The sequence below is a fragment of the Lactuca virosa genome, chromosome 2 (assembly GCF_052849685.1).
Source record: "Lactuca virosa cultivar CGN04683 chromosome 2, Lactuca_virosa_CGN04683_v6, whole genome shotgun sequence".
In the NCBI taxonomy this organism is placed as follows: Eukaryota; Viridiplantae; Streptophyta; class Magnoliopsida; order Asterales; family Asteraceae; genus Lactuca; species Lactuca virosa.
In genome coordinates, this window is record NC_136427.1 from 81,670,468 (window position 1) to 81,742,556 (window position 72,089).

General features: G+C 38.1%; 1 protein-coding gene across 1 annotated transcript; it reads left to right on the forward strand.

Annotated features, from left to right (window-relative positions):
- The first annotated feature begins 46,517 nt into the window (after positions 1-46,517).
- On the forward strand, positions 46,518-55,885 carry LOC145157537 (uncharacterized). Its single transcript, XM_079076563.1, has 3 exons — positions 46,518-46,640; positions 47,644-48,303; positions 55,481-55,885. Exons 1-3 carry the CDS (start codon positions 46,518-46,520, stop codon positions 55,883-55,885), a joined length of 1,188 nt encoding a protein of 395 aa, XP_078932689.1.
- The last annotated feature ends 16,204 nt before the right edge of the window (positions 55,886-72,089 follow it).

A 72,089-nucleotide genomic window follows, 5' to 3' on the forward strand; every position in this document is an offset into this window, starting at 1 on the left:
CGTGATGGCCGACGCGCTTAGCCGCAAGGCGGCGCCGATCAGAGGTATCTGCATGCGGATGACAGTGGTGACTCCGCTTTTGGAGCGGATTCGGGAGGCCCAGTAGGAGGCCATAAAGGAGGAACATCGGAAGAGTGAGCGTATAGTGGGTCAGGTTTCCTCTTTCGACTATGACAGCAGGGGATTATTGACATTGCACCGCAGGGTGTGGGTTCCATACCTCGGAGGCGTGCGCCAGGTTCTGATGGAGGAGGTGCACAAATCCCGATTCTTCATTCATCCAGGGGCAACGAAGATGTATAGGGATCTTCGTCTGGACTATTGGTGGCCCTGCATGAAGCGGGATGTAGCAGGGTACGTTGAGCGGTGCTTGACCTGCAGGAAGGTCAAGGCCGAACACCAGAGGCCACACGGCAAGATGCAGCCGTTGGATATCCCGCTGTGGAAATGGGAAGACATCACGATGGATTTTATCACCAAGCTTCCCAGGACCGCACGGGGAGTGGATTCTATATGGGTCATCGTGGATCAGTTGACCAAGAGCGCCCACTTCATACCGATCCAGGAGAGTATCTCGGCAGAGAAGTTGGCCGATATCTACATCCGAGAGGTGGTGGCGCGGCACGGAGTGCCAGTCTCCGTGATTTCAGACAGAGATGTACGGTTTACTTCCAGGTTTTGGAAGAAGTTTCATGATGAGCTGGGTACTCGTCTGCATTTTAGCACCGCTTTTCACCCGCAGACTGATGGTCAAAGTGAGCGGACCATCCAGACTCTGGAGGATATGTTGCGGGCGTGTGTGCTAGACTTCGGTGGTAGCTGGGATACCTATCTTCCTCTAGCTGAGTTTTCATACAACAACAGCTACCACGCGAGTATTGACCGTCCTCCCTTCGAGATGTTGTACGGGAGGAGGTGCAGGACCCCGATATGTTGGGATGAGGTAGGCTAGAGGGTCATGGGGAGCACCGAAGTGGTGCTCAAGATGACAGAGAAGATTCAGCAGGTCCGGAGCAGGCTTCAGACTGCTCAGAGTCGGCAGAAAAGTTATGCCGACAAGCGTCAATCAGACCTGGAGTTCCAGGTTGGGGATATGGTGCTCCTGAAAGTGTCGCCTTGGAAAGGTGTCATTCGATTCAGGAAACGAGGCAAGTTAGGCCCCAGGTACATTGGACCCTTCAGGGTTCTGGCCCGGGTGGGCAAGGTAGCGTACAGGCTGGATCTGCCAGCCGAACTCAGTCAGATCCACAGCACCTTCCACGTCTCCCAGCTGCGGAAGTGCCTAGTGGACGACTCAGCAGTGGTGCCTTTAGAGGATATTCAGGTTGATGACAGCCTGAATTACATTGAGCGGCCAGTAGCGATCCTCGATCGGAAGTCGAAGGATTTGAGGAACAAGAGGGTGGAGCTAGTAAAGGTGCAATGACAGCACCGGAAGGGGTCGGAGTGGACTTGGGAGCCGATAGAAGAGATGAGGGAGCACTACCCAGAGCTTTTCCAGGAACAAGCAGCAGACTTCGAGGACGAAGTCTAGAATAAGTGGGGGAGATTTGTAGCACCTGGTTCCTGGTATGTAATTTCATCTAAGTATTTTTGCATTTTTAGCTGGAACTCGGCGAGTTGTAGGCCCGACTCGCCGAGTAGGGACGGGATATCGAGCACGTTTAAGTTGGCGACTCGACGAGTCCATATCCTGGACTCGGCGAGTCCGCCAGTCTGGATGAAACCCTAAATTCAAGGGTTTGCACCCTATTTAAACACCCTTAAGAGCCCCAAGCTCGCCCCCTTCACTCTCAGAGCATCCTTTAGCAAACCCTAATCCTTCCATTGGTGATTTGAGTGCTTTTGTGTGATTTCCTTGAAGTTTTGTAGAAGAGAAGGAAGGAAGGACCAAAGAAGAAGGAGAAGAGCCAAGGCTTTGAGTCCAATTCAGAGTTTAGTAAGGTATAACTCAAAATCCTTTCTGTTCCTTCATTATTATCTCATTGAGAGCTCAAGATAGTCATTTTAAGGCCTCTTCTAGTCTTGATCTTGGAGTAATTAGCTTATAATGTTAAGGGACTTCAGATCTAGGCATGATTGAGCTCTAGGAACTCAGATCTAATACCTTTATGGAGCCATATTGCATGAAAATCCCTAGATCTACTCTTTTAGTGCATTTTGAGCCTTTTAACCTTCATTGATGCTTATATACACGTAAAGTTGGAAACTTTACGTGTTAAACAAGCCCTAAGAACCTAGATCTATGAATGGAATGAACTGGATTCAAGCAGAATCGAGTATACAGTGATTGCATGAATACGACTCGGCGAGTCGTTCTTCGTACTCGGCAAGTCGAGTCGCGAGTCCCCATTTTCCCTTTTGAGTTATGCCGAGTGGGATCAGTGAGTTATAAGTGGGCTCAGTGAATCGGAAGCCAGACTCAGTAATGGAGGGACTCGGCGAGTCAATGCCCTGACTCGGCGAGTCCAAGGCAATCTTCTTGCCTCAAGAACAGACTCGACGAGTTGTTCATACAACTCGGCGAGTCCAGACCAGAGTGTTCATCTGATGAAGATGAACTCGACGAGTTGTTCATACAACTCGGCGAGTCGGATGAAGGATCATTGGATATTTGAATAGAAGGAGAACTTGTCGAGTCAATGCCAAACTCGACGAGTAGGTACGGGAGTAAGGACAATCGATTGGTTAGGGACTCGACGAGTTGGAGGCCCAACTCGGCGAGTCAGGTCAATTGGAAGTTGACTTTGACTTTGACTTGACTTGATCAGGGGTAAAATGGTCATTTTACCCAAAGAGTAGATATCAGACTCTGATAGTGTGTTTTGTGGGATTTATAGCCGAAGGATTTCCTGAGCAGCAGCAGCAGATAGAGAGTTCCCGTACAGATCAGCAGCTACTACGAGGTGAGTTACCCTCCAGTAGCGGTGGGTCTACGGCCACAATGTCGGCCCACCAGTAGGAGTGTATGTTGGATGATTGTCTTTGTGATATCATCTAGGTTTGCTACTACCTGATATGTTATGTGCCAGTATGATATGATGTTATATGCTAGTAGCAGTAGGGGAGATAGTCCCCAGGATTTCCGGTCGATAAGGCCGAAAGGGGTAGTCATACCCAGACATGTTAGACAGATTATGGTTATGTGATATATGTTATGTAGTAGTAGTAGAGGGGTGAAATAGTCCCTGGTATCCGTTCGAAAGGACCGAAGGGGAGGCCAGCACCCAGATATGCTCGGTGGTATCCGGTCGAAAGGACCGAAGGGGAGGCCAGCACCCAGATATGCTCGGTGGTATCCGGTCGAAAGGACCGAAGGGGAGGCCAGCACCCAGATATGCTCGGTGGTACCCGGTCGAAAGGATCGAAGGGGAGGCCAGCACCCAGATATGCTCGGTGGTATCCGGTCGAAAGGACCGAAGGGGAGGCCATCACCCAGATATGCTGGGCAGTATCCGGTCGAAAGGACTGAAGGGGTAGGTCGGGCACCCAGATATGCCTGGCAGTATCTGTATGTATATGATTGTATGGTATGTGGTAAGATGAGGGAACTCACTAAGCTTTGTGCTTACAGTTTACAGTTTTGTTTTCAGGTACCTCTTCATCGAAGGGGAAGGAGCTGGCGCGGTAGCGGCACATCATACACACACATTGTTTTCCGCATCATGAGTTATCCTGGGATTTTGTACTCTGACATTATGGTTGTTTTTGTATGTTGGATTTCAGACACGGAATATGTTTATGAAATGATATGATTAGGCGATGTTTATTCACTAATGTTTTTCCAAAGCATTGATTTAAAAATGAAATTTTTGGCCTGTATTTTTGGGATGTTACAGTTATAATAAGCATTAATAGAACTATTCTCATTATTTAAAGAATATCTAAGACCTTGTCTATATAAACCATGAAAAGAAATAATATTCCTTGCCATTTCTGACGAGTAGCACCAATTATTCAAATCTAAACTTAACCCACTACTAAGCACTAAATAGTAAATCCCAATCTTGGTAACAGGTGACGATCTCCTATTGCCCATTATCAGGTTCATCTTCACATGCTCCACATCCTCACTTCTTCTTATCCCCTGCAATTCAGAACAAATGTGATAACCACATCCTGTATCAAGGACCCAAGAATTCGAAATGCTAGTTTAATGATTCCCTGAGAATACAAGTAGTTTTGAGGGTCAACACAAGGTTGTTGAGAGTTACAGGTTTTCTGCTAGAGCAGTAGTAATACTTTAATAAAGACCAAAAACTATTTTCTTTGTAAGTATAACCATATTTTTAAATGAGTTTGTAAAGATCCTTTAGAGAAACTTTGACAACCATAAGGTGTCTTTCCATAAGTAAAACCATACTTATAACTGTTTTGTAAAGAGAGAAACTGAATCCATGGTTTCTAGAGAGATAGAGAGATCTGGTTAATGTTTATAATGAGTCCTATAACTGAGCTATGTGACTAGATATAACCCCTTACGACGCCTCATTGGACATCATGGATAAAGACTTAAGATATTTATCACTTGCTTCGATTGATCGGTCGAGGTTGTATCTAGCAACCGCAGGTGGGGGTGTCAACCCGTATAGATCTATACATACGAATCTCGCTATGAAGATTAATGGTTATAGTCAAGTAGTTATACTAAGTGGTTATACTTAGGAAATGAATAATGTCTCACTATAAAAGCAATTAACTAATGTATACAAATAAATTTTTACAGTAAAATCCGAGTATATGCCTATAGGTATAAAGTATTCGCTTTTATAAGGAGGTAAAATCCCATGTTAGGGTACATAAGTGCATGTAAAAGTCCAAGTTATAATATTTATAACTTATATATATATATATATATATATATATATATATATATATATATATACTTCGAAATGTTTACAAAGGTTTCTTTCTTGTCATACAATTTATGACACACATTTCATCAAATAAAATCATAGCACTTTCACATAAAATGATAGTTTGTTGTAATTATGTTTTCATGTATGTTTGGCATAACTAAATTATGAGCACATGTATTCCCCCAAGATATATAAGCATGAAAAAGGGTCGTAAACACTCACCTTAAATATCTGAATTTGATTTGGACTCGAGAATGTGATTGTATTCGGGAAGCACCGCGAGATATCACCAATAGCAAAAAACTTTTAACCCGGTTGCTTTGGACTTGACACACTTCACACAACAAAAATAAAATTGAGACCTTGAAATTTGAAAGCACCACCAAAGATTGCAACACAATGTGGGCAAAGTTGGTGGTTGAATGGTGGTTGCACGGTGGTTGAAAGCCCCCCTGCGGTGGGGTGTTTCTTGGCCAAGAAAGAGAGTAAGAGAAGAGGGAAAGACAGGGAAGATGGCCGGGGATTTTGGTGATGAAATGGTGAACCCAAGGCCCTCAACTTATAGCCTTAAACTCCATGCAAAGCCATGCAAGCACCCATACTCATTTGTGTAACATCCCAAAAATCTAAGTAAAAATTACATTTTGAATTCAATCCAAATACCAACAAATCACATATCAACCAATCAAAAGTATGTCATAGTAAATTAGTTATCAGAGTATAACTACCAAAATCAGAAATGTGTGGAAAAACTTAGGTGGATGCGTTGCAATCAAACTAGGCCCTTCCCATTCGAACCGGAAGTACCTGAAAACATACACATAACTATAAGCACATAACTTTGTGACTTCCCTTAAAATACCACATACCATACATATAAACGGGCCCCGCCCACAACATAATGGGTCCCACCCAAATCGCATACGGGCACCGCCCACTACATAACGAGCCCCGCCCACATTAACATATATAAACATACATACACATGCAAGAGTCACAAAGACAACAAGCATACACATACAAATCAACAACTGACATAAAGACTACTATCATCCTTCAAGCATGATCCAGTGGGTCGGCATTAGTGCCTTCAATCCACTAGTATAGTGAGGAGACTCACCTCAAACTAAAGATAGATATTGCACTCCCGGACTGCTACTACCATGGCTCTTTACACTGAACATTCCAATTAGCCCTAGTAAGTACTCGGGGTAATAACCCATAAAAGATCTAGACTACCATCCAACATGATAAGGAGTAAAAGACAATTTTACCCTTCCCTTATTGGGCCTCTCAACCCATATGACCCAGATAGTCAAAACATTTTACCATCCAACTTAGGAACGTATGCTCATCGTACGCCCGACGTATGACCCAGATAGTCAAAACATCATTAAGCACTTAATGCATTAAGTTCAAACTTCCATTTTGCAGATTTGGCTCTTGGGGGATCTACTAAACGATAAAGTCACTTGCTTGATGCCTTCACATGGCTCAAAGAGACTCAAACCATAGATTTAGCATTCTACTTCCATCAAATTATCAATAACTCATGCATGGTTGATCTATAACCATCAAGATGCAAAGTTTATGGACTAGGAACCTCAAAAACATCAAAAGGAACTTCTCATAACTTCTGGAGTAACATTTACTCACAAGAACACATTCATGGGACAAAAATATGCTAAAATCTCAACTCGTTCTAGATCTAAGCATAGGATAACATAGTTCAAGACTTTATACCTCTAGGAAGCTGAGGAAGATGAGTAAACCCTAGATCTACATGCTCCTACTTTATTAATGATCCTTGACCAAGCTTCTTCTTTTTCAATATACACCAAACACACACCCCAAAACACACACAAGGATCAACTCTCTCTAAAAATGTGTTAGGGTTTCGAGATAGTGCTTAACGGGGAAATGGAGGATGGTAATGAGAGAGCCTTAGGATGTAAGGTCTTTAAATAGGGTTCAAACCCTAAATTTTAGGGTTTGCCCTTGGCTCATGTATGCGCAGCATAACAAAGGTACGCCCAGCGTACCAGGGGATTAACCCTGTGCCCAACACCCTTCGAGGTACGCCCAGCATACGAGGTCTTCATGAAAAATAAATAAAAATTTAATAAATAAAAAATTTACCTAAAATATCGGGCGTTACAACTCTCCCTTACTTGAATCAGACTTCGTCCTCGAATGTCCGCCTCTGCAAACAATTTTGGGTAGTGCTCCCTCATGTCCTCCTTAGGCTCCCATGTCCATTATGAACCTTTCCGGTGTTGTCATTACACCTTCACTAGACCCATAACCTTGTTTCGTAAAGTATTTGTCTTCTTGTCTTGGATCCCAACCGAACTCTCTATGTAATTCAGGCACTCATCCACCTGAATGTTTTCTAAAGGAACCACTGCGAAATCATCAACCAAACACTTATGCAGCTGAGAGACGTGAAATTGTTGTGAATCCGAATGAGCTCCTTGGGTAGCTCCTAATGATACACAACCCTGCCCACCCGAGCAATAATCCTGAAGGAACCGATGTATCTGGGGCCCAACCTACCCCGCTTCCTGAACCGGATGACACCCTTCCAAGGTGAGACCTTCAGGAGTACCATGTCGTCGACCTGAAACTTTAAATCTGACTATCGCCTATCAGCATAACTTTTATGGCGGATTTGTACAGTATGCAACCTCCCTCTCGCCTGCTAGATCAACTCATTAGTCCGAAGAACCACCTCCGTGCTACCAATAACTTGCTGACTGACCTCCCCCCAACAAATTGGTTCCGACACATACTCCCATAGAGTACCTCAAAAGGAGGCTGATCAATATTAGCCTGGTAACTATTTGTTGGATTAGGTGTCTAAGCCCATAACTAAAATTGGTATGTACTTGAATTGATAGCAGCAGAGTCCTTTTGGGTTGCCCTCAACCTAGCAACTGGACAAGGAAATTATGAAAGGAGAGATATTAATTTATAAGATTAATAAACTAATATATAAATGATTTATTAATATGTTAATAGATTAATATATTAATTAGAAATCATTATGTTTAATTAATAGTTAGCCAGAAATTAATCAGAATTAATTTTGGGGTTTAAAAGAATTAATTATAAAGTGCAGGGACTAGTTTGCAATTAACTAATAGTTGAGTGGAAGGTTCCAGAACCCCCTTGGAAGGAGGTGGACGAAATTCTTAGGGGAAACCCTAGAGATTTCGTCCAAGGGGTCCAAATAAGGCCTTTGGATCTTGCTTAGTCCCTAAGCAAAGGATAACTAGGGTTTTCCCTAAACCCTAGATCCCTCAGCTATTTAAGGAGCCTCCTGGCTCACATTTGAGGTCACTGATTTCTTTGGAAGAAACCCTAAGGCCGAAATTGCATACTCTCTCCATCCTCTCTCCTACTACTTTCCTTCTTGCTAGTTCTTGGGTGTGATTCCATTAGAGGCATTACATTTGTGGTGCTAAGCTTCCAAGAAGATCAAGATCAAGATCAAGAGGATTATCAATTGTTTGCTATAACAATTGAAAGGTATGTAACTCCTAAACCCTAGTTTGTTAATTTCGAAATTAGCCTCTCTCCTCTAGGGTTCTTGCTTTGCAATTCAAAGTTATATGTTCAATAGTTAAAACATAGATCCAAAGTAGGTTGCATGTGAACTTAGGAATTGTTTTTCTAGTTTATTTGTTTTACCTAAAACCCATCAGTGGTATCAGAGCCATTGTTTGTTTTAAATTGAATTGCTATAATTGTTGAATTGCAAATTAGGGTTTATAGCTATTAAACCCTAAAGGCCAAATTTTCGCAATTAGGGTTTTGGATTGAAGGGTTTTCGAAAACCCTAGCCTCCAAAGAACCCTAATCGAAATTAGGGTTAGGGTTTTGAAAACCCTAGCCTCCTCCCTTGTAAATTTCGGAATTGCTAGAAGTTTTAGGGTTTCTTGTTTTGGATAATTGTTACTTAATTAGATTAATTGGATAATTATCCTTACCCTATTTTTCGAAATTTAGAGGAATAAGGATTAGGATTAAATTAATTGATTAATTTAATTAGATAATCCTTACAAGATTTAATAATTTGATTAATAGTTAATTAAAAGATAAATATTAAATCTAGTTAATTGGTTTATTTAAATTTAAATTTAATAGTTTGAATTTCGAAATTTATATAAACCCTTGAAGTTTTAAAATGTTTTAAAACACACCCTATATATGTATTATGATTAAAAGTTTAATATTATATATGTATAAGAATATGGTCAGTCAAATCGCTAGTATGCCTCATTCATGAAGCTAATCTATAAGGGGGTATAAGGAAACTGCCTATAAAATGGTAGTTGAATGGGTGTCCACTCTCACCCACCGCTTCCTTGATTAGTGGAGAGTCGTTAGCAGAACGGATTTGATAGGACAACTACTTCTCGTTAAAAGTATAATGATATTAAAGAAAGTACTAGAACATTATTTTTAAAATCCCAACTCTAGTTACTTTAGGAAAAATGTGAAAAGTATGCTAATCCATGAAATTGCATATTATGCTTTATTGGTCGTTAGTGGAGCGTGTGTGGTTAACCAGCACACTAAAAGGCACTAATAAAGAGTAGTAATGGGCATCTCATAATTGTCATTTTGATGGAGCGTGTGTGGTTTACCAGCACATCAATAGTTAATGATAAAGACAATGAGGTTACCAAGCACATTTGCATGGTTATTCACATCTTGTTTGTGATCCTCGGCATCCCAGTCACAAATAGAAGAGCATAATCTGAGATTAAAACATGCCATTGAATAGTTTCAATGTATCTCAAAAGAATTAGGAATTTCAGTTCGTTTGTTTCGTCTAATGGTGGAATTGGTGAATCGTCATTCACCTACCTTTATGAAATTTACACTTGGATCTCGGCATCCCATTTCTAAGTTGTGAATCTTCATAGTTGGATCCTAACCTTGATATTTTATCTTTGGGTTATTATATTGAGGTATCTTGAAATCTAACTAAAGCTTTCTTTCTTTTCAGATGTCTACTCCTGGAAACACTTCTGCTTCGTCTTCCTCCAACCAAAACTTTTCTTTGCTCAATATCTGCTCCAAAGTCGTTATGGATGGCTCAAACTATAACGATTGGATGCGCAACATCAAGATGGCTCTTCGTTTCGAGAACAAAGAATATGTTCTTGAAAAGGAGCTCAAAGAGCTTGATGAATCTGAAGCTACTCCTGATGATATTGATGCCTACAAGAAACATTACGATGATGCTACCAAAGTGGCATGCATCATGGTGGCAACCATGTCCCCAGAACTGCAGAGGTACTATGAGGACTACTGGCCTTTCGAGATGAACAAGGACCTTATGGAAAAGTACCATAAGCGAGCTCGTCAAGAAAAGTTCGAAGTAGTCAAGTCACTCATGGCTTGCAAGATGAAAGAAGGGGAATCGGTTGTGTCACATGTGCAAAGAATGCAACGCTACATAGAGCGTTTGGTCAAGCTCAATATTCACTTTGATGAGGAATTGGCCATTGACATGGTCTTGAACTCACTACCTGATTGTTATGGTCAGTTTATTCTAACTTACCATTTGAACAATACTGAGCAGACCCTAGCCCAATTGCACAACTTGTTGCAGACAGCTGAGGCAGGGATGAAGGGTAAAAGTATACCCTCCACACCTGCAAGTGCCTCTGTTTTGGCTATTGGACAGGGAAAGGGGAAAAAGAGGAAAGGTCCTCCCAAGCAAAACTGGAAGAGCAAGGTTCAAGATGGGTCATATAGTAATGGCCCAAAGGCTAAGCCCAATGGTTCCACCCCCCATGTTTCTGATCCAAAGGAGGCAGTTTGCTTTTACTGCAACCAAAGGGGGCATTGGAAGAGATCTTGCCCACAATATCTGCAAGATATCAAGGATGGCAAAGTGAAGCCATCTTCGGCAGGTATTTACACTATTTCTGCTAATAACTCATTATCTTCTCGTTCATGGGTCCTTGATACAGGATGTGGTTTTCATATCTGTTCTGATTTGTAGGGGCTATAGGAAAGTGAGGAGATAGAGCGAGGAAGGATAAACTTGATCATGGGAAACAGAAAGTCTTCACCAGTAACCAAGATCGGAGTTTATCAGCTTCTGCTTAGTAATGATGTTAGATTAGATTTAATAAATTGTTGCTATTCGTCTGAGATGACGAGAAACATTATTTCATTTCATGCATTGTTCAGACAAGGTTTTAGATATTATTTTAATGATTTGAATGGTTCAATTTCTGTTTATAAGAATGATGTTTTTATGTTTGAAGCTTTGCCTTGTAATGGTGTGTATGAAACAGTGACTTGTGTTGATAGCTTAGGAAATAGTGTACTTAATATTGACTTGTCTAATAGTGTAGACAAGGCATGCTTGTGGCATTGTCGTCTTGGACACATTAACAAGAAACGTATAGCCCAACTCCAAAAGGATGGAGTGTTGGAATCATTTGACCTAAAGTCAGATGATATGTGTGAATCTTGTCTTTTGGGAAAGATGACAAAATCACCATTCACAGGGTCTTGTGAAAGAGGTGAAGGTCTGTTGGATCTCATACACACAGATATGTGTGGGCCCTTCAGATCAACTACAAGAGATGCTAATCGATTCTATGTGACTTTCACTGACGATTATAGCAGATATGGATATATCTACTTGATCAAGCATAAGTCAGAAACTTTTGAAAAGTTCAAAGAGTTTAAGCATGAAGTCGAAAATCAATTGGGCAGAAAGATAAAGATACTTAGATCCGATAGAGGCGGGGAGTATCTTAGTATCGAGTTTAACGACTATCTGAAAGAATGTGGGATAGTCTCACAATTGACTCCTCCTAGGACACCACAGTTAAATGGTGTAGCTGAGAGGCGTAATCGAACCTTGTTAGACATGGTTCGTTCTATGATGAGTCGGGCTTCGCTTCCTATTCACTTCTGGGGGTATGCCTTAGAAACAGCCGCCCACATCCTCAATCTTGTCCCTACAAAGAAGGTTGCCAAAACACCTCACGAAATGTGGATAGGGGAAGTTCCCTCGTTAGCACATATTAAAGTCTGGGGTTGTGAAGCTTTCGTAAGACGAGAGACTCACGACAAGCTAGCAGCTAGAAGTGAGAAATGTGTTTTCATTGGTTACCCAAAGCAGTCTTTTGGATATTTGTTCTACAGGCCTAGTGAGAACGTGGTCTTTGTAGCACGAAGAGGAGTCTTTCTTGAAAGAGAGCTCATATTCAAAGAGGACAGTGGGAGCACTATTGACCTTGAAGAAATTCAAGAGTCAGCCAATGAAGGAACCTTAGATGACACTAGCACTCAACCAGAGGAAACAGTTCCTGTTGAACCAATTGATAACTCATTACCTCTTAGAAGATCCACTAGGGTGAGTGTGCCACCTGAGTTGTATGGTTTTCATATTACTTCAGATGGTGACACATTCATAAGTGACAGAACACTGGTAAACTTAGATGAACCAGTCACTTATAAGGAGGCAATGGCAGGCCCAGAGGCTTCCAAGTGGAAAGAGGCAATGGACAGCGAGATTAAGTCCATGTATGACAACCAAGTTTGGAATTTGGTTGATAGTGCACCAGGTCGTAAGACAGTTGGGTGCAAATGGATCTTCAAGAAGAAGACAGACATGGATGGAAATGTGCACACATTCAAGGCTCGACTGGTCGCAAAAGGTTTCACTCAAACCCCAGGGGTTGACTATGATGAGACCTTCTTGCCAGTGGCTAAGATTAAATCTATTAGGATATTGCTCGCCATAGCTGCCTTTCATGATTATGAAATCTGGCAGATGGATGTCAAAACTGCTTTCCTTAATGGGAAGTTGGCTGAAGATGTTTACATGAGTCAGCCAGAGGGTTTTGTTGATGCAAAGTTCCCCAATAGAGTGTGCAAGCTTGAGAAATCCATTTATGGATTGAAACAAGCATCTCGCAGTTGGAATCTTTGCTTCCATGAGAAAGTCAAAGAATTTGGTTTCTCTAGAAGTGAAGATGAGTTCTGTGTGTATATCAAGGCTAGTGGGAGTATAGTAACTTTTCTGGTGTTATATGTCGATGACATATTACTCATTGGTAACGACGTTCCAACCTTGAAAGAAGTTAAGTCTTGGCTTGGAAAGTGTTTTGCCATGAAAGACCTTAGAGAAGCTGCCTATATTCTTGGGATTAGAATATTGAGAGATAGAAAGAAGAGACTAATTGGACTTAGTCAGAGCACATACTTGGATAAGGTACTAAAGAGGTTTAGTATGGAAAATTCCAAGAAGGGAGAGCTACCTATCCAGAGCAATACCAAATTGAGTAAGACTCAATGCCCGAGTACAGATGTTGAAATAGATGACATGAGTCGTGTACCTTATGCTTCCGCTGTCGGATCGATCATGTACGCTATGACATGTACTCGCCCTGATGTGGCATTTGCTTTGACCATGGTCAGTCGCTATCAGGGAAACCCAAGTAGAGCTCATTGGATAGAAGTTAAGAATATACTCAAGTATTTGCGAAGGACAAAGGACTGGGTCCTTGTGCTTGGTGGCAGTGATACTTTGAGAGTAGATGGTTACAGTGATGCCAGCTTTCAGACGGATAGAGATAACTTTCGTTCTCAGTCAGGCTAGGTATTCTTACTGAATGGAGGAGCGGTTACTTGGAAACGTTCCAAGCAAAATACGGTGGCTGATTCTACTTGTGAATCAGAGTACATAGCAGCGAGTGAAGCGTCGAAAGAAGCAGCTTGGTTGAGGAACTTCATCGGAGATCTCGGAGTTGTTCCAACCATCCAGGAGCCTATGGAACTGTTCTGCGATAATGAAGGAGCGGTTGCCTTGACAAAGGAACCGAGAGATCATGGTAAGACCAGAGATATTGACAGAAAGTACCATTTCATCAGACATAGAGTAGAAGAAGTCCATCTTATAGTAAAGAGGGTGTCATCTGAAGATAACCCAGCAGATCCCCTCACAAAGGGTCTGAGTAGGGCTAAGCATATTCAGCATGCTCGGAGCATAGGACTGAAAGATGATATTAGTTTTAGTAGTTAGATTAGTTTTGTTCTGAAACTTGTAACAAAGTAAATGTAATTGACTTTTGGTGATTAAATAATAAAATATTATTTATAAGTTTGGTTTCTGCCTTTTGTCAATTGTTTATTATTGTGTTTCATTTTTGCATGTTTTACTTCCCGAATAATAAGATTATTCAAACTCCACAGTCACTCATACTTTTGGAAGTAAGTAGTGAATTAAGACTGTCATGAACTGGATTGTAGATTGTCTAAGGATAGACATGGCAATAGAATTACTGCAACGTTCATGAATACTCAGAAATTGAGATTTGAGTACTGGATAAACCCTCGCTCAGAGTATCACTTCATGGAATTCATCACGAGTAATACTGAGACGATAATATCTTATAATCTTGAAACGAAGATATATGAGTTGCAATTTACAAGTCGGTCATGCATTGGTGATACGAAAACGCATCAGTAACTTGGTGTTATAAAACGTATTGTCATGCATAATTTGAGGAGTAAAAGATACAAGCATATGAGTCAACGTTTATTCGTTCCTTTTGCCCTAACAGGAAAAGCGATATATGTGGGCCCCTCGACGATTTGGTGTTGACTTATGTGTTGGGCCCAGCCAGGACTAGATTGATGTGTTCGATTAGAAGTCCTACATCATCACAAATCAGAAATTGGGAAACATAGATTCTGGACAAAGAGATTGATTACATTCCATGTCTTTTGTCTGGGGATATCCAGGAGAACGAAGGATTATATGATCACTTATCTTAGGACACGTAACTGACTGGGTCAGAGTTCGGCAACAGCTTTTGGAAGCTACAATTTGCTGGTCAAATTTAGAAGGCATACTAGCAATTATAGTTACAGACTTATCCAAGTGGGAGACTGTTGGATTAGGTGTCTAAGCCCATAACTATAATTGGTATGTACTTGAATTGATAGCAGCACAGTCCTTTTGGGTTGCCCTCAACCTAGCAACTGGACAAGGAAATTATGAAAGGAGAGATATTAATTTATAAGATTAATAAATTAATATATAAATGATTTATTAATATGTTAATAGATTAATATATTAATTAGAAATCATTATGTTTAATTAATAGTTAGCCAGAAATTAATCAAAATTAATTTTGGGGTTAAAAGAATTAATTATAAAGTGTAGGGACTAGTTTGCAATTAACTAATAGTTGAGTGGAAGGTTCCAGAACCCCCTTGGAAGGAGGTGGACGAAATTCTTAGGGGAAACCCTAGAGATTTCGTCCAAGGGGTCCAAATAAGGCCTTTGGATCTTGCTTAGTCCCTAAGCAAAGGATAACTAGGGTTTTCCCTAAACCCTAGATCCCTCAGCTATTTAAGGAGCCTCCTGGCTCACATTTGAGGTCACTGATTTCTTTGGAAGAAACCCTAAGGCCGAAATTGCATACTCTCTCCATCCTCTCTCCTACTACTTTCCTTCTTGCTAGTTCTTGGGTGTGATTCCATTAGAGGCATTACATTTGTGGTGCTAAGCTTCCAAGAAGATCAAGATCAAGAGGATTATCAATTGTTTGCTATAACAATTGAAAGGTATGTAACTCCTAAACCCTAGTTTGTTAATTTCGAAATTAGCCTCTCTCCTCTAGGGTTCTTGCTTTGCAATTCAAAGTTATTTGTTCAATAGTTAAAACATAGATCCAAAGTAGGTTGCATGTGAACTTAGGAATTGTTTTTCTAGTTTATTTGTTTTACCTAAAACCCATCACTATTGTTATACGAAAACTCCTCCAAAGGAAGGTACGTATCCCAACTCCCACCAAAATCCAATAAACATTCCTGAAGCTTTTCCTCCAAAGTCTGAATGGTCCGCTCACTCTGACCATCAATCTGCGGGTGGAAAGTCGTGCTGAAATGTAGGCGAGTACCCAAATCCTCATGAAATCTCTTCCAGAACCTGGAGGTAAACCGAACATCCCTATCTGAAACAACTGAAACAGGCACCCCATGTCGTGATACAACCTCCCGGATGTAGATGTCTGCAGCTTCTCCATAGAGATGCTCTCCTAAATGGGAATAAGATGAGTGCTCTTGGTCAAACAGTCCATGATGACCAAATCGAATCCACACCCCGCGTTGTCCGAGGCAACTTCGTGATGAAGTTCATCGTGATCTCCTCAAATTTCCAAACAGGAATACCCAATAGATCCATTTTACCATGAGGTTGCTGGTGCTCGGCCTTGACTTTCCTACAAGTCAAGCACCTCTCCACATATGAAGCCACATCCCGCTTCTTGCAGGGCTACCAATAATCGAGTCAGAGATCTCTGTACATTTTTGTTGTACCCGAATGAATAGAAAATTTTGACTTGTGCACTTCTTCCATCAAGATATGTCACACCCCCCCCCCCACTATGGAACCCAGACTCTCCTATGAAGGGTCAACAATCCCCGGATATCATAATAAAAAGAAGCCACCTGGCCCAATATGCGCTCACTCTTCTGATGATCCTCCTTCAAAGCCTCAACTCGAGCCTCTCGAATCTGATCTAAGAGTGGGGTAACCACAGTCATCCTTATACACATGTCCTTGATCGAGGCGGTATCTGTCCTTCGGCTGAGAGCATCGGCCACCGCATTGGCCTTCCCCGGGTGATAAAGGATCTCACAATCATAATCCTTCACCGCATCAAGCAACCTGCACTGCCTCATATTTAGATTTGGATGATCCATCAGATACCTCAAACTCTTATGGTTCATGTAAATGATACAATGAACCCCATACAAATAATTTCGCCAAATCTTGAGGGCAAACACCACCGCCCCTAGCTCCAAATCATGAGTGGGATAATTCGCCTCATGACGCTTCAGCTGCTTCGAACGTGTGTGGTTAACTGGCACATTAGTTGGAGATGATAAAGGACATCGAGAGTGCCAAGCATATTTGTATGGTTATTCATATCTTGTTTGTGATCCTCGGCATCCCTATCACAAATAGAAGAGCATAATCTGAGATTAGACATGTCATTGATAAGATTCAATGGATCTCAAAAGATCTAGGAATTTCATAGATCGAAATTTGTGAATTGCTTTTACCTACCTTTCATAAGGATGGAGTGTTAGAATCATTTGACTGATGGCCAGATGATGAATGTGAATCTTGTCTTTTGGGTAAGATGACAAAACCACCTTTCACTGGATCTTGTGAAAGAGGTGAAGGTTTATTGGATCTCATACACACATATGTGTGTGGACCCTTTCGATCCACCACAAAGGATGCTAATCGATTTTATGTGACATTTATAGATGATTATAGCATATATGGTTATATATACTTAATCAAGCATAAACCAGAAACCTTTAAAAAGTTAAAAGAGTTTAAACATGAAGTCGAGAATCAATTAGTTAGGAAGATAAAGATGCTCTGATCTGACAGAGGTGAAGATTATCTTAGTATCGAGTTCCACGACTATCTCAAGGAATGTGGAATTGTTTCACAATTGAATCATCCTAGGACACCACAACTTAATGGTGTGGCTGAGAAGTGTAATCGAACCTTTTTAGAAATGGTTTGTTCCATGATGAGTCGAGCTTTTCTTCCCATTTCTTTATGGGGGTATACCTTAGAGACAACAGCCCATATCCTCAATCTTATCCCTACCAAGAAGGTTGCCAAAATACCTCACAAGATGTGGGCAGAGAAAGTTGCCTCATTAACATATATCAAGGTTTGGGGTTGTGAAGCTTTTGTTAGATGAGAGACTCATGACAAGCTAGAACCTAGAAGTGAGAGGTGTATTTTCATTGGTTACCCACAAAAGTCTTTTGGATATTTGTTCTACAGACCTAGTGATAATGAGGTCTTTGTAGCATGAAAAGGAGTCTTTCGCGAGAGAGCACTCATATTCAAAGAGGACAATGGGAGTATAATTGACCTTGAAGATATTCAAGAGCCAACCAATGAGGAAACCATAGAAGATGCTAGCGCTCAACCGAAGGATGAGATTCTAGTTGAACCCGATGACAAATTATTACCTCTTCACCGATCTAGTTGGGTTAGCATGCCACCTGAGTTCTATGGTTTCCATATAACTACAGAGGGTGACATGTTTGTCAGTGACTGTACACAGGTAAATTTGGATGAGCCAGCTAACTACAAGGAAACAATGGTAGGTCCTAAAGCTGCCAAGTGGAAAGAGGAAATGGATAGCAAGATCAAGTCCATGTATGATAACTAAGTTTGGAATTTGGTTAATCAAGAGCCTGGTCGAAAGACAGTTGGTGGCAAATGGATCTTCAAGAAGAAGAATGACATGGATGGAAAGGTACACACCTTAAAGGCACGACTAGTTGCGAAGGGCTTTACTCAAACCCCAGGGATTAACTATGATGAGACCTTCTCACCAGTGGCCAAGATAAAGTCTATTAGGATAACTAGATGTAAGACCCATGTATTACATGGGTTCATTTAGAAAAAATTAAATATGAAAATTCTAAACATTTGAAAATGTTTGAATTTATAAGAAAAATTAGAAAAATATTGAACTATTAAAATTAAATTATTTTTTTCTCTTTTAAATTTAAACAAATAATTTAGATAAATAAACAAATGAAACTAATGAAGGTTTAGTTTAGAAATGTTGAAATTAGAAGGAAAGTCAATTATTGAAATTTATATGCATTTACTATAACATTTATTGCAATTATTACATTTAAAATTTAATAAAATAGAAAAAAACCACAAAATGCCATGTGGAATAAATTTAATTGAAAATAACCACAAAATGACATGTGGCCAAATCAATGATAGTGTGACATGTGGCAAAAATATTTTCATTTATTAGAGTAGATTCTTGCCATAGCTGCCTTTCATGATTATGAAATATGACTGATGGATGTCAAAACCGATTTACTTAATGGGAAGTTGGCTGAAGTTGTTTACACGAATCAACCACATGGTTTTATAGATGCAAAGTTTCCTAATAGAGTGTGTAAGCTTGAGAAATCCATTTGTGGATTGAAATAAGCATCTCATAGCTGGAATCTTTGCTTTCATGAGAAAGTCAAAGAATTTGGTTTCTCTAGGAGCGAAGATGAGTCATGTGTGTATGTAAAGGCTAGTGGGAGTATAGTGACCTTTCTAGTATTGTATGTTGATGACATACCAACGTTGCAAGAAGTAAAGTCTTAGCTTGGAAAGTGTTTTGCTATGGAGGATCTAGGAGAGGCAAACTATATTATTAGGATAAGAATCTTAAGGGATAGAATGAAAAGACTAATTGGTCTTAGTCAAAGTACATAATTGGATAACGTACTAAAAAGTTTTAGTATGGAGAATTCCAAGAAAGGAGAGCTACCTATTCAGAGTAATTCCAAGTTGAGTAAGAGTCAAAGCACGAGTACAGATGAACAAATAGCATAAATGAATAGAGTCTCATATGCTTCGACTGTAGGATCGATCACGTATGGTATGACATATACTCGTCTAGATGTATCTTTTCCTTTAATCATGGTCATTCGCTTTTAGGGAAATCCTCGCAGAGCTCATTGGACAGCAGTAAAGAATATTCTCAATTATCTGCGAATGAAAAAGGATATAATTCTAGTCCTATGTGGCAGTGATACATTGAGAGTAAGTGGGTATAGTGACACCAACTTTCAAACATATAGAGATAATCTTCGTTCTCAATCTGGTTGGGTGTTTCTATTAAATGAAGGAGTAGTGACTTGGAAAAGTTCCAAGCAGGACACGGTGGCTGATTCTACTTGTGAATCAAAGTACATAGTGGCGAGTGAAGCATAAAAGGATGAGGCTTGGCTGAAGAATTGCATTTGTGATCCCGGAGTAGTTCCCACCATTCAGGAGCCTTTGGAACTTTTTTGTGATAATGAAGGAGCAGTTTCTTTGACCAAAGAACCAAGATATCGTGGTAAATCAAGACATATCGACAGAAAGTACCATTATTTTAGAAATATATTTGAAGAAGTTCATATTATAATGAAAAGAGTTTCATCAGAAGACGATCCTGCAGATCCTTTCACAAAGGCTCCGAGTAAGGTTAAACATATTCAACATACTAGGAGCATTAGTTTGAGAGATGACATTAGTTTTATGAATTAGATGATTAGTTTGAAACTTTTAACAGAATAAATGTAACTGATTTTCGTGAATGAATAATAGAGATTATTTATGAGTTTGTTTACTGCTTTTGTCAATTATTTATTCTTGTGTTTTGTTTTGCATGTTTTACTTCCTGAATAATTTGATTATTCGAAGCTCCACAGTCACTTATACTTTAGGAAGTAAGTAGTGAATGAAGACTATCATGAATTGGATTGTAGATTGTCTGAGGAGTTTAGACATAGAAATTGTGTTGCTACAACGTTCATGCGTACTTAGAAAAAGGAGATTTAAGTATTAATTAAGTCCATGCTCATAGAATTACTTCATGGATTATATCACGAGTAATTCTGAGACAATAATATATTATATTCTTAAAATGGATATATATGAGTTGTAATTTACAAGTCGGTTGTACATTGGTATAACGAAAATGCATTAGTAACTTGATGTTATAAAACGTAGTGTCATGTGCGATTTGGTGAGTAAATATACAAGCATATGAGTCAAATTTTATTCATATCTTTTTCCTTGATAGGAAAAGCGATATCTTTGGGCCCCTCGGTGATTTGGTGTTGACTTATATTGTTGGGCTCAGTCAGGACTAAATTGATGTGTTCAATTAGAAGTCTTATGACGTCATCAAAAATCAACAAACCGGGAAATAGAATTTTAGACAATTTGGTTTATTCTAGTCCATGTCTTATATCCATACGATATCTTGTAGAACGAAGGAATATTTTATCACTTATCTGAAGAACAAATATCTAATTGGATCAGAGTTCAGCAGTTGCTTTGGAAAGCACCCTTTTTTGTTTGATTTAGAAGTTATACATGTAATATTTACAAGGAAAGATGCTACTTAGAGCATAGATAAGAAGGTTGTTCCTTAGATCAAAAGATGGGATGAGTAGAGCATCTCCTACTGGCGACGGGCACCTCTCGGACGAATCCTCAAATCAGCCAGTTCACGCTCCACATCAAGCAGGTGCCTCTCATAAACTGTCAGGCGTGCTCGGAGCTCTACGACCTCAGCTTGGGTTGCAGCTAGCTCTTGCTGCAGAGTCTCATTGTCCCTCATAGCTCTCCCATAAGCGATCTTAATGTTGCGGATCTGATCCGTGTTGGCGTTGTTTTCTGCATCAAGCTCCACCGTTTGTTGAATGGCTGCCACGCCCATCTAAGTATTGCGAGCCACTCGGCGAACCAAGATTGGGAGAATTTTGTCAGCTGAGCCTCCCTTGCTCAGGTCGTAGAATCTGCGGTCTCCATTGTACGGAGGGGGTTGTCCCTGCTCATGGCTCCACCTACTCATGCTATCAACCCACATAGGGGTTGGGCCTCTAAACTCTAGTCGAGGGATAGGGTTCTGAATAGGAGCCATAAGGGGTAGATTCTCAACTTCCGGCTCTAGGTCGGCATCATCAAACAACTCCTCCTCGAATTCTTCTTCGGGCTCTTCTGCATTTGGCAGTGCAGGATTGCCTTCTTCTAGTTCTGCCTCTAACCAACCTCCATTCCCCTGGTTAGGGAAGTACGGATCTCCAGGGTGATGAAAGCCAGCCATGGTATCTACGCGAGAATGGGGTAAAGGAAATGATTAGTAGATGACTAAACTAATAATACTTATAGGGGAGTGATCCTCATTAGTTACTTCTATAATCACGTAGTGCATACCAGTTATATATAATCTTGGAGATAAAATAGACCTTCGAATAAATGACCCAACTCTAAGTCCACAACCAAACAAGGAACAGAAAGTAAAGCGATAGTCATAGATTCTGAGTCTATAAAACCTATAATTATATATAACCTTAGCGCATCCACTCCGTCATTATAGACTTACCAATAAGGGTCTTTAGTTTTCACATAAGTTAGTTATAGAGCAAAATACTCCTATAGTATTTTAAATGTTTGTTTTATGTTTTCGCTGTTCTCTATGGATAGTGTTGGTAAGTTTTTGACTTGTTGACACAACTCAACCATTCTCGGGCATATGCTAATCACTTCTCGGATAAACATAGTTGATCAGGTTATGTCATTCCCAGAACTGGCCACATATCCCCAAGCCTACCTGTGTTGTTCAACAATCACAATATTTTTGTTCTATTCTAGTATGATACTGGTTTTAGTATGAATGTATGTATGTATACTTTTATTAGGATACTTGTTATATTTTAAAAGTATAACTCTTGGTCAGAGTATTTTAATCCCATTGTATTTATAGTTGTATATCTTTTATGGGTTGATATACTTAGTTCACTATAAACAATGCTCTGATACCAATCTGTCACACCCCTAAACCGAATTGGCGGAAACATTCGGGGGTGGAGGACGTCATGTACAATATCATCACAAAGCATAATAGTAAAACAAGCAAAAACAGCCATTACAGTAAATAGAATAGTTAATTACATGTGTGTTCTTTGATAAAGTTTAAATGACACCAAAAATGTATAATCAAAATAATGACGAGCCTTGAATCCACTCCGTCTTCTCAAAAGCTGCAAGGGTGTACCTGTCTACTGGTTCCCTAAGAATACAAGTTATTTTGAAAGAGAGTATCAGCATAAAAGCTGGTGAGTTCATAAGGATTTAGTGTCATTTGCTCAAACTTGCGTTGTAAAATGTTTAGTTTTGTATAGTAAAATTGTTTGTATCTTTCTCAGAAAATCCTATATTTTCTCCTATTAAATGAAATGCAGTCTCCTACCCGAGACCCGACTGTTTGTGTGTTTGTTCTTATCTAACAGTGTAAAATGTAAAGTTTGTACTTTAACTTGTATAAAAGTATGTTTTCCATATTAATATTATCTTTTACTAGGAAAATAGTAAGTTTTAACCCAGTGGTACTATCACTGCATATAGAAATGGAAAAATGAAGACTCTTAGTCGTATTAAATGTACCATACGCATTGGAGAGTCTTACTGCCTTTAAACCGGATTGGTTAATTAAGGTTAAAATGTGAAGTGATTATAACCATACTTGATAGACCTAGTATAATACACGCCCTTATTCGGACGCCGAAGTGGTATGACATTTGATCACCCGTGGACATGCAAGTCCCAGTGTAGCTAGCAGCGAGGTGTGGGATGGTCAATCCCGTATAGATCTATACTCAAACTCACGCTCTCCCTCCAGGACACTCTGGTTACAAAACGTGGCACAACATTGTAATCTATGCCATGAAGTAGTATCTCACATTCTAGTTATCATGTACATGTTATAGAATGCTTGTTCCTTCTGTTAATGTAAATGTATATGTATATGTTCTTTCCTGTTCTTGTATATGTATATGTATATGTATATGTTCCCTTATCTGTTCTTGTATACGTATATGTTCTCTAAACTACACCTATTATAGTTTACTAGCATGCTTGTTTTGTATCTGTCTTTGTAGAAACAACTCAATTGCTCAGCATGTACAATTGATTTAAGTATAACTTGACAATAAGATTTAATATTCATGTTTGCATTTAGCATGTATAATCATAAGTTAATCGACAGTCGGACTAGTGAATCCTACCCTAAGCCCACAACCAAACAAGGAACAGGAGTCAAGGTTATTAACACCAGTCCTAAGTCCACTAAAGTATGCTTATACGCTAACACAAGCATGAATATGATTTTGGAAGTAAAAGAGTCTAACTGTGTTTAAAAGACTTTACAAGAGTTTTAAAAAGGTTTCTAAAAGGTAGTTTAACAATGTTTTAAAAGTAGTTGATAACAGTTTGAAACAAGATATTTAACAGTCTATAAAAGTTTATACTAACACAATTACAATTGTGTTCAACTTGTATTCCCCCCCCCCCCCTTAAAAAGCATTTTAAATAGTTAAAAGGTTGATTGTAGGGGTATGAACTCACCTGCAGTGAGTGGTTTGTCTGAAAGTTTGATATAGAATGCTAAGTATGCCAAGTGAAATTACGAGCACAAATAGATCTTAATAACAGATAATAACACATATATGTGTACAATTAGTGTACATAGCAACTAATCATGTATGGGAAACACCCTTAGGGAAAAGGAATCACTCATAATGGAGTGTATCAATCACATATGATTGATAAAAGGGGGTTTACGGCCACACCTATGAGTGTTTACGGCCCTGGGTGAGTTTACGGCCAAAAGTGTATGATCTTAAGAAGGGTTTGAGGCCCTAATTATCATCTAATAAGTGTTCATGTCCAAAGTCATGATCCAAACAAGGGTTTACGGTCATAGTAAGAGTTTACGGCCATAAACTCTTGATGATCATGCACTAGTTGTTGTTTCAGGACTAGGAAATCAAGTGTTTCACATGCTTAACTAGGTGATAGAAGAGAAACTCACACTTTGGAGGTCTTTATGGAGTTAACGGCCCAAGAACAAGTATGTGTTCTTGGTGTTCTTGGTGTTCTTGGTGTTCTTGGTGAAATGGATGAAGATTTGAAGATCTAAACCAAAAGAGATAAATTCATGGATGAAATCAAAGATCTTCATGTGAATAAGAAGGATATCAAGAAAGCATGGAAGAAACACCTACACTTTTAAAGATCAAGATGAATATCATTGATGATACTTGAGAGAGAATGAGGTGTTCTTAACTTGAAGATGTAAGAAATGAAGAATAATGAAGGAATTGGATCCTTAAGGTAAGAGTTCACGGTTAGGGTGGAGTTTACGACCGTAAACTCCTTGTTTGCGGCCGTGAACTCCTTGTGATGGAGTTTTCGACCTGAATGCAACTCAAAGGACTTAAATGAACACATCCCTAGACCCAATTCTTGAATGTACTATGCTTGGAACACTCAAACAGGCCCTTATCAATGCTAAAAAGATAGCAGAAACAAGTCTGACATTAGATTGAATTGACTAGCTTTACAAGATAGAAATTTCGGGTTGTCACAAGAAGTCCTAACCGATAAGGTGCTTTGGCTATCGGAGCTGCACCTAGAACTAAGTCAATCTGAAACTCCATCTGCCTCTTCGGAGGCACTCCAGGCAGATCCTCCAGGAAAACATCTGAATATTCCCGAAAAATTGATATATCATCCACAGTCACATTATTCTTTTCCTGTGTATCCATCACATACGCCACAAACCCGGAACATCCCTACTGAAGATAACACCTGGCCCTCGCCACCGAATAGAGAGTCAGCCCACGCTGAGCACCCTCACCGTGGATCACCAAGTCTCCCCCAATTGGGGTTCTAACTCACACCAACTGAAGCCCACAATCGATCATCGCCCCCATTAGGGCTCAAACAATCCATCCCCACGATGACCTTGCTCTCACGCAGTGGAATAGGAATCAAATCAATCGGATACTGTTCGCTAAATAAATTTAAAGTGCATCCCCGGTGAACCCTCGATACTCGCACCTGACGGTCATCAGCAATCTCAACCTCTAATGGATAATCCAGCTCCTCCGGAATCATCAAACCTCTTGCTAAGCGCAAGAGATACAAAGGATCGGGTAGCCCTCGAGTTGAATAAAACCAATGCAGGAATACTGTTCACTAGGAATGACCCTAAACAATATCACAGACATATAAGCATGATAACTAACACAAATAAAAAGATAAGGAGAAGATACATATGAGTGACCACATCAGGTGCTGCACAAGCCTCCTCGACTGTCAGCTGAAATGACCTACTCTGAACAACTGACGCCTCTGCCTTGCCCTGGCGACCATCAGTAATCTTCAAAGTCGTCGGAGTAGGTGTTGTTACTGGTCCCATCGCTGCTAAAACCGGGCAATTGGCCTTATTATGTCCCTTTTGATTGCATTGGAAGCAAATCACATAAGTTACCTAGGTGGTAGTTGTTGGGTTATGAGCATTCTAACACTCCTAAGTGTACATGCAACCCTAAATACCTTGGATCTATGTTTTCTCTATTATACATACAATTATGAACATCCAAGGTATTATCCTAATCTAGCATACAAAATAATAAATATAACAAGATAGAATACATACCTCTTTGATGTAGAATGTCTTCATGAAGCTTGAGTGCCTAGTGCCCCAAGTGTGACACCTCAAATGGTTCACACAACACCAAATACACTTGGAATAACTTGAGAGAAACTTGAACACTCCTTGAAATCGTCTAGCCCTCACACTCACACATTAGTGCACGATTTCTTGAGCCATGTGATTCTTTTATATGGTGGCTATTAGGGTTACACCATGTAACTCATAACTTTACCCATTCCTTATGCTCCATGTATTTTAACCTCCATGGAGTATCCATGGGTCATCCCATGGACTTAGTCCAACATAAGGAATCTTGGATCACAAGCCACATATATAAGAATGAATGATTTACACAATCAACCCATATATTTAATTAGTCTCCTTTTGATCACTTAATTAATTCCAAATTAATTCTTGATCAATACTAATTAAATAAGCTTATTAATATATTAGAACTTATAATATCTTAACCAACCTTAAGTGTTATTTCTCTCATTATAGTCTATCCAAATGCATGATGCCATGCAACCCAAATGGACCATGCCGGGTCGGGTCAAGTCTTACCAATTATAGTTATGGACTTAGACATTAATCCAACAGTCTCCCACTTGGATAAGTCTAAAACTATTATTGTGTATGACTTCAGGAACCGATCAGCAATCGTAGCTCTCAAAAGCTTCTGTCGAACTCTGACCTTGTCGATGAACTCTGACCTTTATCAATGACTTGTCCATTAGATAAGGGATCATATATTCCTCCATTCTAGATATCATATGGACTGAGACATGGATTATCAATCATTCTCTCTGTCCATTTGTTGTTTCCCGATTTCCGATTCATGATGACTAACTGATTGAACAAATCAAATCAGTCGTGGCTTGGCCAATCACTCACATGTATCATCTTTAAATCATCGAGGGGCCCACAGATATCGCTTTTATCCCGAAGGTAAAAAGAATGGATAAACTTCGACTCATATGGCTTGTTCTACTACTTGTTGAATCATACACAAAGGCACGTTTTATAACATCGAGTTACCAATGCGTTTTCGTGCAATCAATGTATAACCAACTCATATCTCTAGGTTTGAAGAATATAAGATATTATCGTCTCATGATCACTCGTGATAAAATCCATGAAGTGATTCAAATGAGCGCGGGTTGAATCCAATACTCAGAACTTATGAGCACTCATGAGTGTTGTAGCACCACTTTGTCCACCAACTTGGACCTCTACAAACCAACCCATGACAGTCTTGATTCATATCTACTTCCAACATATGACCGACTGTGGATGGTTTGAATAACTTAATCATTCAGGAAGAGCGACTTAGTTATTCTGGAAGTCAAAACATGCAAAGTGAAACACAAGAATAAATGAATCAAATATGGTATCAAACCCTATGAATATAAATAAACACTTTTATTTATCACCATACTGATTACTCATTATTCATTGTTTCGGTTTTATCAACTTTATACTTGAATTTAAAACAATAGTTGTCCCATGCTCCAAGCATGTACACTATGTTTTCTAAACACTAGTCATGCCATACACCAAGTATGCATACTATGTTTGTCTATGATCTTTACTTTGTAAAATAGATCAATTGAACATCACTCCAATGATCCTCTTTTCACAGTCCCAAATCCTTACTGCAAATGCAAGAATTCCAAATTCATGCCATTTACTGAAATCTGTTAGATTCTAAACTTATATGCATTGATCCTCTTAATGATTATGCACGAAGTCAGAAAGACTTGACAACAATCATTACAGAGCATTCCAAAGGAGATCAGCTCCTTGGAAACATCCTTCTTTCATTAAGTTTCCTAATCTTACACAGATTGAATAATTTCTAACTTTGAAACATTTCCATATTCCATTTTGACTATCACTTCTGAACAAGAGTTGCCTCCTTACAGATTATGTCAATATGGTCCTTCCAGAATTAACATTATACTTCCAACTGTCCTTGAGCAACCAATCTTTGGTAAACCTTAGATTGTCCTCGACAATTGCTTAATCATTTTAGTCATATCCAATTCTAGACCTTTTCCCTTCATAATGCCCCAGGCATTTGGAAAATTTTAGAAAGGATGAATATAGCACATGTAATCGATCCTATATCCGAAGCATATGGGACACGATTCATGATGTCTCACATAAAGACTAAACCAGTCTTTTGCTATAATATTTCCATTTCAATTTGCCAAGTTCTCAAAATTCAGATTATGAAAAGGGATGTCGTAATCATAATCGAATTTTAGAACGCAAATAATGGACCCATATATAGGATTTCCTTATGTTGACCCATTCCAACATGAAATTCATATATATATATCCTTGATTAAATACGATTAAAATCTCAATCTAAGCTTTTAGAATTGAAATGAAGTATAATTTCCTCTCCCTTAATTATAGCAAAACAACTTTTTCAACCCCTGCAACCTCACGAATTGAAACTTTTGTTTTCTATAATTAACATTGCTAACTTGCAACCTTTGTCATAATTATCATGCTCCCACTAACATGATGATTAGTATCATAACACTTATGCTCCCACTAGCTTTGACATGTACTCAGAAATCAGCTGACTTTCTTACCAAAGTTCAGATTTCTGATACTAGATTGTTTTGATAAAACTTTATCAAAATCATACACCTCTCTTAGATAGCTCACATGTGTGTCTAAACAATTTTAGAACTATGAAAAGGGATGCCGTAATCATAGTCTCAATTGTTTAGACCTTTGCCACTTCTCACAAGTCCATGTTAGTGTGCCGGTAAACCACACACGCTCCATTAACGACTTTGAGAATGCAAATATCACAATTGCTATCTAGCTAAAATCTACTTAGTGAAAGTGTTTCCTCACCATCATTTTCATGAATCGGATAGAAACCTTATGACACTTAGATTTAATAGTGTATGTGTTCTTATCCATGTGATTTTGTCAAAACCATAATCACAAGACAAGGTTAGTGACAAATCCAAACTCATATTGATTAAACTTGTGCAATCTTAAATTCTTGCTATTTGGCAGCTCAGGTGCCTGCCATTGCTTCCAAGTAGTTGTGCAACCAATTGAGAACTATCAGAACTCCTATGCAAAGCCAACTTGAATAGGCACAAAAATTTCAACACGATAGGTTATAAACCTCAAGTCGTGTGCTAGTGAAGGACTTTAGGTTTTATTCTTGATTAAGTCTTGAAACTTTCAAGAGCTTTAAGACTCCCACTGTCCTCTTGACATATAAGACTCCCTTGTCAAATATTCAAGAGATAGTGCGGATTCTTTATCAAGACTAACACTTTACACAATTGGCCTAAGTTGGTCTCTGTTTTATCCAAAACATCACAACTTACCAATTTCAAATGTACAAGAGTAGATAACCTTTTACTCTTACATTTGACTAGTGTTAACAAACCCTCTTTAAGATATGTCACTCAAGTTACAATCTTGGAGTATGACTCTAAGAATTGTTTTGGAACGAAGTATGACTCATCTTTTTGATTTAACCATTTCAACAATTCATGACTCCTCTTCTTAGTCATAAGAATGCACTAAGATGACTTTAGAGGACCAATTGTGATATGGTATCTTAATCATTAAGATGATCATAAACATGATACTAAAGTACTCTCCCATCTTCTCAGATTTGAGAAACTTTTATCTTTCTGCCATACTTTGATTCTTCTTATTCGTTCTGTCTCACATTGAAACTTCTCCAATGCTACAGACTTATACTTAAACTTATAAGTATAACCATATTTACTGAACTTAAGTAAATCATGACGAATAGTCTTCTTGATCTTTTGTGGTGGACTTGACCAGTGCACAAGAATGTGTACTCGATCCCTTAGTCCTTTCCTTATTCACATAAGGAATTAGTCTTAATTTTCCAAGCTGAAAGTTCTCATTCATCATACTATACAACTTGCATGATTCCAAGTTTCGGTTCAATTGAACCTTGGGTAATGAGAATCTTTCCTTATTTGGTAATATTAGACACTACCACAATCGAAAGAATCAAATCCATTTTTCCAATATTGCTATCAATGGAATCTTATAAGCAACAACTTTTCACAAATGCCATTGTAAGGATACTTAAAATAAATAAAATCAAAACCTTTTTCTTTTATTTTAAAACTTTGCGGAAAAACTTATCCTTACAATCCATATGAAAACCTTGTTGTTATCTATTCCTAAGCAATATAAATATCATAACTCTTAAGTAATAGCCCAAAATTCTGATCACCGAACCATGCGATTGAAATCCATCTTTGCGATCAGAATCAACATGTACTTAATAGAGTTAGACAATGGACTTTACCTGAAGTAGAGCCAAACTTATTGACTTTAACATCCTTAGGTAAATTTGGCAGCTTCGTAACCAATGCCCCTTCCTTTGGCAATAGTTACCTATGGACCCTTGATAATGGGACTATCTCAGACTTCGCCTCTCTCTTTACCATTGGGTCAACCGAGTTGACTATGGCCGATCCCTTTCCATTGGGAAGAGAGAGCTTTACTGGATATCCAATGTCATCATTGTCAATGTCCATAGCGTTTTAGGAAGTTGATCTTAGCAAATAGATAAGATCATTAAGGGTCTTGTCTTAGTCTGTTTCATAGGATTCCCAAAAGAACTCACTATGTGACTTAGAAAGTAGTTGAGCCACCAACTATCTCAAAACTTTGACACCCAACTCTCCCGGCTTGTCAATATGTGACTACATCTCCAAGATGTGATCACACCTAGACCTTGCCTTGCCAATAGGGCTTGAGTGACCTTAAACTTTTTAGGAACTTGTGGGTTAGGGAGAATAATTGGAGGAGGTGAAAGAAGTATGATATCCATGGGACATCATCTTCATTTAGGAAAGCTTGTTTCAAGAGATTTGGGAAGATCATAAATGTCTAGACCAGACATCTTTTTGGGAGATATTCAAGATAGTTGATTTAAAGTCCTTAATATGACACCCAATATGAAATATTAAGGCTAGGACCCAACAAACTATTTTATAACTTAGAAGAGGGATGCCGTAATCCAAGCTATAAAATATTTGAAGGTAGGTGAATGACGATTCACCAATTTCCACCATGAAAAATGAAATAATTTATTAGGTTTTAATTGGATTTGAAAGTCCTAGATCTTTGAGATTCATTGAACTGTTCAAAGGCCTGTTTCAATCTCGAGTGTGCCCTTCAGGTTTTGTGACTGGGATGCCGAGGATCACAAAACAAGGTGTGAATAACCATGCAAATATACTTGGTACCCTTAATATTTACCCCTTAATCAGTGTGCCGGTTAACCACACACGCTCCACCGATACTATGATAAATATTAAGTTACCCTTTGCCTACCTTGTTAAGTCCAGGTTAGTGTGCCGGTTAACCACACACGCTCCACTAACGACTTAAGCAAAGTGCAAAGTGTAATTTCATGGGTTAGCACCAAATTCACATTTTCCTAAGTAACTAAGATTGGGTATTAATAAGAGTTTAGTTACTTAGTATTTATCATTAATACTTTTAATGAAAGGAGAATTATAGTCCTTGTCCTACCCGTTCGGCTAACGACCCTCCACCAGTCAAGGAAGCGGTGGGTGAGAGTGGACACCCATTAAACTGCCATTTTATAGGCAGTAACCTTATACCGCCCTTATAGACCGGCTTCGTGAATGAGGCCTACTAACGGTAAGACTGACTTTACTCTTATACATATATATAAATATTATTAACTTATAATATTATAAAGTATAGGGTTGAATTTTAACTTTTAAAATTCTAAGTAGTTTTAAAATTCATAAGTGAAAACTTTTCAAATTCCAAAACTTGAGGGCAAGTTTTGAAACTATTCAAAACTAATTAATTCCATAACTTATGAGTTTAAAGTAGTTTTAATTAAAAAAAAAACTCTTCAAGTTCCATAACTTGAGGACAAGTTATGGAAGACTTTAAATTAATTAATAAAAAAAAATAACTTTTTTTTATTGTAACTTATGGAACTAATTAAGGTTACACTTTTTTTTTAATTTAATGAAGAGACTCTTGAACCTCCATAACTTGAGGACAAGTTATGGAGTCATAAAACCATTTAATTAGAACTAGACTCTTCATTTTGTAACCTTTGCCAACTTTTATGAGTTTTATGATTCTTAAATGTGACTTTTCATATAACCTGAGGACAAGTTACAAAAACACACTTTGGAATCAACTCTTAGATCAAAATGGATTGAAAACAACTATTTCACACAACTTTTCTATTAATCTAAGAACCTCATAAGAACAAGATAATTCAAATCATCAATCTTCAAGAAATTAGCATGAACATACAAACTAATACAAATCTTGAAATTATGACAATTATCTTAGAAATTGGATTAGCATGAACATTACCACATCAAAAACAAGTTTATAAGTCCAAAAACATCTTAGGGTAATGTTCCTAGTCCAATTCCAGCCAAAACAATCGAATATATGCATCCAACTCGATTTTTCAGCTACTTTTGCAAGTATAACAAGAAAACAAGCCTAGGCTCTGATACCACTGTTGGGTTATGAGCATTCTAACACTCCTAAGTGTACATGCAACCCTAAATACCTTGGATCTATGTTTTCTCTATTATACATACATTTATCAACATCCAAGGTATTATCCTAATCTAGCATACAAAATAATAAATATAACAAGATAGAATACATACCTCTTTGATGTAGAATGTCTTCATGAAGCTTGAGTGCCTAGTGCCCCAAGTGTGACACCTCAAATGGTTCACACAACACCAAATACACTTGGAATAACTTGAGAGAAACTTGAACACTCCTTGAAATCGTCTAGCCCTCACACTCACACATTAGTGCACGATTTCTTGAGCCATGGGATTCTTTTATATGGTGGCTATTAGGGTTACACCATGTAACTCATAACTTTACCCATTCCTTATGCTCCATGGATTTTAACCTCCATGGAGTATCCATGGGTCACCCCATGGACTTAGTCCAACATAAGGAATCTTGGATCACAAGCCCACATATATAAGAATGAATGATTTACACAATCAACCCATATATTTAATTAGTCTCCTTTTGATCACTTAATTAATTCCAAATTAATTCTTGATCAATACTAATTAAATAACCTTATTAATATATTAGAACTTATAATATATTAACCAACCTTAAGTGTTATTTCTCTCATTATAGTCTATCCAAATGCATGATGCCATGCAACCCAAATGGACCATGCCGGGTCGGGTCAAGTCTTACCAATTATAGTTATGGACTTAGACATTAATCCAACAGTAGTAAGGGCAGTACAATTCATGTCGTAGTGTCATGACTTGCCGCACTTGTAGCAGCCCAAACCACACGCGTTATAGACTCCTTCATGCCCCTTGCCTCACTTGCCACAGCAGGCCCGACCCTGCTGCCCCTTCAATCTAGAATCAAAGCCCTTGGGTTTTTTCGCTCAAACCCCCGTCGTCTGCCCGTGATCTTTCTTCCTCTTCCCTATATGCTCCAAATCAATTTCCCACTCTCGGTCCCTAGCTATCATGTCATCCAATTTCGGACAGGCGGAAAAAATGACAAACTCCCTGATATCTGAACTCAACATGTCGTGGTACCAAGTCTTCCTTATCTCCTCGTGTGCAGTGTACGGGGGCACCAATAAAGCTCTCTTTCGGAACTTGGCATCTCTGATACGGTCTCAGTCGTCTATCGCATATCTAGGAACTCCCTCGTCAAGGGCACAAACGTCAAACGCAATTACTTGGTTGTGACACGTTCACATATTGAATCATAATATTTTAAATCATCTCTATTTGGATCATATTATCTTCAACATATTATTAAAAAAACTTTTAATCTTTTAAAATCAAGTTTGGTATCTAAAACACTTTATTTTAAAATTTCTTTTTACAAAGTCATTAGAATAGTGAGTAGAAGTATTCCTTCAATTTTATAATTTTTTGAGAATTTTTTTCAGGGTTTTATTATAAATACATGAATTAAATTTTAAGAACTTTGGTTTTTCCAGAGTTTTTTTTAAAGAAGAAAAAAAAGTTATTGCCGAATCACTAAGCGTGTGGGAAAAAACTCATCGCCCAATAAGGGTTGGACACTTGTCATGATGGGAGGTGGGGGCACGTGTCAGCGCATGGAGAGGCCACATGGGCTGAAAATTCATTTTCGTTTTCATTTTTCTTTTAATCTTTTTTTGTTTTTATCACTTATGCCCTCCAAACAATTAATTTTCTCAGTAAATTATCAAAATCTCGCAATTAATTACCAAAATGTCATATCAACTCGCGTTTTGACAATAAATAAAATCAAATCTTGGCTATTTATTTTTTCAATCTTAAGGTTATAATTGTTCTCGCGGTTCCTACCATTTTTTGAGTTTCCACTTGATCATATATATATATATATATATATATATATATATATATATATATATATATATATATATATATATATATATATATATATATATATATATAGGGTGAGGTTCAATAGAGAACCATAATTAATCAAGGAACCAATGAACCAATCTTATTTTCAACTTTTAGAACTTATTTTTTATCAAAAAAAAACTAAAAATACAGAAATTTATAACTTTTTATCCTTTTTCCAATGATATCAAATTCGCAAAAAAAAATCGTCAAATTCACAATGTGAATCTTTGAAAATTCACACGGAGAATCCGAAAAATATTTTTCACATTCACAATGTTAAGTTATGAATTTAGATATTTTAGATTTTTTTTTTCGATAAAGAATAAGCTCTAGAACTTGAAAGAAATATATGGTTCCTTGGAGAACCAATAATTATGGTTCTCTATTAAACTTTTCCATATATATATATATATATATATATATAGGACGGTTCACTTAAGATTAAAAAAAAGTAGAGATCTTGAGATTCAACATCAGTCACATATTTCTCATTTGCCGCTCCAACGCTCCAATATACCGATTGTGGTGTTAGAGGTAGTGGTAGTATAAGTGACGGATGTGACAGTAGTGGGGTCAGTTGGTGTCAGAGGTGGTGGTAGTGGTGGTGGCGGTGGCGGTTGTGGTGGTGGGGATGGTGGCGGAGGAGAAAGGAACGGGCAGCGCTATATAATCATTTATGATTATAACAGGTCTGTCGCGTCGGTACGCCGGAGGGTTAGAGCGGCAGATGTGAAATATATGATTAAGGTTGAATCTCAAGATCTCTATATTATTTTTAATCTATCTCTCTCTCTCTCTCTCTCTCTATATATATATATATATATATATATATATATATATATATATATATATATTATTTTTAATCTCTTTCTCTCTCTCTCTCTCTCTCTCTCTCTCTCTCTCTATATATATATATATATATATATATATATAACAACCACGAAAAGCTGACAAGAATACATTGGTGATATGACTTATTATTTAAATGGAAAAAGGTTAAAATTGAACACATCTGTGCCTCTTAGGTATAAATTTATTTATGAAAATACTATATATATATATATATATATATATATATATATATATATATATATATATATATATATATATATATATATATATAGAGAGAGAGAGAGAGAGAGAGAGAGAGAGGAATGATCATTTGAGAACTCATAGTTTCCCGAGAACCCGAGAATTAAAAGTCATTCTTTAGATCAAAAAAAGGATGGTCAAGATGCTTTGTGGCATTTTTGTAAATAAATGAGAAAGTAAATGAACGGGGGTACTGAAACAAAATTGAATTGGGGGTATTTTAGGGATATAGATATTGACCCTGTTTAGAGAACGTCAATCCAGACGCCTTGTTCCGAGTTTTGAAGATGATACCTTCTGGTGGATGATTTCTCTGTAAACCCTTACATGACTGCCATGGAGTTCGTCAATCTACCCTAGAAACCACATCACCACCATCACCTCCTGTAAGACCTACACCATCGCCATCGTCTCCTATAAATTGACGATCTCTTCTCCTTCCTCCCTACATCGGTCTACTACTCTTCCAGTCAAAGATCTTCCACATCAGCCTCATTCCCTCTCCGTCGACCCTCAACAATTCATCATTAATCACACGATGAAGGTAATTTTCTTCTGATCATTGAATTTTCTAGTTTTTGTTCGGTTCCTAAGATCCAAAAATGACAGCTAGGGCATATATCAGGTTTCAAAGTTTTGAATTCTCTACCTTGCTTTCTGCATATATCACGTTTCAATTGATTGATTTCATTCCATGGATAAATTGATCTAATTCATGCCTGAGTCTCCTTTATGGCGACGCACCTGCACCTCACTCACTCTCACTTATTCCTCCCTTCTTACAAACTCCTCTTAACCGCCGCTCCAGAACCTCGCCTTTGTCAATTCGGCGTCCGTCACCGCCGCTGCCTCCTCGTCACAGATTGTGCTTCGTCACCGAATGAAACAAGGTCTGCAATTTGTTGCTTCATTTTCAATTGCATGTGTCTCTGTATGTATTTGTTCGTGTTGATTTTTTTTACCTAATTCGAGGTTCGTTAAACGAATTTTGTGCTTTAGAGTTGCCAGTAGGAAACCGGCGAGGACCAATGCAGATCTCTGCAACGATTTACGGGAATTTATGTCTGATGCTGGGTTTCCTGACGGACATGTTCCTTCTTTGAAGGAGCTTTTGCACCATGGCAGGTTTAATTTCTGTAGCTAGAAATTGCTTGCATCCTTAGTAACAAATGGTTAGTAGGAATCAGTCAAAAAAAATTAGTAGAGCTGTGACATGATATGAGGGTGTTTATAAATTTTTCTGTGAGGAAAATCACTTCTTACCTAGGTAATCATGGAGATTCATTGGAAATTTATCATATTGGCTTAAGAAATCTGTATATCATTTGATTTCAGGTCTATCCTCACACTGTATTAAAACATACATTTCATTAGAAAGAAAATTATATGCTTTATGGAAATGGCTTCTACTTGTTGAGAATTTTTTTGAATTATTCTTTTGTTCTTACATTACTATATAGGCAAGATCTTACGAACCTTGTGAGAATAAGAGGATACAAACTTATTAAAGAGCTTCTTGCAGCCTCACAAGAGGTCAAAGTCAATGATTTTAATGTAGATGAGAGCTTGACTGATAATCAGGAAAATACCAATACTGAAGAAGATGAATCAACATGTGTTTTTTTTTCTTCTCACTTTTTACAGCATGGAATAAAGTTAAACTCAAAACTCTTCTTATTAAATCATTTGTATTAAAAAGATTTAGATGAGAATGGAACAAAGTTGGCTGAAGCTGTGTTGTTGTCGAATGAAGAGACTTCCACTAAACCATGAATCTACTAATGAAATGAAGGTATGGTTTTTTTATCTGTTTTACCTTTTTGCTAACAAACATGAATCTACAAATGTTGCTAAAATTCAGAATTCAGCTTCAGGGTTCAAAAGATGGGCAATAAAATATCCATTTATCAGATATTGTGATTTACATGTGCATCACTTGTGATTCACATGTGAATCACTTGTGACACATGTGAATCATTTTTGATTTACTTGTGAATCACATGTAATTCACATGTAAATCATCTTAATTTTTTTTCTAACCATATAGTTTATTTTAATTATTTCTATATTGAGCTTCATGGATCACTTGTGATTTACATGTGAATCACTTGTGATTCACATGTGAATCACTTGTGACACATGTGAATCATTTGTGATTTACATGTGAATCACATGTAATTCACATGTAAATTATCTTAATTATTTATTTTTTTCTAACCATATAGTTTATTTTAATTTGTTTCATTTTAGAAATATATCACAAGTGAATCACATATGAATTACATGTGATTTACATGTAAATCACAAATTAATCATATGTAATTCACAAGTAAATCACAAGTGATTCACATATGAATTACATGTGATTCACATGTAAATGAAATGTAATTCACATGTAAATCACAAGTGAATCACATATGAGTTATTGGTTATTCATATGTAATTTACATATAAATCATATGTAAATCACATATGAATTACATGTGATTCACATGTAAATGAAATGTAATTCACATATGAATTACATGTGATTCATATGTAAATCACAAGTAAATCACATACGAATTACCAAATGTAACTCACAAGTAAATTTCATATGAATTACATGTGATTCACATATAAATCACAAGTGAATCACATATGAATTACGTCTATATACACACATGTGTTTTTGTGAGTTTTTCTTGCATTAATCAATTTTTTTTATTTTTCTTGCAGATTTGGAAGAATTTGTGGAAAATATTGAAGAGGTGAAAATAATAAAGTAAAGAAAATATGGAAATCTTGACACGAATACATGAAAATGCTTTGAAATTTTGTAGTATTTTTTGTTTTTTTATATTTTATTTTGTATCGAATAAAATACTTGTATTATTGTGTTTATAGATTATTAAATAAAAATGGATTTTTTATATGATTACTTACGAATATTATAGTATAAGAAAGATGCATATATGTACTTGAAAAATATGCATATATGCACCTAAAACGTTGATTTTTTTTTGTTAAAAAGATTAGGTTTTTTTTAATATTCTAGTTTTTTTTTTAATTTATTGATTTTAAAAAATTTACTTTTTTAAAAAAATGCAGTTTTTTGAAAAAATTGCAGTTGTTTTTTAAAATAACGCACTTATTTTTTTTAAAAAAAAATGCAGTTTTTTTTTGAAAAAATTGCAGTTTTTTTTTTAAAATGCAGTTTTTTTGAAAAAATTGCAGTTTTTTTTTTTAAATGCAGTTTTTTTGAAAAAAAAATATTCTTTTTCAATTAAAAAATGAAAAAATATCCATTTTTTTATATAAATTCGAAAATTATTTTTTTAAAAAAAGTTTGAAATTTGATTTATTATGTTAATTTTTAGAACTTTTTATTAATATTTCAAATAACAAAAAAAAATTAAACATTAAATGAGATCGGTAAGATGACGATCATGCCCTTAATGAATTAGTTTCAGTTCTCGGGAAACTATGAGTTCTCAACCGATCTCAACCGTGTATATATATATATATATATATATATATATATATATATATATATATATATATATATATATATATATATATATATATATATATATAGAATGTCAAAATCAGCAAAATAGATATAAGTGTTGCATACATCGAATGAAAGGTACCTGCATCAACGCGGAATGATAATAGCGAATTCTCATAAAAGGTTGGATATATCTTCTGCTTGACTGCGAGGTACCATGGGGAGTTCTTCAAAGTTTGAATAATACGACGACCAAAAATATTTTGACCAGAATTCACCTATTAATGACACGAAACCTAAGTTTGTAATCCCAATTAATACAACTACTATGTGTCCACATCGTTCGATTTTTGGGCTTTTCTAACCCACCTTAGTTGGACCACAATTGGGTGTCGAAAATTCTTGTGAGAATCACATCTCAACCTTTTATAACTATTTGGATAAGTTTTTATTTAAAGATAAAACTGCAAAAAATGGTCTTTGTGGTATGATTTGGGTTTTAGTCCAAATCATGACTTTTTTTGGATTATGGTCCTTTTAGCTATGTTTGTACGTAGATTTGGTCCTTCGTAAAATTGAAATGACTATAATGCCCTTCTGTTATAATTTTTTATTTTTTTTATAATTTAAATGAAAAAAAAAAAAAAATAATTAATTTGGGTCTCTTTCTCTCTCTCTCTCTCATATACACACACCACAGCAGAAATCAACAACCTATGCCTTTGTTTCATACCTTCCCTGCTAGACAAATTATCCCATTTTTTTTTTGTTGTTTTCTTCCTTCGCCGGATCTGTTAGCCACGATCGCAGCCACATTTTTCGTGCTCCCTTTCCTGTCAAACAATCCAACCAAACACCCGTATTCGCTTCATCTGTTGTTGCTTGATTTCCCCCGGATTCGCTGCTACCGGCGACGAGGAGTAGACCCAAAAGGAACATGCCGGAAATCTATTGTCCCATCCACCGTTCCGTCGACTGAAAAACCCAACCCAAATACACCAAGAAGATCGCCAATCTGCCTGGACTTCTCCCTTCGTGTGTGCTGCCGTGTCAGAAAGGAAGAGACGACGACGACAGTCGTCGAATGCTGCCTCTGTTTCCCCTGATTCTGTTCAATCGCTTCCACCGAATCACTCCTCCCTTCGCCTTCTTCCTCTTCTAATCCCATCACTCCACTTCTGATCGCATCAACCCCAGACCTCTGAAGGTCTCACTTCGTCGCTATTGCTGCTCGCGACACCCATTGGACCCTTCATTTTCTTCGGTAGTTGACCACCGGAGCACGCCACTCGGGTGCGATGGGTCTACAATCGTCGGACGAGAAAGAGAAGTGTAGTGGTGGTAAGTTATTAACTGGATTCGTTTGCTGATAGCGATTATACACAAAATAGTGAATGGATTTTCCTTTTTATTTTGGGTTGCAGGTGATCTACTGGAAGAAAGAAAAATAGAGAAGAAGGGTGGGTGGGGAAGAAGACGAGAGAGAGAGAGAGAGAGAGATTTTGTATTTATTTATTAATTATAAAATGGTTAAAAAAGAAAGAAAAATGAATAATAAATATGTTAAGGGTATTTTAGTCTTTTCAATTTGGAGAGGGACCAAATCCGCAACGAAACTAGCTTAAAATGACCACCAATCCAAAAAAGTCGGGGTTTGGACTAAAACCCCAAAAAAATACATAACACAGGCACCATTTTTGCAATTTTGTCTTATTTAAATCAATTCATTCCCACTCATTATTTATTTATGTTTTTTTAGAAAAGCTCATGCACACGTTTATTACTCCTAATCTATCTTTTTTGTCCATTACAAATTACTTGGGAATGAAACAAATCCAACACATGATACAACTTGCTACAAGCCCTTTTGAGATTGTTTATTCATGTTTAACTATGGAAGAATCCCCGCTTTGCGGGGTTGGATACGACATAGAAGTGGTTAGATAACAGATTTAATCCGATTTGTTTTAACGTTTTCATTTTGTTCTGATAGATATGTCTATGTATATAGTTCTATGTTTCTCAATGTCATGATTTGTTCCTTTGTACAGAATAAGCTTGAGAATTTGACCGGAAAATATCAATAATCTTGTGCATGGATAGCAAACAACACGCCAAACCCAAATTACTAAAAGTTCTATGGACACAAGCATTCTTCTTTTCAGAATCTTGAGGGTATTTTTGGAATTATTGGAAACAAACAAAGAAAAATGGATTAATAAATCTTACTGTAAAGATATTACAACTTCAACCATATATAAAGCATAAACTGGATTGTTTGTTTGAATCTTGTTAGATCACACCCGATGATTGTATTCCAGTCTTGAACTTCATTTTTTATTTGCAAATTGTAACACCCCAATTAAACATAAGTGCAATAATCTACATAACTTTTTTCCTGATTTTCTTAAATATTTAACATATTGCACTAATTATCAATATTTAACATATTTAACATAATTTTTTTCCTGATTTTCTTAAATATTTAACATATTGCACTAATTATCAATATAACTAATTAAATGATTAGAACAATTAATTAAAGAAACGTCACTACACCATTTTTAAGCTTAAAAGGGACAAAAAGGAGGTTCTTAAACAAACAAATCTTATATTTAAATCTTTTGGGACCTTAACATATAGAAGGTCGTTGAATACAATAGAAGGAATTAATGTAAAACCCACCTTGTTATCCAACAGATCGTGGGGATAAAACTTCACCATGTAGAAGTCACATGCTTCCTTATCAGCCCAAGAGATCTCCTTGTGTCTCCTCTCATCTTCAGTAAAATTGCGAGCTGAAATACACCAATATTGTTTCTAAGTCGGAACTTTAATTTAAACACACATATATAGGTCAAAATTTTATCTAGTATGGAAATAATTAAATTTGGTGTAAGTCATGGAACCATAAGGTATGTCATGCTTTCAAATGAAATAATTTGTATCATTACCCATATAAATAGCAATGTACTTTCAAAGAAACATATTGTAGCATTATACTTTGAAATTACATTGATGTAATTCACATATAGTATAAGTAAACAAAACCAGCGTTATCAATAGCGACCATGGCTGTGACAATCGTCAATTTCCGGTCAAGTCAAAGTCAAACAAAGTCAACAAGTCAAACCGGTCAACTCAGTTGACCCTTGTATGTTAGGGTTTACTCTATGTAATTACTAAACAACTCGTTATTTTAATGAGAAAACATCATTTGGAAAATTCGTGTGTTTAATTTTCTTAGCCTTGATAATGCTAAACAATGAACCAAAGAGATAAAACAATATTGCACACTCATCGGGAGTGTGTAGGACACTAAAACATGACTTAACGGGGTTTACGGACCTTGCATTGCGAAGCCGGACACTCAAAAAGGTCACAAACGAAACCTCCCTCAATCGTTTTCACTCTATCTCCTTCTATTTGAAATCTCTCCCAAATCTCTCTCAAAAGTTCCCGTAACTTTTTGAAACCATGCGGGTCATCCCGACCCTTAACCGGATCAAAATCGCTTAAAACGGGGTTAGAACGGGAAAAATACCCCAAAAGACCCGAAACCCCTTTTAAGGCCGAAGTCCCCCTATAGGGGCCAAACCCTCCTTGGACCGCAGCCAGCAGCCGCAGCCACCGACCGCAGCCTTCTTTCTATTTGAATCCGCATCCGCGACCAAGCCCCACCTCGGATCTAAGGCTGTTAAGGCCGAGGTCACCCTCCTGACTTCGGATAATGCCATTTTCTACCCGGTTTTCAACCCCGACTCAGTTTTAAGCCCGTCTTTAATTATTTTAACGGGGGATTTCCACCCAAAACTTCGTTTTAACATATTAAGACCCATATGTCTTAATTAATCACATTTTTAATGCAAATCTTATCCAAGATTTAGTGGTTGGAGTAATTAAGGTGGAGTGTTGACTTATCTTTGATTTATGACACAAGCAACCACCATACCCACTCCATGACTAACCTACACTCCTCCCCACCATCCCTAGTCACTTCCTTGTACTTTTCCATCAATCATCAGCCCCTCCCACGTTCTAAGAGCTGGAACAAATCAACCTCTCTCCTCATTTTCACTCACATGCTCTCATTTCACCAAAAATCAAATACAACTTTTCTCTCAAACTTTTCTCTCTATTTCGAGACTCCAAGGCTGATCATCAAGCTTTATTCTACTCTTGGTAAGTATAATTCATCCTCCTTGTGATTATTACACTTCATTCTACTCCAATCATCGATTGCTTACACAAACTCCATCACTTTGATGTTAGATTCTCGAAAATCTTCAAGGCATCTTCAAGTGTTCTTGAGTTGAACACTTCCCTTCTCCAACATTCATCTACTGAAATCACATAAGGTGATTTCATACCCCTACATTTTCATGTTTTCTTATGTTTTAAGGGGGGGGGGGGGAATACAAGTTAAAACACCAAGAACACAACTAAATTCTTCTAACAGCTTTCATCAAAAAAGTTGGACTCCATTCACGGACTGTTTTGGTCAACTTAAACATTTTTGTTTTCAAAACTGTACAAGGTGCAAGTAGTTCAAGTTCTTAGCTTTAAAATGGCTACTTGCACATCTCCATAAGATTTTTCTACAATTTATGGTGATTTTTACAAAACTGCCTATCATTTCAAGAACCAATCCGGACCAGTCTGTGATTATGGACGTTTTCACCTAAGTTGGAGGTCAATAAAAATCGTGAGAAAATTTATGAACAAACTAGACTCATTTTCCAAACTCTCAGAATTTACGGATTCTGATTTGGACCTTTGATGATTTTTCTACAAATTTTCTAAGAACAGTAATAGAAATTGTTAACAACAGAAAAATGCTATCAATTTCATTACACCTTGTAACATGTTGAGCAAGGTGTATATCTTTATGTGATTATATGTTATTGCATTATATGACATTTTGTCTTAGTATAAGGACATACAACAGTTAACAAATGGATTTTGCTAGATAAAGCATAGAAATAACAAATTGTTATAATCAAAGTACATCCATTACATACAAACATTTGGATAAACTATGTTAAGTATATAGTTTACATACATTACTACTACTACCCTTGTTTTGATAAACTATAATAGGTATAGTTTATGATACATTACATAATACATACATTTCAAAAGGGTACATTTATACAAAGAGGATTTTCATTACACAACACATAATTCCGTTAATGACTTTGTGAGACATTCGCTTCACTTTACAAATAAGTCATGTATTGTAACCAGAGTCTCCTGGAGGGAGAGCGTGATAGTTGTATATAGATCTATATTGGGTCTGACAAACCCACACCTTAACTGCATGCAACAGTTAGACCGGCAGGTCTGGGGTGACAAATGTCATAACATTTCCGACGCCTGAAGAACGTCGTTTCAGGCCAACTAGGTCATAGCATGGTTATAATAACTCACAGAAAGTATTAACAAACATAGGAATTTACGGGAATTTCATTGAAATCAAACGCGTTTATGTCGATTTAAACTTACATTATTTTCTATAAGTAAGAAAGGTTACTTATACATTTCGGTCTTTGGATATAAGACTACATTACACATTTTAAGAAAAATATCGGATTTTTCTGGAACAAACATTACATTTACAAGAGAGAGGCTTTTATCAATACAAAACAAAAGCTTATGAACTCACCAACCTTTGTGTTGACACTTTTTCAAACAACTTGTATTCTCAAGAAATCACTAAACAGGTAACCAAGTGCATTTTGAGGATGGGACGTTAAGGCGTCAAACATTTCATATTTTGTCAACATATTGTAATTGATTTGGAAACATGTAATTCATACAATGATGTAACTCTTTCAATTATATATATGTTGGTTGTGTTTGCTTGGATTACTATTGCCATTGTGGTTATGATACTATACATAAAGTCCTCCACCCCCGGACGTTTCCGCCATCCTTGGTTTGGGGGTGTGACAATGGCGCTCGTTATGGCGTTTGGCGAGGCGAGGCGCTCATGTGTCGCTATGGGGTCCATAGCGACTGCATAGCGTGCATAGCGATCTGTGTCCTTTATTTTAAATATGGTATAAATATGCCCGTATTAGGGTTTTTTGTTGACTAAGTCAAAATAGCATCCGATACTCCCGTCTCCAACGTTCGATTCTCTCGACCAGTCAACCTTCAATCGCTCCTCTTCAGATCGCCAGTTGCTCTTGATTTCTCCTGTTCAGTCGATACTCCAAGTCTCCAACGACTGACCTGCAGTCCTGCACCGGTCCTTCTCTCCATCAGCTTCAAAGGTGTGTATTTTTCCATCAGCTTCAAGCCTTCAACTATAAATCTTTACTGTCGGCTAGTGTATTCTCCTCTTAATACCCTGTATGGGTGTAGTTAATTTTTTAGTTATGGGTTTAGTATTAGTTTTGTATAGGTATTAGTTTAATGTTGTATATGATACCCTGTATTGTTAATGAAAGTTGTATTGTTAATGAAAGCTGCAATGCAAGAAGTTTCTTTGAAATATGCATGATGTAATGTTGTGATTGTGTCTCAACTTACCTAGTTATGCATTTATTCACTTGTTTATTAACTGATTAACTGAATCAGTTATGCATTTATTAACCGATTAACCGATATGTATCTAATTTTCATATACTTGTCATTAATATCACTTAATTGTGTAACTTTATCTTTGATTTGTTTTTGAAATAGATATGGCTAGTAATGATCCGGGATGGCAATATGGGACAGCAGTTGAAGGAAAGGGTAATCAGTGAGTGATATGTACTTTTTGTAATAAAACAACCAAGGGTGGGATTACAAGACACAAGCATCACCTTGCTGGTGATTCCGCCCAAGTACTAAAATGTCCGAGAGTTCCAATAGAAGTACAAAAACTTCTTGTAATAAAACAACCAAGGGTGGGATTACAAGACACCCACCTCAATTTACCAATTAGTTATCATTAATTTCATAAAAGGTTGAAATTTCTCAAACCCATTAATCAACCAAGCCAGTCAAGTGGAAAGATTAAACCTTTTTAACTTTTTTCCTAAATTTCGCAACCCATGAAACACTTTGATCAAAGAACAACTACCTCATTCACTAATAATCAAACACTGTCATGTCCATCAGTTAATTTAGCTAATGAACAAAATTTCTTGATAAAGATCTCAGATCAATTCAATCAAACAAACCCTATAAGCAAATTTCACTAAAGCATGGAAGATTTCACTATCTCATAACCCAATTGAGGGTTTACCTGAATGAAAATCGGAATCGTTTTCCTCAAGTTCTTCGGTGTCAATCGGAATCACAGGATCGATGCTATACAGCTGTACTTTTCGTAATTGCATCTGAAACTCGGGCTGGATGCCACCGCTGCACTCTCCTATTGTCGGAACCGTCACCATCAGCGGCCGACCACTTCTTTTCTGTTCCGGTGATCACACAGTAACATAGACGAAGCCATAAAGGAAAACTGAAAGACCGTAAAAACCACCAACACAATAAAAAACGCAAACACGACATGAAGATGGATTTAGCTTTTCAGATCAATTTACGATTTGCAAAAATCAAGAAACTAACAGACCTAAGAGAAATAGGAGAAAAGGAAATCAGAAGCAGAAGTATTGAGAAGATACATTTAAGGGTGTTTGGCTTGTCTTTTTTGAGAGGCAAAAGTCCTTTTTGAAAAAGATAAAGGGCAAAAGATGTTTGGTAAAAACATTTTAAAAGTGACTTTTGGATTTTAGATAGAAGGAAAACTGACTTTTTGGAAAAGTTAGGAAAACCTGACTTTTTGTAACTTTTCAAAAAAGGACTTTTGTCTCTCAAAAAGACAAGCCAAACACCCCCTTACTTGGAGGAAGACAGTAGAGGCGGTGAGTATGCGTATAGGGTTCGATTATGAAGACGATGTATGAAATCAGTGAGAGAAGATCGATTTGATGATCACCGATTTAGTTGGCGACGAAATCGATGGAGTAAATGTGTTAGGTGGAGAGAGGCAGTGCATATGGGCGGTGGACGGTGGGTTTTGTAAGGAGATAACACGTGGAATCTATTATCTCAAAATCTGAGAAAGGAGGATACAAAGAGACGACCGAAGACCCCAAAAAAAAATAAAAATAAAAATAAAAAACAGCAAAGAATGTTATAGACCAAAAAAATTAATGACTGTAAATATGTGAAAAACAAAAAGATTTGCTATGTCAAGTATTTAAATCCGGTAATACGATTTGAAACGCAAAAACCACTTCAGTTCCTTTTTCTAGAAGACAACATATGCAAGAGTTCTCCATCAAAAACCTACTTTTCACAGCACATCAAAAAACTGAACAAAATAAAAAATCTGATGGGAATAGATCTAATCTTCAAGTCGTTAATCAGACCAGGGGCGGATGTGTGTGGTGCCCGGGGGGTCCCGGACCACTGCTCTGCTTCGGTCCGTAAGGGTAAAAAAAATCTATTAGGCGCATCGGCTTCAAATTTGTTCGGGTGACACTATATTTTCGAGAATTCGAGGCCCAAAAAATATAAAGTGTAAAAAATGCTAGTCCAATAACATAAAGAAAATTAGCCTAATAGCAATATGCGAGGTGCATTTTAATTGAATATTATTCGATTTAATGTTTAATATCTTTTTTTATCAGGTAAGAGGACAAGGTTACGATGGGGCAAGCAATATGCGAAGTGCATTTAATGGTCTAAAAGCTTTGATTTTACAAGAAAATGATTCAGCGCATTATGTGTATTGCTTTGCATACCAATTTCAGTTAGTTATTGTGGGTGTAGCAAAGAAGCATGATGGTGTGGACGATTTCTTTGAGCAACTTTCTTTGGTGGTTAATGTGGTAGGTGGTTCATGTAAAAGACAAGACATGCTACGGGAAAGTCAAAGAGAAAGGGTGCAATTGTTAATTGGAAATGCTGAACTTGAAACTGGAAGAGGGTTAAATCAAGAGAACTCGCTTATTCGAGCGGGAGATCCAAGATGGGGTTCACATTTCAAAACCATCACAAGTTTGATGAACTTATTTCCGGAGGTTCGTCATGTTCTTGTTTATGTCGAAGAGGAAGGATCCACTTTAAGTAACCGAAATCAAGCATTTGGTATCTTAAAATATTTCAAGACATTAGATTTCGTGTTTTACTTACATTTGATGTATGAAATTTTACACCTCACGAACGTATTGTCAAAGCATCTTCAAAAAAAGGATCAAGATATTTTAGAAGCGGCTTCTTTGGTTAGAGGGACAATGGACGCATTGAAGTCTTTGAGAGACACGGGGTTTGCTAAACTTTTATCGAAGGTATTCTCTTTTTGTCAAAAACATGATATTAATATTGTGGAGATGATGGGAAATTATGTCACATCAAGAGGCCGTAAGACTAAAGTTACTAATCAATTTCGTTTTGAAGTTGAACTTTTCAACACCGTCATGGATATGCAAATTATAGAATTCGGGACCGATTTAGTGAACTTAGCACCCAATTACTATGTCACACCCCCGAACCAGACGGCGGAAACGTCCGGGGGCTTGCGCGTGACTTCGTCTTGAAATATCATTACAGTGAATATAATTGAAACATCACATCATCATCACCACACATGTAATATAACAACATTCATTGTTTACATCGAGTATTGTATTTGAATATTACATGCCAAAATAGTAAGAGTATGATGAAACAAAATATAACACGATATCCATTAGTTTGTTTCGTTCATCCTGCTTCAACGGTTTCCTGAGAATACAAGTTATTTTGGAAAACGGTCAACATAAAATGTTGGTGAGTTCATAAGCATGTTTGTGAAAATGATTTGTATAATTTTGAAAACCACCAGAAAATCCGATATTTTCTGCAAACTGTTTAGTATGTTTGTGTCAGATCTTGTATTAATGCATATATGTTATTGTTTATTTGACTAAAAGGGGTAAAGAGAATGTAGAGAGAATGTAAAGAGCATGTAAAGAGAATATTCCCAAACAACCCGATGTTGTCTGTAAAAGAGAAAGTTGACATACCAACCCCCGAGGTTGAGTACTAGTAAGAGTATGTTTCCGAGTAATCCAGGAGAAAAGAGAATGGTCTTCCGTAAACTTCATAACGTTAATTCCTCTAAGCGAGCTGTCATAACCATACTAATAATGACAATTTCTCCTGTCTTTGCGTCTTTGGGACGCCGCCGGAAAATAGAATAAGGTTTTCGTCACCCTAGACTGAGTTAGTCTAACTGTAGCGAACAGCTCAGGTGTGGGGTGTCATCCCCGTATAGATCTATACACAAATCCCCGCTCTCCCTTCAAGAGACTCTGGTTATAACTACATGCTACGATTGTACACTCAAAGGTGCCAACCGACAAGTCTCACTAGATCCTTAATCGAATTTACGCGAAGAAAAAGGTATAAACTCATTCTAGGCCCAATGATCAATGTAAGTGAACCACTAAGGCATCACTAAACATGAAATCATTTCAAGACCTAATTGGAATGAGATTATATAACATGGGCCCGAAATATATGTGAAAGGACAACTAAGGCCCATTTCGCATGTAAGGTATTTACAGGCCCAAATAGCACACAAATAGTATCCAAGGTCCGTTTGCGCATGTTAATGGGTCAATGAGGCCAAATAAACATGTAAATAGTATACAGGACCTCTCACACATAAAAATGGGCCACTAAGGCCCAATAACCTAGAAAATGTTCAAATTAATTCGTTTGTTAGTTTATCGTTGGTTTTGGTTCAAGTATTCACTAGGATAACATAAAAGCCCACTTTTTGTAAAAATGACGTTCTTGGCCCAATAAGCCAAAAATTTACAATTGAGGCCCAATTTTTATAAGAATAACACTTTAATCTCCATTTTGTTCAAAACTTGTGTTGATGGCTAGTTTGTGGTAAAAATAACATTTTAAACCCATTTTGTCAAAAATATCATTTATGGCTTGATTTTTGTGAAAATACACATTTTTCTGGTTTTGGGGTTTTCCGATCTAGTTTTTGGAAAACTTGTAGAAAAATCATCGTAAGTCTAAATTTGGATCCGTAAATTCTGGAAGTTTGGATATTTTGTCTACTTTGTTCACAATTTTTATCATAATTTTTAATGGCTTCTAAAAAGTGTGAAATTGCTCACCTTCACAGGCTGGTCCGAAAATATTTCAAATATGATAGGCAGTTTTGTAAAATTCGCCAAAAATTGTAGAAAAATCGTATGAAAACGTGAGAGTAGTCATTTTAAAGGTATAAATCTGAACTTTATCCATTTAAAACAGTTTTGAAAAATATTATCATTAAGGGGTTCAAAACAATCCGAGATTGGACCAAAACGTTTCTGTCAAGGGCTGTTTTATGAGTTTAATTTATAGATCTTAGAACACAACACTCATTTTTGCTATTTAAAGTGTATAAATCCCAGATCTACTAGTTTATATGTAATATATGTGATAAAACATACTTTTCTAAAGGTTCTTATGAAGTTCCAATTGATAAACTTCAAGTTCTTAACATATTTTTAGATTAATGAAGAAATCAACACATAATCACCAAATAATACATGGAAAACACACATAATCATGCATATACACATAGATCTACACATAAGACTTGTATTCTCCCCCAAAAACCAAGTAAAAATCGAAAATAGGGGGTATGAACTCACCTTGGGGTGATGGATCGGTTTTGATGAAGAAGTGGAAGAAGATTTTTGATCCTAGCAAACTTTCTTGAGTAGATCTTGAACTTAGGTGTTTCTAAGAACATAATCCACAAATATATGGATGTAAGAGGAGATATTTGAAGAGATCAAAAGCTAAATCATAGATCTAAACAAAACTTACCAAAGATGATGATCTAGGTGAAGATCCTCTTGAAACTTCCCACAAATCTCGAAAATTTAGAGGAGTAGAGAGGAGTTCTTTTGAGAGAGTTTTGAAAGATTTTGAAAGAAGAATGATGGTGAGGAGGCCTTATGGCCGTGAGTTTTGAAGAGGGGAGAGAGAGAGTGAAATCCTTGCCTAGATACATGTAAGTTGTATGGTTATATGGTGGATATTTGGCATGGATGACCACCATGCAATATTGAGGTGGCACATCCAAAAGTCAACCCTCATTTCATCTCCCTTTTTTTGATGTTGGGCCGAGATTTTTGGGCCAAGAAGGTAGGAATGGGATAGTTTGAGCCCATTAAAATTTAGTTAGGATTTTTGGGGCCTAATCATAAAATTTTCGGCCCATTGGGCCTTTAAGGTAGTTCACGGCCCAAAAGTATAAAAGAATGGGTTCTATGGTCCATTAAGGTTAATTGGAGTTGTTATGGCCCAATAAGGCCCATTAGAAATAAGATGGATCATTTTAGGCCCAAAGTAGTCAAGTTGAAAGTTTATTGGTTCGTTAGACCTAATAAGAGGATCCTAGTCCATAATAATCTTGAACCGGGATTTCTAAGGTTTCCAACCCTTAGTTGAACATATGAGATGTATTTGAACGAGAATAGAGTATAGGCTTTTACAATGGATGATGCTTACATGGGAATAGAATTTCCTAGCAAAATGCCAGTTGTGACATCATCCCCCCGTTAGAGGGAATTTGGTCCCGAAATTCTTTTGAGAGATAGGATCATGAATGAGAGAATAGGCGAGGGTACTTCTGTTTCACCTGATCTTCGCGTTCCCATGTGAATTCTGGTCCACGCTTAGCGTCCCATCGGACCTTCACAATCGAGATGCGGCTTTGTTTTGTACGATTTACTTCACTATCCAATACCTTGACTGGTTCTTCGACGAACAGGAGATTCTCATTTATTTCGATCTCTTCTAAAGGAATGATAAAGGTTTTGCCTGATAGGCACTCTTTCAAATTTGAAATGTGGAACACGGGGTGTACGTTGTTGAGCTCTACAGGCAGTTGCAGCCTATAAGTCTTTGGACCAATCCGAGCAAGAATCTCGAACAGTCCGATGTATCGCAGGTTTAGTTTTCTCGGTTCCTAAAGCGAATCATTCCTTTCCAAGGAGATTCCTTTAATCACACGCTATCCCCGACTTGACATCCTAATGGCTTACGCCGCTTGTCAGCATAGATCTTTCGTCGGTCTCGTGATGCTTGAAGTCGAGTTCTGCTTTGGATTATCTTCTCTATCGTCTCGCGAATAGTTTTCTGGTCCCGTGTGAGTACTGGCGAGTGATCTGCATTTATGACTATAAGGAGCCTCGAAAAGAGCATCCTTGATTGCGTTAGAATTTTAATCAAGGGCAACTAGGTATCCCATGACTTGCTAAATTCAAACACTCAGGCCCGGAGCATGACTTCGAGTGGTTGAATGGTCCGTTCGCTTTGGCTATTGGTTTGAAGGTGGTAAGCAACGCTGATATCTAGCTATGTTCCCATAGCCCTCTGAAGTGACTGTCAAAGTCTTGAAATAATCCCGTTATCTCGATCCAAGATAGTAGATACCGATATTTCATGGAGTCTCACGATCTCCTGGATATAGATCCAAGCTAATCTTTCCATCTTGTTTGATTTCTGTATTGGCAGGAAATGGGCAGATTGGGTTAACCTATCGACGATCACCCAGATAACGCCCAACTCAACTCGTATAACTATGAGCTTCATCCTTCGACTTCGAGGGTCTTATCCATCCATGTAGTGTTCTCTTCACGATATTCTCCGGCTTTGATGCTTTCAAGGCTGCTCGTAGATGTTGACAGTGTTTTGTTCTTGCTTTGTGAGCAGATGAGTATGTTATCGATGAAAATAATTAAAAAGGCTGACTAGGAATGGTTGGGATAACTTGGCTCGTAGGGTCCATGAATACCGTGGGAGCATTCATTAGACCGAAGGGTATCACAATGAATTTGAAATGGTCGCGACGAGTTCGGAAAGCAATTTTTTTTTTTGGAATGTCGTCTTCTCAGACTCAAAATTGATGATAACCGGTTCTTAGATCTATTTTAGAGAAGTAACTAGTTCCTTAAAGCTGGTCAAATAGGACGTCAATCCGAGGAAGTGGGTATCGATTTTTCATAGTGAGCTTATTCAACTCCCTAAAATCGCTGCACATTCTGAAGGATTCGTCTTCTATGACGAACAAGACCGGAGCTCTCCAGGGTGAAAAGCTTGGTCTGATGAATCCTTTGCTCTAAAATTTTCTTAATTGACTGGTTAACTCCAGAATTTTGGCGGAAGATAACCTATAGGGTGAATTGGCAATTGATGTGGTTCCCGGTATGAGGTCGATTCGAAATTCGACCTGTCTCTCTAGGGTTTTCTTGGAAGTTCTTCGGGAATTACATCCGGAAAATCGCATGCTATTGGAATACCTTGTATGCTTACTTCTTCCTTGGTCTTATCCACAACAAGAGCGAGGAAAACGTAGTTCATCTGGTGCAGGCACTTCTGTGCCTTGATGCACGAGATAAGACGAGGATTGGCGCCGAGTTTATCACCATAGATTTTTAGGGTTTCGTGATTGGGAAGGTGAAGGCAAACGGCCTTCTCGCGACACATAGTATCAGCACGGTGGGGGCTTAACCCAACCATGCCAATTATCACATCAAAGCTCCTAATATTTACTGGCATTAAATTTTATTTGAAATGAATGGTTGTTTAGTGTTAAGGTGTACTCTACATAAACATCTTTGGTTGATTCGGTTTTTCCCATTAGTTATCTCCCCCGTTAAGGCTTAGTTTACCCTCTGGGGTTGTTATTTTAGTAAGTGCTCGAATTTGTTACTAACGAAGCTTCGCCCAGCTTCACTATTGAATAAGGGGTAAGCGAAAGAGTTGTTAAGTGGGAACGTACCAGTAACAACCGTCGGGTCTTGGACTGCTTCGCCTTGACCCAAGGTCGGGACCATTTCTGATCCTTCTGCACCTTGATTGTTATCCTTGGGGCAACTGCGCCTGAAGTGACCGGTTCCTCCACACCCATAGCAGGTGTGACTGGTCTCATCATTGGTGTTGTTGTTAGGGTTGTTGCGATTGTTGTCGTTTTCATTTGGCTGACGATTCTGGCATGGATAAGTTCTACAGTATTTGGTGATGTGATTCTTTCGGTTTCATTTGTTACAATGCATCTCCCGGCAGGCTCCATTATGATGGAAATTGCACTGGTTGCATTTTGGAAGGCTTCCAGCATATGGTCTCGTGGTTGCTGGTGTAATAGGGGTCATGGTCGCATGAACAGCAACAACGTGTTGCTTCTTTGAGAACCCTTGAGTGGGTTGCCCCTTTCTCTTACTTCCAGACTTCAGCTTCCTGCTCTTAAGCTTGGGGTTTGGAGTTCCTTGATAGGCTGTCACTTGTTGGTTTCCATGTTCGTTCCTTCGGCTGGAGTTATCAATGCTATTCCCGCCTCCATTGGTGTTGTTTGCATTGATTTGTGCCATAGCAGCGGTTACTGCCGCTATTACAGCAGCTTGGAACGTAGCAGAGTCCATCTGCAGGAGCGGTGTCTCGTGGGTGCGCTTGTTACTCCTGCGGGATGGTATTTTCCTGCTGCACGTTGATAATCCAAATCATAAGTAATGATCGTCATTTCTGGTTGTACTCTATAAAGTTCGCATCTCGTCGTAGGATTCTCATTGTTTCCATCTACATCCCTATGATGTATTTACGGTAGTAGGTAATCGCAGATTTGGCACGATTGTTACGTCTATCCCTAGAGTATATGGGTTGTTTCGGTTTCGAGATCCTTAAGTGTTTAGCGGTTTTGAGGGTTCGGTTGTGCATATAATTGAATTTATGTAGTAATCTGCAATAAAGATAGCAGATAATTGTTTCATTGGTAAGTACCATCTTAGTACACGAAAGAGAGTCATATCGGATAGTAGGGGGAAAGAGAGAGAGTGAAATCCTTGCCTAGATACATGTAAGTTGTATGGTTATATGGTGGATATTTGGCATGGATGACCACCATGCAATATTGAGGTGGCACATCTAAAAGTCAACCCTCATTTCATCTCCCTTTTTTTTTATGTTGGGCCGAGATTTTTGGGCCAAGAAGGTAGGAATGGGATAGTTTGAGCCCATTAAAATTTAGTTAGGATTTTTGGGGCCTAATCATAAAATTTTCGGCCCATTGGGCCTTTAAGGTAGTTCACGGCCCAAAAGTATAAAAGAATGGGTTCTATGGTCCATTAAGGTTAATTGGAGTTGTTATGGCCCAATAAGGCCCATTAGAAATAAGATGGATCATTTTAGGTCCAAAGTAGTCAAGTTGAAAGTTTATTGGTTCGTTAGACCCAATAAGAGAATCCTAGTCCATAATAATCTTAAACCGGGATTTCTAAGGTTTCCAACCCTTAGTTGAACATATGAGATGTATTTGAACGAGAATAGAGTATAGGCTTTTACAATGGATGATGCTTACATGGGAATAGAATTTCCTAGCAAAATGCCAGTTGTGACATACTAGAATACATGGGGGCTTTGAGTCCTTATGATTCATTTGCTAAATTTGACAAAACAAAGTTGTTAAAGTTGAGTGAGTTATACAAAAAAGATTTTGATGATGCGGAGAGGATGCAACTTGATGGTGAACTTGAAATATATTATCACGCTTTACATAAAGATGACTGGTTCACTAGTTTGCATGGAATTTCCGACCTTTCTCGTTTGATGGTGGAAACGGGGAAACATCGATCTTATCATATGGTTTATAGGTTGTTGAAGTTGGTTTTGGTTTTACCCGTTGCAACCGCAACAGTCGAAAGATGTTTTTCAGCGATGAAGTTGTTGAAGACGGATTTGCGTAACAAAATAGGTGATGATTTTTTGAACGATGCCATGATTTCTTATGTTGAAAAAGAAGCACTTATGAAAGTGAAGATCAAAGATGTAATGGATCGGTTTCAAAAAATGTGTACCCGTAGATGTCAAATTTAAATATTAAGATTAATGAATCGGTTTGATGTATTAGTACTTTTAATTTTTTTTTATGTTATTATATTCGGACGAAAAAAAAATTGTGCCACTGCTATGACAACTTTCTGCGTCCTCCACTGAATCAGACATAATATTATTGAAAAGAAACACCCATATTTGTCTTCATGTGTGGAGCTTCCTTGTAATATGGTCCTGAGAGAACAAAGTAACACCAAAATCAATGAAACACACAAACAAATACCACACAACTCCATAATATATCCAGGTATATAACATACACAACACAACTACATATCTATAATTATCTACAACATATACACACATATCTACATAATGAACAGTAAGCCAATAGAGAGATTCAGAGAGGGAAATAGACATAGGTAATAGTGGTGGATGTATACCCTATCTTAAAGAACGAAGCTCTTCAAATAACCCGTGGAAACCACAGGAGGTAAGTTAAAAAAATGTTATAGACCAAAAAAATTAATAACTGTAAAAGAGCATTTGATTCTGGATGGTAAGTAAGTACAACTTTATTTGATAAGTAAAATAAACATAAGAGTTTAACATAGATATTGAAATACTTTCTTGAACACAACATTGGAAGTTTTATTAGTCAAATTACTATCCTTATCTAAAAATCAATAACTTCAATTCTTCTCTGCTCTTTACTCTGGATAAAGCAACATATAACTGACCGTGTGAGAAAACCGGTTCTCGAAAAAACAACTCAACCTTTTTCAATGATTGGCCCTGACTTTTATTTATGGTCATAAAAAAACAAACCGCTAGGAGAAATTGTCTCCTTTTGAACTTGTATGGAATTTTGTTGTCTGAAGGTGTTAAAGACAACATTGAAATAAAAACTCGATGTCCAATGTTACTTTTAGTTAAGACCATTGTTTCTATGACGCGATTACCCAATGATACCACCTGAAGTCTAGTACCATTACATAACCCATTTTTCTAGTCGATATTTCTTAGTAACATAATCGGAACACCAACCTTTAAAATCAACTTATGTTTGGCAAACCAGAGATTTTAAGTCATTTAGAACATCAGGTGAATATAAACTCTCATCAAACTTATTTGTGAATAAACTTTTTCTGGCAGATGCTATCTGAACTGAGGTATTCTTTTTCTTCTCCAGGAAACAATGAAAGCATACGATCGTTTATTTCTTGAACAACTTCAATTTTCGGTGCAAATTAAAATAACATAGAATTGATTGGATGTGTAACAGTCAAAATTTATTAAACTTTTGATATTGACACCACCATAAGTTTGTTTTATAAGGTTTAAGATATTATTTTTATTGTTCAATTGCTAAAATAATAATTGTACGCATAAAAAATAAGAGATAATTTAATTTAATAATAAAGATTAACTAATAGTGATACGACGAGACAACCTATTGCTCAGTTAACCATTCCTAAAATTTCAATCTCACAGCAACATATGGTAGAAAATTACTATTACTTTGTTTTCTACCATTCAGTTTCAAATTATCAAAATTTAAAAACTCTCAATCTTTGATTTTCTAATAAGTCCGGACCTCACCCTTTTCATATTGCGCCTCACCATTCATGTCTTTGCCACTACCACCCTTTTCATAGTGCGACTCACCATTCACCCTTTTCATATTTCAGTCGCTGTTTTTTTTTTCTTTTTCTATAGAAATGATTGAGTTGGCTCCAAACCATTTTTGACAGATATCGTATTCTTTACATGATTTAGCATGGTTTTCACTGAGAATGATAGCCTTAGATTCCTCTGGTTATGCACATATGAAGTATGCCATAACATCAATATATTTTGCTAAAATTGATTCAAAGCAACATTCTATATAAGTTAGTTTAAGTAAGCATTGTATTTTGGTGTTAATTAAGCTTCTAATTCAAAACAATTTGGCCTTGCATGAGATAACTCTTAATTTATATATTTTATACACAAAAAGATAAATTAATAAGTTGTTAAATACTCACTTAGAAAATTAAAACTACTTTACACAACAACATTCTTAACACCAAAGTACATAATATATATATTTGACATTTTAAAGTTGAAATTATGATTTGCACTATCAACAATAACACATGAAGATCAAAACCAAAAGTCTAATAAAAAAATATCTAAAAATTTACTGTCTTATTCGGGAAGCTGTGTAAATGTAACGTCCGGATTTCGGGGCTAAGCATTAATAGATGATGTAATACTCTAGGTCAACTATTGTAAGTCTTTTTGAAGTAATAAAGATGAATTATTTGAGTATTATGTGAATTATGTGCATTTATGTGCTTTATACTTAATTATAGAGATATATAATTAATAAATGATAAAAATAAGCGTTAAAATTAAAGTGTGATATAAGCCCGATATCTTTACATAAAGTTGTAGTGGTCGAAACAAGGATTCCGGGGATATAAAGAACGCCGAAATCCGAGTTATAACGAAGAAGTTATGACCCGTCGAAGTTTCGCGACGGAACCGGCACGGCACCAGAAGCGTAAATAGCGAATTTGCGATAGAGGACTTTTTTGCCTTAGTAATCTAAACGAAAGTCGTAGAATATGTTAAACCGAGAACATCCATAAAAAGAACGCCCAAATCTGACTTCGTATGAGGAAGTTATGATTTTTCTAAGATACTGCTTAGCAGTGCACGACCCGAAACTCGAATTTTAGTTCGAGCGGTTTTTTGGCCTACGCGAACTAAATGAGAATTGAAGATCTCATTAATAGGAACTCAATGGTAAAAAGACAGACGAAAACGGAGTCCGTATGTAGAAGTTATGAGTTTTACGCGGACATTTAACAGTATAATCTCCTCCTACTGATAAATTTAAGATCGGTCGAGAATTAGCCAACGGAGTCTAAATGAAAGTTGTATATCTTGTTTTTACCTACGGGTGGATATAAAGAACGTCGAAAACGGAGATCGTATGCGAGAGTTATGATTTTTCTAAGTCGGGAGGCTGCTGTGCGAAATCGGGTGACGTGGCGAAATCCTGGCCGTTGCTTCCTCCCCAAGGCTAGCCACCAGAAGGTGACATGTGGCATGGACTCGATGAGTAGGTCCCCCTACTCGACGAGTAGAGCTGCCAGCCTCACTATAAATAGAGGTGTCGGGTTCCCTCATTCTTCACACCTTCCCATCTTCTCCTTCTCTCTCTAGAACTTCTCTCTAGCCCCCCTTAAGCCCCCTAAAGTCTAGGTAAACCCCCTAGCACCTGAAGGAAGCCCCGAGGCTCCCGAAGTCCCGAGAAAAGAGCCTTTCGGCTAGGGAACGCTGCTCCAGCGAAGCCCGGTTTTCGAGAAAACCCGCTGTAAGTGAGCTATGCCTACCCTATCCTTAGTATAGCTTATGTTTTAATATAGTAACATTATTAGGACCTTAAAATAATTATTTGGGCTATTATTATGAGTTATATAATAGTGTTACTTAACGCTTATATAATAGTAATAATAGCTAGACTATTAATTAGTCGCGGTTAACGTTAGACTAAACCCTAGTGGTATTGATACTAGGTTTTGTCAAGGGAAAATTGTTTTGAGATAATGAAGTGTTGTCCGAGTACCGAGTCACCACCTTACCAGGTGAGTGCATAGTCACTTTCATCTTACACATAGATATGAAGTATTTAATATAAAGTACGTGCTATGTGTGCATATTGTCAGAATACTTGTTGTCTATGCTGATGAAAGATTTTTATACATGTTTCAAATGATTTAAACTGTATATGTATTTTATATCTACAAAAATGTTGGGGTAAAATATGGGTAGATGTAATAGACGATGTGTAATAAAATGATGAGAGGCCTCGATGTTGTTGTTGTTGATTCTGTCATCTAGCGGAGTATGGATGACGACTACAGACTCTTCTAGACAGTCCAGTGGAACGCTAGCAGGCTCGCAACATGTAGGTGTTTGTGAACGATGTGTTCACCGATGTACTCCATCCCCCTCATGGTTGCCTTAAGGACATTTATTGCTAAGGAATCCCCTTAGCAGTAGTATCCATCCCGATGATGATCCTTAGGCTAGGTCCCTTATGATAGGTGTTTAGGGACGTAAAGTGAGGATAACGGGAACGGGTAATCGGGTTATTGTTGGTTGATGAAATTAAATAACTTATTTATTGTGGGTTGAAATCCCTATGTGCTCACCAGGCTCCCAAGCCTGACCCACTCAGTTTCATGTATTACAGGTAGTGGCGCTCGAGCATAGATGTGATGTTTTGGATGAGGGATTACGGATATAGGCCTGTAGATATGAATAAATGTAGTAAGGCTTATATTGTACTGTTTATGCTTTTGATCTGTATCGAACATGACATCCCGAGGTTTTTAATGAAATACATTTCTACGGAAATGCTTTGATAAATCTTTATCATATTTTATTATGGGAACAAATTCCACAACACTTTTATTTAAAATGTTACTCTGATTTTTAAACAAAGCATAAAAAAAATCGGTCTTTTCTGGCCGTGAAAATGTGGATGTCACAGTTGGTATCAGAGCATTAGTTTAAGCGAACTAGGAATTTGTAGGATTTCTAGACTTAAACTTAGAATGCTAAGCGATGATTGTGAGATGAGTGTCTACTATATTTTAGACACAAGCACTAGTTTATTTTAAAACCCTAACAAGTCTCCAAGTGTATATCTGAGTTACCAAAGCTAAAATACAAAGATATTTTATCTTCCTTTCCCAAGTGGGGAATCCAACATTATCTGCCAACTTATCATAGTATTCGAGATGGAAAAAGATATAAGCATTCCAAAATATGCAAATAGTAACTATATTAGTTACATAAAAACTAAAATCTTTTTATAGGCTGCCAAAAGAAGTTTTAGATATCACCTAATTTCTATAAGGATATTTATAGACCGAGATCTGTAAGTTAAAAGAAAACGTTGAGCATGTAAAAATATTTCAGTAAATAATATGTAAAGCAGTAGAGAAGAGAAGGATGGCATTAGACCATGTGGTATGGACACATACCAGAGGTTTGACAAATCAGCTACCATGGAGAAAGGCTTGAATTTTCACAGTAAACTTACTTATTGAGTTATAGTTGGGTTAGAAGTAGAAGAAAAAGTAACTATAACAACTCACATGTTGAAATAGGTCACAGTATTCAAGAGAACTAAAAGATCCCTTAGAGAAGCTATTATGGCTCACCATATACATCAGGGTTGTGCGCAACTAAGATGTTGCAGACTTAGAGTGAGTGACTCCGCTTAGGTCCCCTTTCCTTAATTGGTTGAGGATTTGAGGCAGAGATACTCAGTCGACTGCCTGGTTCATCTTAAATATTCATAACTTGTATATGACGGGCGATGGTAGTGGTACCAAGGAGGATTATGTAATAAAGTATCCCCACAGTTAATAGAGCACTTTTGTTCGTATGTATGCGCACATAGCGGTACGATACGTAGGAGTGTTAACTTCAAATAGGAAACAGGAAACACGAGATCTGTTACGAAGAGTACATTGTTGAACATACTAGGAGTATAGTATCGAGCATACCAGGGATACATCGTCGTTTATCAGACATTTTCTTTCATTTGACCAAAACTTAATTCGGTAAAGAGTCCGTTGTTTTCATTCATCATGAATTGGCGTGGTCCTCACCATACTGAGTTCATATGTTTCTATCGCCTCGATCGGCAAGTTCTCGAAACTTTCGTCATTCGTATCGAAGGTCTGACCTAAACCAAAATTTTATCTTTCGTATTCTAAACCCTTGAAGTACTCGTGCGAATAGTACCTTGTCCTCCGAAGCCTTATCGTCAGATGTCCGCAGACCGTCACGAAATACCACTCGTCCAGCAGACCAAGTTCGAGCACAGAGGCTATGGACGAATACAGCCCACCTATTACTATTTAGTGTATACGCGAGGGTGGTATATGATTATGATTACGCAGACTTAGTATGTGTGTTTCCGCCCTTTCTCCTGTTCCTCGTTGGGTTGTGGACCTAGGGCAGAGTCGCACATCCGACCGTCTTACTAACCCTAATTATATACGACTTGTATACGCGAGGTAATAATAGATGGACCAAATATGAATCCTATCATGAACAGAAGGGCAAAGTTGCCAAGTCTACGAGTGGGTATTCTGCCAATCAGAAGAGTGCAACCCCAGTAGTAATGCTAAGAAAGCTAATTTCGGGACGAAATTCCATCTAACGGGGGGATGATGTGACAACCCGAAAAATTTTATTTTATAAGCTCAGTCAGTCAACTCAACCGAGTGTCAAATTCATTAGTACGAAGTTCTAGCCCGGTTAAAGGTCATTCTAAGGAGTTTTGAGCCTAATGCACTTAAGGAATAAGTGTTAGAAAGTACCTGCTAGAACCACAGTGTAGAAAATCGAACCTTAACCTCATATAAGTGAGTTCACGGCCACAAGACCATGAGTTTACGGCCGTAAACTCATGTGGCCGTAAACTCAAGAGCATATATAAGGCATTTGGTCATTTCTAGTCATTTCTTTCATTCCTTGGCCGATTTTCCCTCATTCTCTCTCAACTATCATCCCAACATTCACCTTAGATCTTAAAAAGGGTAAGTGTTCTATCCCTTGATTAGTTGATACATCTTATTAACTAGCTACATACATTGATTTCATCCATGAAAATCATGTTTGTTTAGATATTCAAGAAACACCAAGAACACCAAGAACACACACTAGTGTTCTTGGCCAAAACCGACCCTTCAAGCTCCTAGATCGTAAGTACTCTTGTTCTAACTTGTTATGTACTAGATTTAACATGTTTAGGTCTTAGAAACATCAAGAATCATGGGTTGGAAGAGAGTTTACGGCCAAGGATCACCCAAGGCCGTAAACTCCCTATAAGGGTGCAATGTTGCCCTAATTTCCTTCCTTATGCCTAGAACCTAGCCTAGACCCTTACATTGATGTGTTTAGTACTTGAAAACATCAAAATACCATAATCCATATGGGTTTACGGCCGTAAACACATGGAGAAGTGGTCCATGGGCCGTAAACTCCATATAGGGGTGAAATGATGCCACAAACACTTCCTAAGGCATAGACATGAAGTAGGAATGCTTCCATAGGACTTATAAGCTTCAAATCACAAAATGGTAGGAGTACCATGAGTTTACGGCCGTAAACTCATGGGTTTATGACCGTAAACTCCAAAGGGGTTGGTCCCAAAACCGTAAACACCTTTTGATGCCATTTCACTTCCCTTTGATGAATCACATGTGATTCCAACACTTGATCAAGGTGTTTCCTAGTCCCGGAAGGTGTTTCCTTTCATATAGTTGTTTATAAACACTATATTCATGTCAATATGTGTCCTTATATGTCATTTAGGACTTATTGTGTCTCGGGACTTCATTCGTGGAACTTCTCATCCTTACACGCATACCCGATTAAATCACCCACATCTGGTGAGTTCATACCCCGTAATGAATCTTTTAGCTATTTTAACTGTTTTAAGGGGGGGGATACAAGTTGAACACAATGATAATTGTGTAAATGTTTGTTATAAACATCTTTCTAAATGTTAATTATGTCACTTATAAGTTGTCAAAACATTTCAAAACTCTTTTAAAGTTATGTTACTTTTTAGTTATACAAAACTCTATTTTTAAAGTACAAGCATAACTTAGTAGATAAATGAGTCTTTTCAATAACAGTCCAAGTAGAACATTAGTAAGCTATAATAGGTATAGTTTAGGAGAATGTTATTCATTACTTCTAGTACAATGAAGCACACAAAGAGACAATACCATAACAGAACATACAGTGAAGAGAATCAAACAATACCATACAGAGAGAACACACAATAAAGAGAAACAAACAGAACAAACAAGTAAGGTTGCTATAGCATGAGAACACACATACAGGATCTAATTATACCAATGAATCACTAACTCATTGTTTTAAACAAAAGGTGATAGTTATATTGGGTATACATGATCATATAACTTTAATGTGAATTACACGGCTTTCAAGAATTTGCAGGGGTCGCGTTTGGTACCCTTAATCTCTTGACAGGGAGAGCGTATAGTAGGGGTTCTAGCCTTCACATTATGACCGTAATAAAACAAATATGTTTTTAGGTTATTAGTACATCCACATGTCATTATAAATGACAACTGTGTACTTACATTTCCCATTACTTTCATAAAGTGACAGTACCACTTGAAAGTCAGACTTAAACTATTTTCTAGTCAAGATAGTTATAAACTAGGGAAAATATACATTTTTACAATCGACAATCGGAACAGTCGAGTCTAGCACATAACAGAAGATGCCTTGGTAGAAGGCTACGATTAAAAGATAGGACCATAATGCTAGTCTTATGATTCCTTAATGTATACATCACAGGATACATATATACCAATAGGGTCCGACAGCTAATAGGATGTGTGCTCTCCACTTCATTTCCTGTTCCTCGTTGGGTTGTGGGCTTGGAACGGATTCACCCAATCTATTATCTACCCGATTCTATATATATGTATGCTTAGTATACATTAAGTCATCATAAGGGTACCAGGTATGGGTCAGGTTATAGGACCCAGAGTCAAGCACAGTTTTTCTAGTACAAAACATACTTTCCAAAATCAGTACTTTTGGTATACAAAACTAGAAACTTCCCAGTAAAGGGTTTAATCCATTTTATTAGACCAGTACAATTTAAAAGACCTTAGGTGAGTAACTCTATAATACCTTAGTTTATACACCATGTTTATATATAAAACTAATACCCAATAGGTAGTTAGATGTGTGTTTTCCGCCTTACTTCCTGTTCCTCGTTGGGTTGTGGGCTTAGGGCAGATTCACTCAATTAACTTTCTATCCGATATTAGATTATATATAGCAGTATAAACTAAGCTATTACAAAAGTAGTCACTGTGGTCACCATTTTACTATAAGAAATATAGGTTTTCTTAAAGAACTTCTTCATTAAATATAAAGGTAACATTACAATTAACTCCATGAGTAACAAGTGATTACACCAGGGTTATATATGACAATGATCTAACAACCAATGGGATGTGTGCTATCCGCCTTAACTTCTGTTCCTCGTTGGGTTGTGAGCTTAGGGCAGATGCGCACAATCGATTGTTTGTTTACTCTGAGTCTTATATAACTTGTACCCACTTAGTACCCATAGAAAGGCTTGTAGTGACATTTTACTTAACTTTCATCAAAGTAGGAAATATAGGATTTTCTAGAGGAACAGGCGAACTTTTTCAAAACAGATCTTACAATGCACAACATTTTTAACAACACTTTACACTTACTTACGTCACTAAACTCTTATGAACTCACCAGCTTAATTGTTGATCAACTCTTTCAAATAACTTGTATTCTCAGGAGACTATTAGACAGGTGCTCGTGCTGGGGATTCAGAAGATGAAGCATTTATAGCTTCAAGTCTTGTTTTGTTATTTGTGTATGAATTCTATGTTTTGTGAACACACACCTTGTAAACACTTTCTTTCGAAACGAAATGGTTGTTCATTACTTGCTTACCATATACATATCTCGTGATACTAAACATGACGTCCTCCACCCCTGAACGTTTCCGCCGTTACGGTTTTGGGGTGTGACATATGGCTAGGATTTTCGACATCCCTATGGAGTGATCGAATACAAAAAAACATTTGGTGGTTGGGTTGTGTAAACAAAATAATGTGGTTGGGAGGATTTTACGATCAAGCAGAACGAAAGCTTGCAGCAAAAAAAACTACAAAACTGATTGCAAATTGTGACAAAGGACTCAAAAGGAAGATAGGTATTTGAATTAACTTTGTTCCCGATTTTTCGGAATTTGGTATAATTTTTTGCAATTTAAAAAGGAAACGAGACGTAGTTAAGGAATGTTTTGAAAATATAACAAAGTAAATAATAGAAAAATCCGTAAATTTTGAAAATCTAGTCTAGCCGTTCTAATAACAGGTGACACGTGGCAAAGTGACAAGGTAGAATAGGGACACGTGGCAAAAATAGGTTTTGTTTATTAGAGGAGGTATATATATATATATATATATATATATATATATATATATATATATATATATATATATATATTGTAACATCCAAAAATTTTACGCCAAATTTAAACTTTTCAAGCATAAATAAAACCCAATAGTATTGTTTACAAAAATGTTTTCAATTCATTATTCAATCAGAGTGTCCCAAAAGCCAGATCATAAGGATGAGGAGCGGTACGGTCACGCCTTCGCCTTGCCATGAACTCCTGAAGTACCTGAAACAATAAACTGAAAACTATAAGCCCGAGGGCTTAGTGAGCTACCCCCAAAATACCAATACCACACTGATAATACCATATCCGTAATAACCAATCAATCAACATGCATACTGGGCCATCGGCCTAACTGGACCGCCCTACAGGGCCTACAGTCCAACTGAATCTATACCGAGCCTTTGGCATGACTGGACCGCCACATGGGCCTACAGTCTTCCCGGACCGCTCATAGGGTGTGTTGGCCTTCAGCACAAAGCAGGACCGCCTCAACCCAAACAAAAAGCAAATAACCATGTGCGCACAACTAAGATTTACGGGCATATACAAACATCGAACATATCTATCTCACTGATTACCAAACATATCAATCTCTCATAACTAGAGCACTGACCTAGCAGGTCACTAACATATCAATCCCTACGGATCATAAGAGCATAACATACTGTCTATCCTGATTATGATCTAACAGATCATATCCACATGCAGCATACCATAACGATAACAACTAAAGGGCCGACCTTGGTGCCTTAGACCCTATCGATATAATGAGGATAACTCACCTTGCAGATGTCGACTCGGTAGATAAACTTCAACCCTCGGATCACTGCCACAAACTCCACCACCTATTACCATAGTATAATCATACCCATAAGCTATCTAATCAAACCTTGGTCAAAGTCAAAGTCATCAGTCAAGGTCAACAGTCCATGTTGACCTTGACTTGCCAAATACCCCCCGGCTACTCGCCGAGTTCCTTGAATTACTAACCCACTCGCCGAGTCACCTGAGTGACTCGTCGAGTTCCTTTGGTTTACGATCGAGACCCTAAGGCCACTCGTCGAGCTTCCTTCTTGCAACTCGACAGTTACCCGCGCATACATAATTTGGGGCAACCTCATCCGACTCGCCGAGTTGTTCATACACTCGTCGAGTCTACGACAATCTTCATCAGATTCGCCGAGTTGTTCTTCCAACTCTCCGAGTTCATGCCAATCTTCATGTGACTCGCCGAGCCGACCATGCGACTCGGCGAGTCCCTTCAGTCCTTTTTGCCATACAGACTCATTTTAGCCATGCAGCGGCTCTAAACTACAGATCCAAGCTTCTGAGGCATGATTTTCACGTAAAGTTGCAAACTTTACGTGCATGCATAGCTACAAGGGCTCTTAATGTCAAATCCAAGCTCATAATGGGAGTTTCATACTCAAAGAGACTTCATACATGACCAAATTCGGAGCTTTATGACTCTAGAACTCAAGAAGGGTACAGATTTGACGTTACAACTTCAGATCTAGCTCATATCCCACATTACCATCTCAACCAACCCATAAAAACCCTAGATCTCAACCAAAAGAGGTCTAAAAAGAAAAATGAGAGAAGGTGACGACTTGATACCTCCAAATGATGCTATCTGAGGTAGATTTCTGATTTCCCACACTTCCTTGCTCCTAGCCTTTTGTTCCCCAAGCTCTTCTTCTCAAAAGATCTCCTCTCCAAAGCTTTACACACACAAGAATGAAACACCACACGAATTAGGGTTTTCTGAGCTCTCAAAGGACTGCAAAGAGGCCAAAGGAGGCTTATGTTTCCTTAAATAGGGTGCAAAACCCCGGGATTTAGGGTTTCCTCTGCCAGCTCCTACTCGTCGAGTCCCTTCATGGACTCAGCGAGTAGGTCACTAAACACGCGTACCAAGCCCGTTGCTACTCGACGAGTAGGGCAACCAACTCGTCGAGTAGGCCTTGAAACCAATTAAATTCTTATTTAAACAATACCTGAGAATCGGGGCGTTGCAATTCTCCCCCACTTGAACTAGACTTCGCCCTCAAAGTCTGCTGGAATAAACAACGTCGGGTAATGCTCCCGCATTTCCGCCTCCGGCTCCCACGTCCACTCAGATCCTCTACGATGCTCCCACTGCACTTTTACCAAAGGTATTTCTTTGTTCTACAAAATCTTCTTCTTCCTTTCCAAGATGGCTACAGGCCTCTCCACGTAATTCAAGCGCTCATCGACCTGTATATCATCCAATGATACTACTGCCTCCTGATCCGTAATACACTTTCGCAACTGCGAAACATGGAACGTGCTATGAATTCGGCTGAGCTCCTCAGGTAGCTCTAGCCTATAATCCACTCTGCCAACCCTGGCAATGATCCTGAATGGCCCAATATAACGGGGACCCAATTTTCCCCTCTTCCTGAAGCGGATCACACCCTTCCAGGGCGAGACCTTCAGAAGTACCATGTCACCAACCTGAAACTCTAAATCCGATCGGCGTCAATCAGCGTAACTCTTTTGCCGACTCTGAGCGGTCTGCAGCCGCTGTCTGATCTGCTGGATATTTTCGGTAGTCTGCAAGACTACCTCCATCCGACCCATCACTCTGTTTCCAACTTCACCCCAACAGACCGGGGTTCTACATCTCCGACCATACAACGGCTCAAAAGGCGCGACACCAATACTGGAATGATAGCTGGTTTTGTAGGCGAACTCTGCCAGCGGTAGGTGAGAATCTTAGCTCCCACCAAAATCAATAACACACGCCCTCAACATATCCTCGAGGGTCTGAATGGTCCGCTCGCTCTGACCGTCGGTCTGTGGATGGAATGTTGTACTAAAGTGCAGCCGCGTACCCAGTTCCTCGTGGAACTTCTGCCAAAAACGGGAAGTAAACCTGACATCCCAATCGGAGACAATGGAGACTGGAACCCCATGGCCAGAGACAATCTCGCTGACGTACATATCGACCAATCTCTCGGCTGACGACCTCTCCCGTATGGCCAAGAAATGGGCACTCTTGGTCAATCGATCCACGATGACCCATATAGCATCAAGCCCCTTTGCCGTTCTCGGCAACTTGGTAATAAAGTCCATCGTGATCTGTTCCCATTTCCACATGGGAATCTCCAGGGGCTGCAGTTTACCATGCGGCCTCTGATGCTCGGCCTTGACCATCGTACAAGTCAAGCACCTCTCGACGTACCAAGCGATTTCTCGCTTCATGCACGGCGACCAGTAGCTCAAAATAAAATCCCGGTACATCTTGGTGGCCCCCGGGTGTATAGAAAAGTGAGACTTATGAGCCTCCTCCATCACTGTCTGCCGGACCCCTCCGGACATCGGAACCCAAACCCGATCGTGTCGGGTTAATAATCTGCGGCTATCCAGAACAAGCAGGGCGTTCTCTCCTTTAATCCGCTCCATCTTCCAGTTTTCTGGTCTCATTCCCTCTACCTGAGCATCCCTAATCAAGCTCACAAGCGGGGCATCCACCGCTATCCTCATACACCTTGTCGGGGTAGAAGACCCAGCTAACTTACGGCTCAAAGCGTCTGCAACCACATTCGCTTTACGAGGATGGTAAAGGATCTCACAATCATAGTCCTTGACTACATCCAGCCACCTGCACTGCCTCATATTCAGGTTCGGCTGATCCATGATGTGCCTCAAACTCTTGTGATCCGTGTATATAGTACATCGGACCCCGTACAGGTAATGCCTCCAAACTCAAGGTCGTGCATAGCGTACCTCGCCTCATGCGGCTTCAGCTGCCGCGATGCATAGGCTATCACTCGTCCCCTCTGCATGAGGACCGCCCCCAGACCTGTGATGGACGCATCACAAAATACTACGAAATCCTCGACTCCCTCGGGGAGTGTCAACACTAGCGCCTCACATAAACATCGCCGGAGGGTCTCAAACGCCCTCTGCTGCTCAGGGCCCCACCAGAAATCCACCCCCTTCCTCGTTAGACGAGTGAGGGGTACTGCAACCTTGGAAAAATCTCGAATAAATCTCCGGTAGTACCCTGCTAATCCCAAGAAACTCCTGATGTCTGAGGGAAATTTCGGAATCTCCCACTGCATAACTGCCTCGACTTTGGCCGGGTCGACCAAAATCCCCTCCTGGTTAACGAGATGTCCGAGAAACTGGACCTCTCGTAACCAAAACTCCCACTTTGAGAACTTGGCATACAGCCGTTCTCGTCGCAGAACCTCCAACAGCTCCCTGAGGTGCTCCTCGTGCTGCTCTCGGGTCTTGGAGTACACCAAGATATCATCTATGAACACAATGACCGAGCGATCGAGCATCGGTCTGCAGACCCGATTCATCAAATCCATGAATACTGTCGGCACGTTGGTGAGCCCAAACGGCATCACCACGAACTCGTAATGACCATAACGAGTCTGAAACGTGGTCTTCTCCACGTCTTCCTCCCTCACCCTGACCTGGTGATACCCGGATCTCAAGTCGATCTTGGAAAACCAAGATGCACCCTGCAGATGATCGAAAAGATCATCTATCCTTGGGAGTGGATAACGGTTCTTCATCATTAGCTTGTTCAACTCCCTGTAGTCGATGCACATCCTGTGCGAACCGTCATTCTTCCTGACAAAGAGGATCGGTGCTCCCCATGGGGAACTACTCAGACGAATAAACTGCTTACCCAGCAGCTCCTGCAACTGAGATGACAACTCCTGCATCTCTGGCGGTTCCAGTCGGTACGGCGCCTTAGCGATAGGGGCCGCACCCGGCACCATATCAATCCTGAACTCCACCTGCCTCTCCGGAGGCACTCTAGGTAACTCCTCTGGATACACGTCAGCAAACTCTCTAACCACCGGGACCTCTGAAACTGAAGTCTGATCCCTGACCCGCGTGTCCACCACACACGCTAAATAACCTGCACATCCGTGCTGAATATACTGCCGAGCCAAATTATTACTTTTGAAACATTGTTCTTAATGGAAAGGAATAAACATAAAGGGATTTTAAAACAATATTTTCCATTAGGATCTTAATATGTACAATGTTGTAAAAAGAATGATTTTAAAAGTATATTGCTATAAAATGATTGTTTGTGGAAGTACAACATTGTTACACCCCCGGCCGACGGCGGAATTATTGGGTTGTGCGACGTTAGAATGTTGGATCACAGTTATGTGATACATTGAACAATACACATAGATATATCATTAATCATTACTTTTGTTTATAATAAGGTTTACATATTTGCTTAAGATACCAGTAAAAGACAAATACGAAGTAAATAATTAGAGAACAAATACTTCTAACTGCACTCTTGTTGATTCTGCCACTGCGGGTACTCATTCCCCTAAGAATACATGTAGCTTTTAAAATGTTAACATAAAGTTGGTGAGTCCACAGGTTTTTATACTTTTAAAAACGTTTAGTATAGTTTTTACAGCTTAATAGATTATAAATAGTATTATTTTCCTTAACTCGCTTCCTTAGTGTGTAGTTTGACTACTTCTTAGGTTTTCCCTTTCAAGTAGTTATGTTAGTTAAGGCTGAACAAGGTTACAATGAGTTCTCATAATCGAGCTTATAACTGTTGAATCTCCTCGAGACGATGCTTCATCGGACGTTATCAAAGTTTAAAAAGTTATGATTGTTGCAAATTGACCATCAAGGTTATAGCTAGCAACCGCAGGTGGGGGAGTCAGCCCCGTGTAGATTTATTCATACTATCACACCCCAAAACCGAAAACGGCGGAATACGTTCTGGGGTGGAGGACGTCATGTACAGTATCATAACAATGCATAATAGTAAGGACAAGCAACAACATCCATTGCATTAATATAATAATTGTAATACAAGCGTGTTCTGTATAGTTTGTAAGACACCAAAAGTATAATCAAAATAAAAGATAGGTCTTGTATATGCTCCATCTTCTCAAAAGCTGCATCTGTACCTGTCTACTGATGACCTAAGAATACAAGTTATTTTGAAAGCGAGTATCAACATAAAGCTGGTGAGTTCATAAGTATTTAGTGTCTTTGCTTGTATAAAAATGTTTACAACAATGTAGTGTAATAACTGATCTTAATGTTTGAAAATAGTATACTCCCTAGAAAACCCTATGTTTTCCAGTAAAAGTAGTCTTCTACCAAGACCCGGTTATTTTCATGTTTGATCCT

Bases quoted from the DNA above. Each gene is read 5' to 3' on its own strand.
- LOC145157537 (XM_079076563.1), top strand. From the start codon at position 46,518: ATGAAGATGGATTTAGCTTTTCAGATCAATTTACGATTTGCAAAAATC. The intron at 46,641-47,643 runs GTGTTTGGCTTG...TTTTTTTATCAG, and splicing joins TTGAGAAGATACATTTAAGG to GTAAGAGGACAAGGTTACGA. The intron at 48,304-55,480 runs GTATTCTCTTTT...AAGTTGTTAAAG, and splicing joins TTGCTAAACTTTTATCGAAG to TTGAGTGAGTTATACAAAAA.